The following is a 72,089-nucleotide window of genomic DNA, read 5'->3' on the forward strand; positions in this document are numbered from 1 at the left end:
TGTTAAATGGCTTTTCATTGTGGTTTTAATTTGCATTTTACTGAATTAATGAGGTTGGGCATATTTTCATGTGTTTATTGGCATTCAGTATTACCATTATTTATTTTTAAGCTTTACTAATTTGATTTACAGAAAGTGATGCTTTGTTTGCATTTCTTTGATCACTAACAGGGTTAATACTTTTCATATGCTTATTAGCCACTTTTTTTAAAAATGTGAATTGTCCATTCATGTGCTGCCTACTTCCTATTGGGACTTTAGGACTTTCTTATGAATTCAGATGAGCTCTGGAAAGACCTATCCCCTCACTTGTCACATTTATTGTATGTCCATCTCTGATGAACTGTGCTTTGTTGTATGATACCACAGTTCTTTTAATATAGGACAGAATGGGATTTGCAGACTTTTCCTTTAGATTTTCTCATCAAATTTTACAAGTCAGATGTCACCAGGGTTCTGGTCTGCTGTTTTGTTTTGTTTAGTGGGGGTGATGTTCTGTTAAGCCTAAGTATCCTGCTAATGCCCATTCTTAGGAAACCAGATTTTTTTCTTTTTTTTTTTTTTCTTTTTTTTCTGGGAACACTACTAATCAATCACACACTGTGGAAACTGAACAATTGGTAGAAAACAACTGCAGAATAATTTATAACTGATTTTGAAAGAGAAAATAATCCTTAAAGCTAGTTATTGGGTTATCTTTCTTTACTTTTCTTTTTGATCCAAATTTAGTATACATACTTTATGCAGTAAGTCATCTAAGACCCTAAGACTCATCACCACAAGTTTGAATTTTCAGACTTTCTGTATATTCACTGATTTTTCATCCTTCTTCTCATTCCAGACTTTGGGTACTTTTACTTTGCTCTTATTTTGAGATTCCAAAAGATTTTAAAGTTCATCTTTCTTAAAGAAATTATTGGGTATATTAATGAATTCACTTTTTATTTTATTTATGGCCAATTTGTCTTTATTTTCCCTCTTGGGTTTATTTCTATATTATTGAATCAATGGCTTAAAGTATTCTTTGCCCTTGATTTTCTATTTAAGTTAACTTTTTGATCCTTTTATCACTTTAGTCAGGGAAAACCATCAATAGTCAACTAGTTATTGTCCATGTCATCCTCCTGGGATTATGTCCTCAAGATGCAATGTTCATTGTTCTCCTCTAGAAATGTCCTTGAATGGTTCTCCACTGGGTACTGAGGTAAGTTACCACTTCTTTCTTCTATACAAGGTCTACTGCTCTGGCTATAAGAGACATTTCTAGTCAACTCTTACTATTTTCTGTGTGTTCAGAGGAAGGCTGGACACCATCTTTCCCAGGTGTTTTGACTCCCAAACACTAGCCATGTCTTTTCCTTCTATGGTGAAGGCCCTCCTTCCTGTCCCGTTCTCAGAAGCATCTCCATTGTACCAATTACTTTTCTCATTGCTGTGAGGAATGCTGACAAAATGCTGACAAGGTCCCTGACAAAAGCAAATAGGGAAAGAAGAGTTTACTTGGCTCACAGTAGGAGGATCTAGTCAAACACCCCTGAGAAGTAAAGGCAGCAGAGCCTGAGGTGGCTGGCCACAGTGCATCCTCATTTAGAAAGCAGAGAAAGGCAAATGCCCATAGTTAGCCAACTTTCTCTTTTTAATGCATTCAGAGACCTGAGCCCATAGGATGGCATCACCCTTATTTAAGGCTGATCCTTCCAACTCAGTCAACTCTGTCAGGAAGCTCCATCATAGACATGCCCAGAAGTTTGTCTCCTAGGTGATTCTAGATTCTGTCAGGTTAATAACTATTCCTACATCATAATATTGTAAAAAAAACACTAAAACAAAGGGTAAATCTGTGACAACCTAAGTATCCCACCTAGAAATTTTCATTGAGTTTTGCGAATAATTCACTGAGTGTTGGCTATTATCAATATCAGGTATCAGGAGTCCTTGTCCTATCAGTGACCTCTGAGGATTCAAGTTTAGTGGAGACAGAGACACATCTGGTTCAAATCATCCTAGGGTATTATGCTGACCTCATAATGTCTGAGACAGATCACAGTAGAGAGCAATGTAATGTCCTAAAGTTCTCACAGTGACACACTGTCACAAAGATTTTATAGCTCCCAGTGCTGCAGTATTTTCTCAAATCTTCCTCTAGTTCTACTCCCTCTCTGATCATCACCATGACAACACAGGTATCATTAATAATGGAAAGATGGGGGTAGACCTCTCCCAGGACTCACCTCCTGCTTTGCCATTTCACCAAGTAATTCTGATTCCAGACACTGTGCTTTGAGTCTTCCAAGTCATCATAATTTTGCATATCAGAGAGGAGACTGATTAGACACTGTAGATGGTGAAAATGCATGATTGAGACAGAATTTCCTAAAGCAATTAGCTGGTCCAACCCACTTAAGAAATGAAAACCACTATAAAAACGCTAAACCACTCAAATGTGAAGATCTACGTCTAGCCCCTAGCTCTGACACAGAGGAAAGGGGAAAGGCAGACAGAAAAGTTATAGATTGTTTTCACAAATCTTTCATTGTTGGAATAATAAGGTAGTCAGAAATAAGCTAAATAATACTTGTGGGATGAACTGGTCACAGGAACTTCACTAAATTTACATTCTGGGGGCCCTGGAACTCTTGTGTAGACTAGGCCAATTTTATAAGTAAAATTGTAATGCAATTTAAAAATATTTATTAGATTAACTTACTAGACTAGAGAATCACTGCTCCAGCCCCTATCAGTTGTGAAACCTTAGGTGAAACATGTTTCCTCTAAGTCACTATTTCCTTCAACAAAGTAGAGAACTACATTTATATTGAAAACAGAAATGAATGTAAGAAATATGTTCTCAAAAAAAGTTGTAAGAGCAAGATTAAATATTCGTCACCATCATGGTCATTAATGTGATCACCAGCATCATAGATGAGCCTGGGGAATCAAAAGTGGATTAAAAGCCCTCAGGTCACACACACACCACCACCACCACTCCCGCCATGGTGCTGGGTCAGAAACATCAGACCCACTGACTGTGAGAGAAATCAGAAGTGAGTGAGTCCAGGGTCCAACAGACCAAATTAACTTAAGGCTAGGAATATAAGAAGTTGAAGTCACCAACAACAATTAAAAAAATTAATCTCAACCTTTGTCCTAGAAGAATGGACAGACAGAGCAGATCAGGTAGGGATGTGTGTGTGTGTGTGTGTGTGTGTGTGTGTGTGTGTGTGTGTGTGTGTGTTCCACATGTGTGTGTGCACCTTCTTTGGGAGGATTTCCTCCACAGGGCCTCACACTAAATTTAGTCATCCCACTTTCTCCTTCATGAGATCCTGGAACCGTGAGATGAATAAGATCCATACAGCAACAGGCTATGTCTTACTGTAGCTTCCAGCAACAGGCACCCTCTCCACCTGGCCCAAGTTTGTGGAGCTGGCTTCAAGTTTTCTTCTTTCATTTCATATTACCTAGTATGTATTTTACATGCTGAATATTCTCTTCTGATAAGATGTTTCTTTTGCCTTGTCTTTTCTATTCTGGTTCCACTGCCATAACCCTCCAGCTAGCCCCTGTCAACCATACTTGATTTAATTCAGCACCTTCCACACAGATGTCCCTGTCTCCAGAGCAGCAGAACTTCTAGGAAAACCTTCAGAAGGGAAGACTTCTATCCTTATACCCCTTCCCACATCTCTTGCCTCCACAGCCCCTTACCTTTGTTCTCCCTTACCTTCCTCTGCACCAAGCTTTGACAATTCCCCTGATAGGAAGGTTTCTCCTTTCCTCTGCTCATTCATGCTTTTCATTGCTCTTCAAATGTTAGCTCCAAGTGACACCTTTCTGTATACCTCTGCTGGAGCAGAACTTACTTGTGCATAGCCGGGGTGTGCATGGGATAAACCATGAGCCTCAAATCCTTTTATGGTGCCCAAGAATTAGCTTCTGGGTTTGATCTTGATCCTTACCTGGTGCCAGCTGTGGGATACAGCCTCACAGCACAACAATTCTCTCTTGGTGATACGTTAGTTTATAAATGTTGTGACTTCATTTCAGTCTCTCTCTCAAACTGGATGAAAATTCCCCGAGGCAGTAACTCTGGTTCCTATTTGTACCTCCTCTGATCACATATGCATAACAGCACATAGAACCAGCATTTGGAGAGTATGGGCTGTCCAAGTCCACTGTTCACATGGCCCCAGGAAAACTGACCTTTCTATCAGAAAAATAAATTGGAAATAACCTCTGTACTCAATCTTATACATACATTATGGAATATCCTTATTATATATAAGGATATTGAGGCTGTAAACATTTTTGAATGATTGTCAAATGACATAAGAAAAATCTTACTAAAACTAGATTTATATCAAATTTGATAGAAATATGACTCATAATATATAATTTGAATAGAAACAAGAAGGCAGGAAGGTGGGAATCAGGGAAGGAGTGCAGGGGGAAGGAAGGAATAGGGAAAAAGGGAGGGAGGAAAGAAAGCAGGAAGGTAAGGAGAAATAAAAAGAAAAAGAAAGAGAGACAAAGAAAGAAAGAAAGAAAGAAAGAAAGAAAGAAAGAAAGAAAGAGAAAGAAAAGAAAAGAGTAAGAAAGGAAAAAAGGAAGGTAGGCTCCAGAGTCTAACATAAGATTGCAGGAACATAATAAACATGGTGGTCTCTGAGCAGCTCCTTGTTATTTTGTGTGTTCACTTTCTCACTTTCTTTTTAAAGGTTTTCCATCTTCAGATTTTCTAAAATAATCTTGCATTTCTCATGAGTATGCACAGCAAGCATAACCCATATTGAAACTAAAATCAGGCATACAGAGATGCTCAGTGTGTACAATGCTTACTGTGTGTGAAGACATGGGTAAAAAGGAGAGCACAGCTGCATGTGCTGTGCTGCAACCCCAGAACTCTAGGGTTAAAAACAGGAGATCTGGAGCTTGCTGACATCCTAGCCTAATCAGCAAACTTATTATGCAGTGAGAGACCCTGCCTCAAGGCTGCAAAGCAGATCACAACAGAGAAAGACACCTGGCACCCTCCCCTGACTGTCACATGCTTGCACATGGGCATTCCCAGACCCCACCCACTGCACACAAAGTCATACATACACCACACACACACACACATACTAATACTCCTTAGCAAAAGTCATTTTCAAACACTTTTTAAAATTAGCATCTTAGAAGAAACAGTAGATAAGTGATAGGGTCGAGAAGCCATTGACTGAAAACAAACAAACACCCTTGCCATTCAGGAACTCTCTAGCAGATAGAGAAATCTTTAGTGGTAATATCCTGTCACCTACCAAGTGGAAGAAAACCTCAGATATTTCCACTTTGATGCCACCCCTTCAATAGCAAATTCATGGTATCTGCATATACCAAAATAATACCTCTACCTTCAGTTCTACCCCAATGCCACTGGCAACTCTAACCCAAGTGCCACTATCAACTGTATCTCTGTTCTAATTCCATTTCTGTGGCTATGAAAGATTCCCTGACCATATGCAGCTTTAGAAGAGAAAGGGTTTATTTGGCTTACACTTCCAGGATGCAGTCTATCATTGAGGGAGCTTGAAGACTAGCCTGTTATCTATTTCATGTAGTGTCACCTCCAACTAAGGAACTCAATTTGTAGCCAATGTGACAGAAACTATGGATATAATGCTATCTGGCTGGCTGATAGGCTTATACTCAGCTAGCTTTCTTATAAAGTTCAGGACCACCATCTTCCTGAGGAATTGTGTAGCTCATAATAGCCTGGGCCTTCCTATGTCAATTAACAAGACAGTCCTCCACAGATATATCCACAGGTCAATGTGCTCTAGGCAATTCCTCAACTGAGGGTCTTTTCTTAGATGATTCAAAACTGTGTCAAGTTGACAAAGCTAGCTGGGACAATCCCCAATACCACCACCACAACCTCCCTTTCTGTCTCTGCCTCCACCCTCCCCACTTCCTGTCACCTCCACATCATCAACCTAAGAGCATAGATAAGTCCTTAGGGCAGTGGTTCTCACCTGTAGGTCACAACACTTTAATATAGCTCCTCATGTTGTAGTGACTCCCAACCATAAAATTATTTTTGTTGCTACTTCATAATTGTAATTTTGCTACTGTTATGAATCATAATCTAATAGCTGTGTTTTCCATTGGTCTAAGGTGACCCATGTGATTAGGTCATTTGACCCTGCAGCATTAGGAAGGTTGAGAACCACTGCCTTAGAGTAAATTGGATGAAGGATGAGAATACAGAAAATTATTATACACTCTACAGTATATTCTACCAGAAGTGTTAAAAATAAGCAGAACTATTGAAGTATGTCCATACCATTGGCTCATAGTCACAGGGTAGTCATAGTCACTATGGCAGTACATAGTCAGGAAAATGGAGAGGAACCCTCTATGCTTCCCAAGCTGAAGAGAGAACCTTGACCTTAGTGTGCATTTTGCCCTTGGTGTCAGGAATTCATATACAATCTTTAAGAACCAGAACATTCCTGAATTCAGCATTATATCACTCAGTGTTTGCTTTAAACAAATGACTGTCCAGTGTCAGGCAGTGGAATCATGGGGAACAGAAGAGAGGCACAAGGGCAGAGGAGGAGAGAGAGCAGGGTGAGTGTGCTTGTGTTCCTGTGTGAGAACCACAGTGTCAGCATGCCAGTAGCGCCATTTGGTTATGCTTAGATTGTTACATATTTTCAAACACAAATTGAATAATAGTCACTTTTGCCCAGCAGCATGGAGGGCTGTAGTGCTGCAAATTAGCCTTGTCTCCAAAGAAAAACACATCTGCATGGCATATCAAGGAGAGAGGCTTCTATCCATGGTCCCTATTACAATTTGAGCAAACTGTGAAGGTATAAAGGGTCTTCCAGAACACGGGTAATCAGAGAAGGGCAGATTTGGGCAGGGCAGGGGCTGGGGTAGGTGGAAGAGGATGCAGGATGAGTACCTGCAGAGGATGCAGGATGAGTACCTGCAGAGGTCCACCCAGCAGGGTAAGGAGAGCACTGTCAGCTGTCCATTTGTACAGATAGGAAGGGGGATGCAGAAGTGAAAGGTGGTAGGTGATAGAACTATTCACTCATGTCACAAACATTAATTGGGCATTTACTGTATATTCTCCACATGTTGCTGTGGGTATTTTAAAAAACAACCATGAACAAGACAGGCAAAATATTTCTTTCTTGGAGGCTGTATTATAAAAAGAGATATGGAAAACACACAAATGTTACCTGTTATATAATGTCAGAATTGGCATGGCATCCAGGCTTGGTAAGGAGACAGAGTGTACCCATGGTGCTGGAGTACACTCTAAGTAGAGTAGTCGTGGAAAGCCTTTTTGAAGAGCTGCCAATTGGAGAGAGGTTCAAATTAAAGGTATAGGGGGGCATGCAATATCAGAGGAAAGAATGTCCTAAGTAGAGAAAACAGAATATGCAAACATCCAACTGCCAAGGAAGCTCTGAGTGTTTGCAGTTTTACAGTTTGGACTGTAGTATGTGGTATAATTGAAGGAATAAGAAAGAAAGAGTGAAAAACTGGGATCAAAAACCTGAATCAGCTAAAAGATCATAAGCAGGGACCATGACTTTGAGTCTAACTTGATAGGAAGTATGGGAGGATTTCAATGATGTGATTGTTATATACTTGATGTAACTTAGCCTTTTACAAACATAACTGCAAGTAAAGTTATACCTCTGTAAAATAGATATGTGTCCCAAGTCCTCTGCTCTCCATCTCTACTCCTGTCACTCTGCAGGGTCAGTTCATGTGACCTCCCCTTGCCTTTCTCAGACATGTGCCTCTCATTTCTAGCCTCAGAGCTTCTTTGACTCCCAGCTTGTTATATGCACATCCTGCTACTTGGTGGGAGTCTCCCTTGATCAATGGGTAGCAGAAGCTGATGGATAAATACTTTTAATTTGTATTCCTAATGTTATTTGAGATCCTGGTGGGAATGTGCATGAAGCTTGCACAACCTCATGCTCCCTAATTCCTCCCAATGTTGGGCATCTCTCTGCCTAGGTTCATGCCTTTGCCTTGTGTCTGATTGCTTTCCTCAATGAATTCATGCTATATTTATTAGGCACATCGTCAAGTGGACATGGGATATGATGATGTGATGGATTACCCCATTTCCATAGGAGAGAAAGAGGTTAAATAGGATGCACATGATCATATCAGAGTCAGAAATGGACCTAAGCTGAGATGTTTCCATCCATCACGATGTTAAACACTCTACTGTGCTGACTCACATTCTGAATTGAGTAGGTAAGAGCATCTTAGGTATGAATGACCCTTCTACATTCCAAATGAAACTCCAGCAAATTGACAGAAAGAAGCAAGGCACTGTGTACATGTCGTCCCATCTGATGGATTCAGGGCAGCATCTTCCTGCTAAAGAAAGTACAATTGGCCATTAACGACAGGACTGAAGAAGCCTGAAGTAAGCTAGTGCTCCCTCAATGGTACTGGATAACATCCCTATGTCTACAGATGAGCTTCAGAGCCCACCCTGCAGGAGGTAAGTGGAGTGTCCTACTTGTTAGGAATGTAGGTCTGCAGGGTAACTACTGCCAGATGGCTCTTCAGGAATAGATATAGTCGGGTTGATATTATTCCTTATCTCACAGTCACCTGGGCAGGGTCTGGGCTGTGTTCTTGCATGTGTTTTCTTCCCAGCCATGACTAGATGTAGCTGCAAAGGCTGTCCATATCTTAATGCTAGTTAGAATGGATAGCTCAGGCAATACCATGCAGTTAATGAATTCTAGAACTAGGGCTCAAATCAGGTCTGTGTGACACCAAAGCCTTTTATTTTATGTTACTTTCCTCAAATGCCTGGGTGAAGACTCTTTCAGAAGGTGATGAAAAGCCAGTGGGTATCTTGTGGCAGGAAAGTATATGTAGAAGTTTCCAGGAATGGTACAAGTGTTGCAGATATTCCACGAAGAAAGTATTAGGAAAGCATTTCTATGGTGAGGAAGAATATGACATGGAATGAAACTAGTGGGTGAGGAGCAAGGTACTGTATGCATGCCATCCCATCATGGCACTATAAGTAGAAAGGATGAGCTGGGTTGTGAATGGATCCAAGTGAGGCTACAAGGAAAGAACTGAAAGGCCAGAAAAACAATCGCAATGGACCCCTAATTGCAGAGTGAGGGAGATAGAAGACTGATTCTGATTGAAGAATAGCATGCCAACAATAGAAGAGGGAGGGTAGCAGGAGTCAGGGAAAGTGACTGGGTCTTTGTGGGTGACAATAGTCTGTTATAAAAAGCACATCCCCAAAGGCTAATTAAAATGTGGTTCAGATGAGATCAAATCAGAAACAGCTTTCCATCACTGTGACAAAATAGCTGAGATAATCAATGTGTAAGGATGAAAGATGTATTTTAGTTTGTGGTGTCAGTTCAGGGTCACTTGGCCCTGTCACTTGGGCTGTGGTGAAGCAAAGGATTATGGCAGTGGGTGCCTGATGGACCAAAGAGGATCACCTCATAGCAGACAGGATACAGGGAAAGACAGAAAAGAAGCAGGGGGTTAGATACTATATTCCCTTCTGAATTTCTTTCTTATGGCTCCTGATAGAAATTTTTTTGTTGCTGTTAGGAATGCCTTAGAAAACAACTTGAAGAGCTGATTGTTTTAGCTCCTGGCTCCAGAGATTTCAGTCCCTTGTCATGTTCATTCTGGATGGCACAGATAATCATAGTGGCAGAAGCATATGGTACAGGCTACACTTTGGGTGTGGAGAGAAGAGGATGGGCCTGGGATGAGATCCAACTTCCAAGGACATACCAGTGGCATACTTCTTTTTAGGCTCCACTTAAAGTTTCCTACAGATGTCATCAAGAAGGAGAAGTACATGGAAGGGTTTGGAGGGAGGGAAGGGAATAGGGAAACGATGTAATTATATTATGATTTCAAAGGGTAATATATATGTTGATGTACATATACATACACATGTACACATTCATATACATCATATACATATGCAAAGCACCACCAGCCTTCAGTGACAAGCCCTGTGGGGGAACATTACTTGTTCAAACCATAACAGCACTCCATAAAAGCTCCAGTCTTTCCAGTATTGCCACAGGGTGATGAGAGTCTCAGTACAACCTAACAGTGGGGTTAGCAGGAGGAATCAGTTCAGCACTGCAGCCCCCTCATAAACACCCACTTCTCCTCTCTTATTCTTTGCTTTTCCTCAGTCCAGAGTTCTAGGAGGACTTTGACTTCACACTGTCATTGGACAGAGGAGATTCACATATAACCTGTCTAGCTGCTGGTAATTAGAAACTATATCTTAGGCTTCTTTTCCCTCTGTGCCAAATGATATTCTAGTTGGTTGTGGGCACAATATCCTACTGAGTTTTTACTTTTGTAGGAACAAATCCCAGAATGTAAAACAGATCATCACTCTGCTTGAGTTCAAGGCCATTCAAAGTAGAAATGCCAGATCCAAAGCACTCACTTTCCAGTACCTTCATCTCCAGCTTTCTAACCACAGATGGTGGCAGGCCTCCCTGCACCCTCAGCCCTCAGTTTCTGCTCTTAATCAGCATTGACTCTCCATCTTCCCACTCCAATTGCTAGCCTCAGGCAGTTGAGACATAGGAGCCTTGCAATTAAATTCTCCCCTCCGGCCAAACTGACCCCAAACCGTAGTTATGAAATTGCTCAGGTTTATTGATTGCCTTGTTTTTGTTTCTCTATTTGCTATGGTCACACAGGACCCTCTCATGCAGGTTGCTTTGCTGGGCTCTGAAAGGCACTTACCTTGGGGCATAGAAGCCTCACTGGTCAGAAAGTAACTTAGCCTTTTGTCCTGCCAGATCCACAGGTCACTTTGACCACAGTAGCAGGTCTATTGCTGCCTGTGGGTGGGTCAGGGCCCTGCTAACAAGAAGAACAGCTAAGATAGACCTTCATCCCACTACCACCACATCCCCACAGGTGCCATTGTGCCGAAACAGCTTTTCTTGCTATGGCTGTACTTGCAAGATGAGCTCCCACTATCTCCCCTCACCTCTGTCACACCCCAATGTGAACTTGTTCCATGCTGTTTATAGGTTAGATCCCTGAGTCCTTATGTGTAATTCCACAGTGGACAAAGCAAAGCTCTTTCTTCCAAGCAGATCCCAGGTTAGTGGGGGACAGAACTGCAAGGCAGGGGGCAGCATTAGAAAAATTATGGAACATAAGGAATAAGAAAGGTCTCAGGTGCTGTCAAGTCCATGAAAATTAATTTTCTTTCAGAAGAATAGATGAATATCATACAAATAAATACCCAGCAATGAATTTAGTCTGTGTTCCATGAGTCTTTATACCAACACAGTTGTTAAATTTGCTTTATTTTATTTGTTTGTTTGTTTAAGAAGGCTACATAAAAGCAATATGGCTGAGGTCAGTTACAGAACAGCTGTGGATAGGGGAGACAGCTTCAGGGCAGAATAAATCTCTGGGCCATGCAGAAGAATCTGAGTAGACTCTCCTTACAGACCAGCAAACACATGTCCAAAACCCAGCAACTCAAGGATGCAAGAGAAGAACTCAGAGTCTGGGAGCAGTGGAGTGTTGGGGGTGGGGGGTTAGACTGTGAGGGAGTTGCATCTGTTTGTCGCAAACAGGGAATTCATCCCATGAGTACATTACCCTACACTCCCACTTCACCCTCACAGGCAAAGATTTCCCTCCCATAGAGTATTTCCCCAGTCTAGAGAACCATTGTGCACTGAGCAGATTGGCATGCTATCTCCTGAATAGAAGTAGCAGTGTCCTAAGCAAGGCAATACACTTCCAGTTGCCGGTGAGCTGGAAGGTTTAGAGAAGGAGGACTTTAGCTACCTCAGCTCCAGAATCCTGGAAAGGCTTAATAGCCCATCCTACTTTCTCCTGTTTACACAGAGCCCAGGGGTCTTCTCCCTCAATGACCATTTGCAAGCATAAAATAAAGACAGGATAAAAGAAGAGGGAGAAAGTTCATTATGCAAGATTACCCCCCCCCCTTCCATGTGTCATTTAAATTCACTGTGAGGGTATTCATTATTTCCCCCATTATTTAGAAATGTGCTTCAAAGGCCCCTCAAGCAGCAGTGTGCCATCACATTGTTTAAACATATGATTTGTTAAATCACCACCCTCAGGGCTCTGGAGCTCTGGGGTTATTGCCTAGAAGCAGACACAACTCAGGGGTCACCCTGCTGTGAGACTGTCTCAGCTATTCTATGCTTGGCCTTGACGACTAAGAAGGACCTGTTTCTGAAAGGCAAGGTCAAAAGGAGGACTAAGTGGTTCCTGAAGCAAACCCAAGGGTGGAATTTTTTTGTTGGCAGACACTAGTGAGGGGAGAGCCCACTGTTTTCAAGGAGCTAAGACAACAAAGACTGGCCTATCCTAGACTTCCACAAGGATCCAGTGCCCAACTCTGAGGGGAAGCCCTCTTTATCAGGATGAGTTTTCAGGAAATTGAATCCTACACAGAGATGCATTAAGTGTCAGCAATGAACTTTATACCAAAGATGCTTTTAGACACCTGCCCCCTGGGTAAACTAATGGGTTTATTTACAATCCTTTAAATTGTAGAATAGAAATGCTTATGGCAAGACACTGATTATAGAAAATCAAACTCGTGTGCATTCATTGATTTGAGAGGAAAATAAGAATAATGGGGAGAAAGGTTTCAAACTTTAAGAAATTCATTTATGTAAATTAATCAAGATCTTCTACATGAGAAACCAGTTCTCTTTCTCCTATGCTTTGCACAGCAACTGTTAGCCCTTAGATGCTCCCTGCCCTCTCATCTCACCCCCTTACACACACACACACACACACACACACACACACACACACACACACACTGCACATCAGTTTACATACTCGGTATGGATTGTTTCTAGGAAACCAAAGATGAACCCATAGAAAAATGCATAAAGACCTCAAAGTACTAAGTGGCCAGATACCTCCTTCCTGAGCTTGTGATGGACTAGGTAGTCCACAGGTGGTGGATGCTGTGGCTGGAAGGTGGTCCATGGGTGGTGAATGCTGTGGTTGGGAGGAAGGCTGTACCAACTCTGAGAATAGAACCAGACTTAGATCAGAATTCCCTTTTCTGCTTTTGCTGCTACAGATCCACCATGAGCAGGCTGGGGCTCTTGGACATTACAATTATTTACCTTTGTTAATCCCCTAGATGTTATCAGCCGTTAACTCCAAGCTCTTCTCCCCTGGCAGTGACTCAAATTCAGTCCAGCTCATCTAGACCTGAGCTGCAGCAGCCATTATCTGTTCTTCCTACTACCCTTTATCATCAGTGTTTCCTAAAGTTGAGTTTGTTCATTTTCTCTTCATGCCACAGTGGACAAACCACAGGACTGTTCAGGCTGAGCTCTTCCCCTGCAATCATTTCCTTCTCAAGGTTCTTCTCCAGCCTGAAGCTCCTCCCCACTGTCTCAGAGGCCCCAGCCATCCATCTCCTGTGAGGAACATCACTGCAGACTAGAACAGAGGCATCCCCAGAATAGCGACCTAGGGCACAGTTTATTCTCAAGTCAGATTTCAAAAAGAAAGCACCCCTAGGAAATGTATGAAGAGTGGGGGTCTGCTAACTGCACAGAGAGCTCTGCTCTAGGTCATGGAGCACAGTTCAGCTCTTTCAAGAACACTGCCTGGTATTACAGTCTGAACATTCTGTGGCCTTATAGTCGATTTCCTGGGTCAAAGGAAGTCTCTACATCAAAAGTGTGTCTGCATCTCTACCACAGGGTGTGAAAAGTAAAACCCAGCTTCTTGCCAATGTTCATCTGAGGTGTTCCATCTCTATTTTTTTAAAGGCCTTTGGACCAATTTAACGCAGATATCAGGTTCAAAAAAAAATTGGGGGGGTCTCCCCAGAAGATAAATGATAAACATAATCAATGTTCCTCCCCAATATGAAGTCAGTAAGCCATCTTAGGTGTGAGGGAAAGTTTCAGGCCTTCATATCAAATGTGGAAAGCCATCCTCCACCTCCTTCTGCTAGGAAAGAAAATCTCTCACTCCTTTTACAATCTTACTCTACTTTCCTGAAAACACACTGAACTAGACCTGAGCTGGACTCTCAGTGTCCTGCTAAGTAATCCTTAGCTGGTATTTTTTTCCCCTTCAGCCAGTATTTGTGTCCAAGGTCAAACAAAGGAAGTTAATGCCAGCTCCTCTGCTAGTGTTGATTCCATAGTGCCATAAACTTGGTTACTAGAATGCTCTTTGAAAAGCTCGGCTGTTGGGGAGCTCTGAGACGAGCAAAATAAGCATCTCCGTTCCGGGATTAGCTCACAGTGATGCTTACGGTAGGCCAATGGATTACTGACTTCTAATTTTAGATCCCATGAGAGACTAGGAGAAGCATAGTATTTTCTCTGCTAATAAAAGAAGAAAAGATTTACTCCTCAGCTTCTCATCAATCCTAGCATGTTTTATATAAATGCCCTAGAAAGAACATACTTTCTCTTCTTGCCAAAACTGGCTGTGCTCCTGGCTGAGGCTGGGGAACAGAGGAAGAATTACGAGTGTAGCTGTGAGCTCTGGCATGCATGGAGCCAAAGCTGCTCTGCGCATCAGTAACGTGTAATGACAGCCTCCCATCTGTTCTCTAGAACTCTCCGACACAGCCTTCATCAGAATGGAAATCTGGAAGGAGATGAATACAGAGGGATCTTCAGAAGCTACACGTGAACTTCTGAGTACCTGCAAAAGAGATCCAACACAGGCTGCTGATGGGGAGGAAGCTGGCTGTGGAGCCCAGAGGAATAGTATCAGGGGCCTAGGAAGTAAGGTGATGCAGCCCAGCTTGAAAAGGTCTCTTTTTTATAATATGGTCTGGAAGTCTCAAGCATTGCATGCTATGAAATGTCAGCTCCAAAAGAAGAGACAGTTTCCCAAGCCCCATCACCACCATGAGACACTGGATTTTCCCAGTGTCCATTGCATTAGAGAATGTTGTCAAAGTTGAAGCTGAAAAGTCTGACCAGTGGACACAAAGTCCCATACTCCTGCAGATGTCTACCCCTTACAAAGAGACAGGCAGAGGGAAACCATGAGGTCTGAGCAGCATACTCCCTAAACTGATTGTGTTTGAGGATTAAAGAAATAGAGGAAGCTTGGGTTCATTTAAAGTTCAGAGCTTGATGCATGTAAGCTCCCAGGAGTCCCAGATAAACAACACCCAGTGACAAAGCATGAATGTAATGTGTCACTTGCATTCTGGGCTCTGCCTTGCAAAGCACCCAGGTTCCAGCATCATTCACTGCCCGTTTCATGCAAGCAAGCCCAGAGCTGCTGGTGTTTGCCTCAGGCAACTGATTAGCCAGCAAGAAAACTTATTAGCTCTCCCCCTCCCCTAGTGAAACCTCCCCTGCAGGGTACAGAAGGGAGAAACTTCCATGGATTTGATAAATGCTATTGGGAATCTGAGATCACAGGCTTAGAGTAAAAGAGGTGTGGGAGCAGCACATTACTGAAGTTGTTAAGCTTGACACATGACCTGTGAGAAGCTGAGGGAGAGTCAGCTACAGCCAAGGAGTTCTTCCTGGCTACAAACTTCAGATTCTTGCTCCTCCTCCTCAAGTTAATTCATAGGTCTCCCCAGCTTTTCCCTGCACCTCAGAAACATGGTTCAGCCAACCCTTCTTACATTTTCTCCCCAAAATTTTGCCCACTGGAGTTGACTGCTGAGCTAAGAAGTAAATTTAAAGTGTTTACCTAACACTTGAAGCCATTGCCAAACATCCGTCCAAAGGAGTCTCCACGGAAGTAAACATGTGAAGGAGGTCTCGTGTCACTCACAATTTCATTTGTAAGTTTGGAGTACACTCTGCATCCAAGGCACCCTCTAGGGATGAAGATGAAGAAGCAAGGGGCTCCTGCTTTTTCACGAGAGAGGGCGAGCATATGTTCATGAGGCTATTGAAGAATAAACCTAATGTGAGCTCAAACAGGAAACTGGTGGTGAGAGACAAATTGCAAAGTGTTGCTATGGAAATGGATGCTTAGGGACTTGACCTTGTCCAGAGGGCTTGGAAGAGAGTGTCTTTGGCAGTCTTGCAGGATGCCAGGGCCTTGCCTTTAGGCTTTAGCAAAGGGGAGGGAGTGTCAAAGAAAATAAGCAGGGTAAATGCCAGTGGCTGTATTCATTCCCCTGCCTCCAACCCTCTGGAATTCCACTGCAATCATGTGGCTGCAGAGGAGACTTCTGAGGAGCACAACCACTGATCTATGCAAGAAAAGGCCCAAGACCCAAAGGGTAGAATTCTAGGAGACCTGGTAAGTGTGGTCTCATGACCTGGCCTCAGGGCATCATCTGCTAGCTCATTAGAAATGCCTGGCTCAGACCCACGGCATCAGAACTTGCATTTAAAAGAGCACCAAGATTTGCACACATATTCAACTCTAAACATGGAGCAGGCCTGCAGACTGTCTCCCTCACCCCCTGGGAGGTCTTTCTCATCAGAGAGTGGACAGCAGTCAGCTCTAGACAGGCATTCTTAGAAGCTAGCAGCAAACATACCCTGCAGGGCCTCCAGGTGCCTTCCTCCTCTCCATGCCTCCAGTCTCTGTCCATCTCACTGGCACCAAAGGTGCAGTTCAACTCTGGAAGGATAGTCTGGGCCTCAATTGCCATAGGCTAGCTATTCAGTACAACCTTTCTCCTCTATGCAGGACTAGCCAGAAGGTCAGAGCAGGTCCTTGAAAATGAGAAATAGACCTATGCTTAAATTTATGATTTGCTGTGTTCCCTTCCTGCTGTGTGACTTGGGCAAATCACCATTTCTCTAAACCCAGATTTTCCTACCATAATAATACTCCTGTTGTGTGATTGATGTAATGCCCAAAGCATAAAGTGTGTGTGAAATAAGACAGGTCCAAGCATTGGCAGCAAAGTTGGAGTCCTGACAGTCCCTAGTGAGAGCCAGGAAGTTTCTTTGCCTTTCCGTGCCTCAGTATTGATCTGTAAAATGGAAACAATATTAGTAACTATTTCACTGGAGAAGCTTGAGTTAATATTTAACGAGTATATAGCATAAATTTCTAGCATATTGTGAGCATGACATAGTTTTGTATACAAATAAAAACAAAGCACTCAACAAAGCAATGAGTCAAAAGCAAATAACCAGTTAATGTGACTTGAAAGTCAGTATGATAAAAGCAAAGAGAGGAAGAGAGGCGGTGAGAGAGGAGGAGGGAGACCCAGAGTATAGAGACACATGCCTGCCTGTCCCTCTGCCTTGGTGGCTGGCTAAAGTATAAGGTAAATGAGCTACAGTCTTCCAAGTGGGCACATGGATAGTGAGATAGGAAGGTGAGGTCTCAGGAGGTGTGGTGGGCCATGACAAGATACACAACTTTGCCTGCACTTTACAATCTGTGACTCACTGACAGTGCCCTGATTTGCCTTGCTGACATCTGTGACAAAACACAATTTCTATGGAATCGCAATACAGTCCCTGGAGGATCTGACTCCTCATATTAGAGAAGTAGCCATGTTTTCTGGGCCACTACAGGGCACAATTGCTGTCTAGTGGCAGAGGCAGAGAAGCAATTGTGACTTGGTCCTTGACTTTCTCCTGCCTCATCTCTGGAAAGTCAGGTACATTAGGCTTAAGGGATCCTGCAACTTCTATTGATAACTTCTTCCTGTGCCTTGAGTATCAGCCTACCCTCCACCTAGCCCACCTTGCCACCCCCACCAGACACGTGTCAATGGCAGCTTTCACTGTACTGAGATGTCAGTGGGTCCTATTTCCCACCAGTTCAAGTTGAAGCCAGAATCCAGAGCTTCCTGAAGCACTTGAGCCGGAGTGGGGGAGCAGATGCTCCCTGTTCAGAACTTGCTAGTGTCCAGGGTCTTGGCTACTGATGTGGTGCATCTTATCTTGCTTTGTCTTCTCTTGTCACATCAGTTCTAATGGGTGGCTCAAAAGGATAAAGTGATTTGATGTAACCATTGTCATCACCTAATCAGCTGCCAATGGGGAACAACTGATCTGACTCTACAGTTTGATAATAGATATTGAAAAAAAAAATAGAAGTGGTGCATGTGTGAATGGGGAGGGGGTGCCAGGGAGATGGCTAATTGGTAAAGTGCTTGTCACACAAGCGTGAGGACCACAGTTTGATCCCAAGGCCCCACCTAAGAAATGCTTATCATGGTAGCCCATGCCTAGAATCCCAGCTCTGGGAACAGAGATAGAAGGGACTCTAGAGCTTGCTGGCTAGCCAATCTAGGCCAATTGGCAAGACCCAGTCTCAGAAAACATAGAAGCCCCAAGAAATGACACCTGAGATTAAACTTGTTTTGTAGTCAAGGATGACCTTGAGCTTCCTGCCTCTACTCTAGGTGCTAGGGTTACAGGTCTGCAGCACCATGCATGGTTTATGCAGTGCCGGGATGGAACTCAGGGCTCATATGTACAAGGCACACTAAAGTATTCATACACATTAAACAAACAAACAACAACAGCAAAACATCCTGAGGAAGGAGAAAATCAGCACGTGAGCTTGAGAAATTCCACATTGAATGAAAGGGTATCCTCGCCTTACAGTGTCCTAACATGTTGACAGAAATTAAATACACTTCTCCTCTCCCTCCATTCTTGGTCAGCCCTGCATGACTGAACTCAAGCATTGCCCTGGCACAAAGCATCTCTTGCACACTCCAGGCTTCTCTGTGGTCTGCTTCTCTCTAATCCCATCTCACTTGAGATCTTACTCAGGTATTATGTGATAAGATACCATCATTGCTCACTGCTTCACTGACGGTGGCCTTGTAGTCTCAATGAGCCATGAAATTCTCTTACAATAAGAAGCCTGTGGCATGCCTCTGATCCTTCATGGGAACTCTTACACCAAATAGGAAACACATTTGGCCCTTGGTGTCTGTGAGGAAGTAGGTTCTGGGACCTGGAATAATACAAAAACATGCAGGTGCTCAAGTCCCTGGTATGAAACAGTGCAATTGTTTGCCTGCAGCTTCCACACAGTCTCCCACACACCTAAATCATCTCTACTTTACTATTAATTCCTAATACCACATAAATGCCATGAAGTAGTTGTCACACTGTATTGTTCAGGGAATAGCGACAAGAAAAGCACCTATAAACGTGCACTGAAAATGCAGCTGCTTTTGTTTGACACTGTCAAGCTGTGTTTGGTGAGATCCTTGAGTAAGGAACCCACAGACATAAAGGCCTGAATATTCTTTATTAGAACTAGACAAAAAATTGCTTGTGAAGCAGTAACTGGGACATTCCTTCTATGTGCCCACCTGCCAGCCCCAAGAATGCAAGATGGATGGAAAATAGTCCTAGATTGTCCTAGTTCTCATTCTGGGCATATCTCTGCCTTGGGTTAGAGGATCCCTTCCCAGGAAGCATCTTCAGGCACTTCTGGCTCAAGATCCTTTTGGGTTTTGTGCATGTATGTATGCACTCACTCATGTATAGTGTGTGTGTGTATGTGTGTGTGTGTGTGTGTGTGTGTGTGTGTGTATATGTGTATGTATGTGTGTGTATGTGTGTATGTGTGTGTGTTTATGTGTGTGTGTGTGTGTGTGTGTGTGTGTGTGTGTGTGTGTGTGTGTGTGTAGGCATGCCTGTGCCCAGGGAGATTAGAAATGAATCTTTGTTGTCATCTCTCTGTCATCTACTTTGTTTTTTGAGATAGGGTATGTTACTGATCTGGAACTCCCTGACTCTGCAGGGTTAGCCAGTGATCCCCAAGGGTCCTCCTGCCTTCCTGGTACTGGGATCTCAAGTATTCACCAAACTTAATATTTTGTGTGAGCTCTAGGGATTGAATTCATGCTTGCAAGACAAGGGTTTGCTGACTGACCTTTCATGTTTTAGAAGGGTGCAACGACACTACTGTTTTAAAAAGCAAACCTTGTGTGGACATGAGTCAATCAGCAGCCAATCTTGTTTCTCACCCTCACCTCCAATGACAGAGGAAGGTACTGGGTTTCCAACTCCACAGTGCAAATATCTGCAACTTCTGGGATTGATGACCATTTGTACTCTTTTTCCATTCTCAAGCTTCAAGTATTCTGGAGGTCTCACTGTGTCTGAAACTTCCTGTCAATTTACCTGTCTCAAAAAAACAAACAAACAAAAAACTGAATAAAACACAGAGTAAGCTGTCTCCCTTTCTTATATGAGAATAGAGAATAAAAAGCATTTAATCCCAGCAGTCAGAAGGCAGAGGCAGCCTTGGTCTATAAAGGGAGTTCCAGGAATGCCAGGGCTACACAGAGAAACTCTGTCTTCTCAAAACAAAACAAAACAAAAAACAAACAAAAACAGTCATGTGTCAGATACACATATCTTCGGGTTTTATTTCTGTCAGCAATAACCCCCCATAAGTGCTAGAGAAACCTCACTGCATCTTTTGGTGTACACCATCAGACCTCAAGTTGACCTTCCTTCAGCAGACCTCACCCTGGTTTGGGCTGCCTGAAGCACATCCAGAACCCAGAGATGAACAAGAACTGGATGATGGTACATGTCCTGTTGCTAGATGTCTCCTCTTTCTCAGTCTCTGCTCTTTCCCATTCACCTCCAGTGACCCACAGTGTGTCGGAAGTCAGCCAGGGTACCACTTGATAATGGGTAGCAGAGCTGGCTCTTGGGAAGAAGCAGTTCAGCCAAGAAAGGGGTGGGCAGCTCTGGGGAAGATTCCTAACCATGTGGCAAGCTAGCCTCCAGGAGGCTGGCCCCACAGAAGGCTGCAGTCATGGTTTCAGAGCTGCTAGCTTCTGAGTAGGCTAGAAGAAAAAGCAATGGTCTGTCAGAGTCCAGTGCCAGTCTCTGCCTGCACCTGCCCAGCTGGCTGGTCTTGACAGCAAACAAAGCCAAGGAGGCCTCTCATCAAGCTGTATGTAAGCTGACAGGATGGCCTGCTATGACAGGCAGGGACCCTGGCACCCAGGAAGAAACCTTTTGAGACTATTGGACATTTACAGGGTGGTTCTCACAGCCGCTGTGAGCTTGCACAGTGGTTCACAGGGACTTTTCTAAAAGCCGTTGTACGGGCTTTTTATTAAACAGAGGTTGGCTGGACGTGTAATAGCTCTGACCTTACCATCCCTGGAAGGATTTTGCTGCAGGCGACTCAAGCTGCCCAAATCCACAGCGTACGAGTTACACATTCCACAAAATTATTCCATAAATCCTGAAATGGGCTTTGAAAAAAAAAGCGAGAAAAACAAAGCAAATCAAGATGAATAAATATTAATGAATCTCCTCTGTGGCGAGCGGAATGTGAGGCAGAGCTAATGACTGTCAACAGATACCATCGCCTTGAATATTTCATGGAGCAGAGGTGCTGGACCTCAGAGCCAGGGTCACCCACCTCTGTGAGCAGGGGCAGCACCTGAAAATCTGCTAGGCTCTGGGGAAGGAGCATTCTTTGACTAGGAGGCTGGGTTTGCAAGCAAACTGGTGAGCTGGCATGTTGTGTGTAGTAACAGCACTGCCTTTCCTGAGCAATGTCACATGGTGTCTGTGTCATCTCTACCAAGCTGCTATTAGCACACGTGATTCCCCCGAGGGTGCTGAGGATGAAGGAAATAATGAACATATAAGGGAATAGGAAGAGGGTCAAAGGAGTGGGGAAGGGGCAAGAGAGGCTACGTAAGGGAGTGAATATGATCAAACTGTATACATGTATGAACATGTCATACTGAAAGCGTTACTGTGTATAATTAACATATGCTAATAAAAAGTTTTCAAAATGAAAGTAAGTGAGGTACTCACAGTATATGTGGTAAGTTTCAGAGCTGGGATTCAAACCCTCAACCCTGGACTCAAGGCCTGGTACTACCTCCTTCCCTCCCTCCCATGTTATTTTCTGAGGGTCAGGTCACATTTTCAGGGGTGGATGTAGATCCTCCATTGACTGGGCTCCCAGTCTCACACATAGTAGGTGTTCAATAAATCAATAAATATTTGTTGAATCAGATTGAGTTCCCCGCTAGGAGAAGAAAATAACTTTGGCCTCTCCTGGGTAGGTGGGAATCCATGAGATAAATCATTCCCCAGGGACAGAAAGCCATGCTGTCCAACCTCCTGGGAAGACACAGGAGCACCACCCTCCCCATTATCACTGCCGTTATCACCAGGCTGCCCAGAGCTGGAGTGCCTGATAGAGAAGTGAAAGGCCTGGTGGGCAATAAGTGGCTCTTCAGTGACAGCCCCCACTTCTGTACCTTCTCTTTAAGGAGAGTCCCCCAGGGGCTGCCAATCACATACCTTTTTCCCCAACCACAAAATTCACTTAAAACATTTTCTTTAAATTAACAAATGGAAGAACAGGCACAGACTTTCATCAGCCCTCTCCCGGGTCCCCACCCAGACAGCTAAAATGTTCCACCTGTCAGTCATCGAAAATACCAGGTTTAAGCTTCGTGATCACCCCCTCAGAACAGTCACCATTAATGGCCCTGGCAACACTCTGATTTCTGAAGCACTGAGACAGTAAGAGAAAGGGAAGGCTGGAGCAGGGGCAGCAGGAGGGAGGTGGGAGGTGTGGGGTGGTGAAGGATTCCTTTGATTAGCCTCACTCTCTCTAATTTTATTTTGTGTGTGTGTGTATGTGTGTGTGTGTGTGTCTGTGTCCGTGTATGTAAATGTATATGTCTATCTCTGTTTGTGTGTCTGTATGTACCTGTATGTGTGTGTCTGTCTGTGTATGTGTGTATGTATGTACCTGTATGTGTCTCTCTGTGTGTGTGTGTCTGTGTATATATGTGTGTGTATCTCTGACTCCCACTTCCTGAACACTTTTCCCCTAATCAAAATCTCATTCTTTGAAATGATTTCCTCCTTATCTAAGCCTACTACCCAACTTCATATCCCTAAAATGCATTCCTCCTCCACATTATTGACTTACTCTGGTCTAATCTCAACCCATAATACCCACATAATACCCACATCTCTTCTCGGACAATATTAATTAGTTATACATTTTGTGAGTGCATGTTTGTGTGTATGTATACAGATATGTGTGTGTGTGTGCATAAATGTGGCCAGAGGTCATCCTTGGCTATTGTTCCTCAGGCACTATCTACCTTGATTTGTGGTGTGTGTGTGTGTGTGTGTGTGTGTGTGTGTGTGTGTGTGTGTGTGTGTGTGTGTTGTGTGTGTTATTTTTTTAAGACAGGGCCTCACTGGTCTGCCTGAGCTTGATGAAGAGGCTGGTTGGCCTGTGACCCCCAGGAATCCCCTGTCTCCCCATCCCCGGTGCTTTTCAAACCACCATCTTTTAACTTGTGTTCTGGGCACTGAACTCGGACCAAGGGCTTACATGACAAGTACTTTACCAGCAGCCATCACCTATCGCTGGTTACATGTTTATTGAGACATACTGGTTTCATTTGTTCTCTAAGTAAATTATAATTAAATGTAGCCATTAAAACATCCTACTTTGTAGGTGATAAAACTTAGGGTAACCATTGTTCACTGGCTTTTCCCTGTTGGTCTCAACCTATGTGCCCCATTGCAAAGTATACCTTCTGGCTTTACTCTCTCCTTCTGCCTGCTGTGGTTCTTATCCTGATCCTTCTTGGTGACAAATGTTGGCCCTGTTCTTTCCAGGAAATGAAGTACTATCAGCTCTGGCTCCTGAATGCTGCTGGTTATAATTAAAGGTGACAGATGAGGATACTCTCTACCTCCAGGTTTCTCCCTCTGTTCCTACAGGTAACCACAAAGAGATTGTCATAAACAGCTTGGTAGAAAACACCTCAAGGCCAAACAGTTGTCTACCAAACCATGTTGGGTGGCACTGTCAGCTCATTTGTGTGGTGTCCCATGACTTCTAATGTGACCATACTTTAGGCATTTCCAATGCCCTGGGAAAAGTAGTCACAGCATCATGATGTGGGAGCCCCACAGAGCAACTATTATACAGCTGGTTCACAAAGTCTTTCTTTTTTAGGTAATAAAATCTGGGATTTCTAGGCCTTGATCATAAACCCTCATTTGACTATACTCTCTAGAGGCCTGTACCCCCATTCTCTCCAGAACATCAACTTTAATTTAAAGGCCTGTCAAAGGCTTTCAGAGCTTAAATCTTTCCCTTCCAGCTGGTCAGAGATATTGGCATATTAATCTATTTAGTAATTATGTGAACAAGCTCTGACCATGTGTTATTGAAAATTAAACTATCAAAATGTGTCCAATCAAATTGTTCAATTTCTCAATCCCATAGTGTATTTAGATGCAACACCAAGATTAATTGTGAAGCAATGGGACAGGTTCACCAGATGTTTTGCTGACCCCAGTCAAGGCACATCTGTCTCTCGGCCTCTGATTCTGGTCTGGGTCAGGATCACTTTATTTTAAACATGCTACTTGGTCTCTTGTTCCTTGCAAGACTGTATAAGGTTGTTGTCAGCTGACAATCTGTTTGGAGAGAATCACTAGAGAAGGAGAAACACTCACTGACTTTGAAACAAGGATGGAGACCATTGCTTTGGGGGCAATAAAAATTGTAGGGATTTTGATCATAAGTACAATAGAGAAAAAATATAAACTATAGGGATTGGAAGCCACAGGTCTAGATTCCATCCCAGAGTCACTGGCCTTTCCTGTCATGGCACAATTTTGTGGTCAGTTGTCCCTGTCCTCCTCCTGCTATGCAGTATCACCACCAATTATATAAATGTTACCCAATCAGAATGCTCAGGGCTCACAGAAAGAGCAAAACATTACCAATTACACAAAATTGGTCTTATCATGGCTCTTTTCCATTGACTGGATATGTAACCAGAGAAAACCAGAGATATCACTTCTGAGCTTTCTCAGTTGTCCAATTAGGAGCTAAAATATCAACCTTTCAGGGTTGTGAGAATTGGGACAGGATATGTCAAGAAAGCCTGACTCTGTGTGCCATTATGAACACTAAACCTCTTGATTTAGACCTGACCTGTCCTATGTGTCCTACTAATTATGAACTAAACACCTTTGAGCAAGTAATGGGTCTTTCTGAGCCTTGGTTCCCTTGTTTGTAATGTTAAGTGCATAATAGGATCTATCTCACAGGTAATATTTGTGAACCATATAATTCATAGAAGTGTGTAGTAATTTTCACGGAAAACAACAAACATTAAATGAATATTCTGGACTGTTTTTAACATCATGGAACATAACAAAGCCATTGGTCAAATACCTATTTCACTGTCAACTTTCTTATTTTCTTGACCCATTTTTATGTTTCTATATAGTCCCTAGAATTAAAATCGTACTAAAAGTCACTTTTAAGTGGAAACAGAACTGAGGATACAGCTCAATAGCAGACTATCTCAGTAACATGCATTAGTTACTTTTGTAATACAAGTGAAAGGAAAATATGTTGCAACAATACATGCAGGTAATTCTTTAAGAGGGAAAGTACTGATACACAAATGGTAGTTTTTATTGAATACCTCATGATGTCTGTCTCGGAATTATTGTATTCCTCAGGACAACTGTCTGCATAATCTATGAGAGTGATGGAGCCTCTCTCAGCTCTGGTAGGCCTAACCTAAAGGTCTATAATGCTGGACAGTCAATGGTCATCAAAGCTACCCCAAGTAGTGGCTCTCTATAGTTCATTGTCTCATGTCCATGAGGAATAACAAAATGGACAAAGAAGTGAAAAAAGCAAAAGCAGGCTTATTAAGGAAAAGTGGGAAAGGCTCCCAAGTATGGGGTGGTCCCAAAAGAGTCAAAACCATTGAGCTGCAATTCTGGGGCTTTTGTATAGGACTTGTGGCAGGAACTGGACAAAGATTAAGATGATTCAAACTGAGTTTGGTTAATTTTCTGGGAATGTCATGGACTGAGCTAATGGAGGGGACACATGCTTTGTGCATGTCCTCTTGGCCCAACCTGGGAAAAGATCTTGTGCTGCTTGCCAAAGCAGAGGAGTGAACACATATCATGGTTATCCCTATTCATTCTCTTCTTGACCTTGGTTTGACAGCCATTCAACATAGTTAAGTATGCTAGCCTTCAACCTTGTGGGTCTACTAGCTGTCAACCTTGGATGGGTATACTAGTGATTAGGCCATATTCCTTTTGCTCTCACTTATGAGACTTGCTTGAAGCTCACCATGGGCACCCGTCTTTATCATCTATGGGGAGGTGACTCCTACCACACCTCTAAGACAAAGCTACAGCTTTCTTGTTACATCATTATCAAGATCCCTGTCTATGGGGTAGTTAGGGTGGTCTCCTCTAATAGGTGGAGGCCTTTGAGAAGCCATCGCTATCCACAATTTAGTATTGTAATTAAATAGAAGATTATGTAAAAAGTCAATAGTGTTTTGTTCCTCAAGGGGTAGGGAACTCATGGGAGCTAGTTAGAGTGTGCCATACAGGCCCTGTTGTCTTTCTCAAAGTATTGTCCATATCTAGTCAGCTTGGCTATCTCAAACCCAGATGCAAGCTATCTTACTAACTTTTCTAAGTGTTTGCAACACTGCTATTTTAATCCTAGAATTCCTTTTAACTGTAACAGCTATCTGTTTTCACTATAACAGTACAAAGTAAGAATTGAGAGTCAGAAGAAAAATAGAAGTATTTTAAGAGTGCAGCCCACCAGAATGAAGAACAGAGACAGGAACAAAGGAAGGGGTGGTGAAGAACATACAGGGACAGATTTCAAAACAGGACTTTCTTCCCACAGACCCCTTAAAGCATTAGTAAAGTTTTGCTGTTTGTTTATTTTTAATTGAAACATTTTCTACTGCTGTGAGTAGAGGGACTCAAGAGATCCAGGAAGCTAATGGAATGTACAAGGCTCACAAGATTTACAGAACCCTCCCTGAAGTTATAAATATAGGTAACAATAGCTGGAGCCGGAAGACTGTCCAGTGGAACTGACCAACAGTTAGGCAGGAAGCTCAAGGAATTCACCTTTTGTGAGTCATCATCCATGCTTGGGCTGTTCAGTAATAGAGCTGCCTCTGAGTCATGCATGATACTTTAAGTAGCCCCAATGAGCTCACTGGTCACTAAGCTAAATGTAAGTGGAATAGTTTCTTTGGACTATCACTGGTATTCTATTGGGTAAATGGACATTGGTTCATGTCCCCTCAGGAAAAATCACACAATAAGCCCCAACACATGTTTGGTATGAGTTGATCTATCATAGAACCACTGTTGAAAGGTTGAGAAGGAAGCAGACTCATAGGTAAAGGAGTTAATGGATAAGAGACCAAAAAACATAAAATTCCCAATCAGTGGGTCTGAACTTTTTACATAATTTTATTACTAAAATATTCAGAGACTTAATACAACAATTGTTGACTTCAGCATCTTTGTAAAGTATAGACACTCACAAGAAGATGGTGGCTTTTACTCTTATAGTAAAACAAAACAACCTATAAAATCATAATTTTTAAACCTGTCAAAGAACCAAACATGCACAAAGAAAACCTAGAACTAAAACTCAGAAAGTCAAATTCAGAAAGAGACACATTATGATTTGTGTCGTTACAAATTAGGGGAGTGAGGTTTGCAGCATACACACATGTGTAAGAAGAATCAGCCCAAATCTCAATGACACTTAAAAAGGTCAAAGCTCAGGTTTGACTTATGATTGAGACTCTATGGAAGCACTGGAAAATATAGAGAAGCCGAATTGACTTACTCTTTTGCCTCTGGCCTTCATCATGTACGCATGCAGAATACTGTTTGAAATGTCAGAACTGCTGTGAGAATCTTCTTGCAAATTGGCCTTTGGAGTCAACTGAAACCTGAAGAATAGGAGGCTTGGCAGAAGTCCTCCAGGAACTCAGCCACCAAGCCCTGATATAGTTCCTTAACTATCACAGTCCTTCTCCATCCCAGCTACAGACCGGGTAGGCTCTGATCTCCCCACCAGAAGCTTGACAGAAAAGAGGGATATAATGTTCAACTTTACATGTCAACTCGACTGGGCCACCCAGATATTTGGCCAAACTTTATTCTGGGTATGTATTTGAAGTTATTTCTTGATGAAGTGAGATTAATATTTTAATCAGGAGGCTAAGTAAGTCAGATTGTTTTCTCAACCTGAGTGTCCCTCATCCAGTTGTTTAAAGACCTGAACAAGCTCAGAGCACTGAGGAGAAGGGACTGTTCCTATCTTCTGTCTAGAATAGAATACTGATCTTTTGGAGCCTTTGGACTCAGACAAAAACATCTGCCATCACTTTACTCCTTTGCTGAGCTCAGAACCCAGATTCTTCCAAGTGAACTGAAGACCAGGAGCTATCCAAAAGTCCTCTAGATCTTCAGCTCAACACTGGGACTGCTGAGGCATCTAGAATTATATTGGCATAATCTAATCAAATAAATCCCCTTTTAATATATATTCTAGTGGTTCTGTTCCTCTAGTGAACCCTGACAAATGCAGTGACATAATATTATTTTAAGATAGACTGAGATAAATTAGATGTTGTAAACCACAAAGGAACAACTTTTAAAAAAGTAGTTTAAAAACAGCATACCATTTTAAAAATTTTATATTTAATTTAAATTAAATTTAAAAAATTAGGAGTGGCAATACAATGGAAATACAGTAGACAGTCAATTCAAAATAAGGCAGAGAAAAAGAGAATAAACACAGCAAATACCAGAATTGCAAACAGAAAGTGACCAGTAAGACTACACATTTAAATATACCATATCAATATTTATACAGAATATGAAAGGTCTAGTATCTTGCCTAGAAGGTAGGTTGTTATATTGGGTAGAAAGAAAGATCCTGCTATATACTTCTCACCAAGAGCTCATAACTAATACAAAGATAAAGACAACACAAAGGGAGGGAGCAGGTACACAAGGAAAGTAACCAAAAGAAGCCTGAGAGTACAGTGGTGATGAGCTCTTGATAAATGCTGACTGTGGAGCAGGGATTACAATGGGATTCAGAAGGAGGAAAACTGCTTACAGTTGCTGAGGAAGAAAGTAACCTGGTGGGTGGACCCCAGGCATCTCAGCAAGTACACCCATAATCTTGCAGTCAGTCCCAATTTCCAGCAAAGCTCTTGCGCCTCATTAGACCACTTGGGCAGCAGCTGTGTTTCATGCTCACCACAATCCTGATGTGTTGCTGCTTAACAAAGCTAAACCTGTGTACAAGTTTGTTGTCTCACGTGTAAAGACATAGGTGTGTGTTAGTTATTCTGTCTTTTTATAATTGGAAGTTTCATGGTCCAAAGAGCAATTTGGAAAGTAAAAAAGAATGTGCGTTTAGACTATGTGTAAATCTCAATTCTACCATTATTGAACTACAAGGTCTTGAGCAAATTACCCAGCCTTCCCTGCAAACTCACATACTCCTCTGTGAATGATGAGGAATTACTACCCACAAGACTGTTGAGAGGATTAAATGAGCTCATTTGTGGGAAGTGTGGTATGTATCATAGGGCATATGCTCAGGATGGCCCATATTGCTCCAGCTTCCCATGAGATTAGCATTTCTTGGGCATATATTGACCTTAGTCATAGGGCAGAGGAGACTGTGGATCTCCTTTCTAAGGGACAGTGTGGTCTGAATGGCTAGCTGAGTGGCAAATCCACCTTCTCAAGTTGGAGCATAACTGGGAAACACATTCTTATGTATTTCAAAAACTCAGCCTGTGAGGTGAACACTAGTGACTGTAAACGTTAGAAGAAGTCACTAGTGGTGTCACAAAGGGGTCAGCAATGAACTTCTGTAGCTCTTCAACAAAGCAAGGACAGTCAGCATTAACAGAAAACCCAAGTCAGACATGTGAATCCAAGAGAACCCACAAATCATGTGGGAACATCTGACCTTTTGATATGGCTTTGTCATCTACAGTTAGCACTTGACAATCAACTCAATCTAGTCCCCCCCCCCAAAAAAAAAGTCACAAAATCTTTCATAATGCCTTAAGCAACTTTATTTGTGCTTGGGCACATTCCACCCACAGGTCACTGGCTGGACACATGTGGAATGTTGATTTATCCTTATTCATTCACTTATCTCTACTGTCCATATATTTAAGCTTCATCAAAGATCAGCTACGTGCCATGTCTCACAAAGTCAGTGACACTGACACCCTTTCCTGTGTCTTGGCAACAATTTTCTATTTAAAGAAGCAGACATGCAGCAAGTTTCTCACTGGTGGTCAGCTAAAGTTCAAACTCCTTCCCCTCACACACGAAGTACTTGCTTCTGACCACAGGACACATAATGGGAAATTCTCAAATAGGCTGGAAAGAAGGCCCAGCTTCCACCCCTCACCTTCAAAATATGGTACACACCTGAGGAATGACTGAGCCTTGGCTATGTTTTCAGTAGGTCATCTGCTAGACTCGTTAGGGGAACTACCTGCCTCATTAACCAATATACCTGGTTCAGTGGCTAATACTCTTGATTGAGCAGGTAAAGCATTATTTATTTTTTAAAGATAGAGTCCTTCCAGCCACCCCCACAGTAGTAGGAGATGTAACTGCTCAGAGAAACTTTAGTTTATTATGGATATTCTTCCTTTCCCATTACCACCCACCAGTGTATTCTCAGAGGCACACAGATGTGTGATATGAACTGTGCTGACAGAGGCACAAATCGGGATTGGGCTATTTCAGTAAATCACTATCATCTAGAGTGGCTCTGAATTCTATCAAAAAAAAAAAAGTCTCAATTTGTTGTAGACAAAATGGGGCTGTTTTTAGCTAAAATTCATGAGATGAAAGCTTTGTTTTCAAAACAGACTTCTTTTTAAGGACACTAAGTGTTGGATCCAAAATATTAGTTCTCCAGACACTTGTTACTCTTGGTCTCCTCCTTCCATGAAGAGGAATAGTAGGGCTTGAGATCTCCAGAAGAGGAGCATCATTCCCATGGCAGTACTTATGTCAGAACCTGGGACAAAATCCCAGGAAGCATCCAGGCTCAGTCTCATGAAATGGGTGTAGACCTGAAATGAAGATGCCTTCAGTTCTAAGGAGAAACATTGGAAGCTATCAGATCTCCTGGAGGGCTGGTTAAAACACAGATCTATTGGCCAGATAGTGTCCCTCTAACTTCTCAACAATTGTCTTTTTTAGGAATATAAGATCTGATGTACATATTCCAATTTCAGTGGTGTAAATATTTCTACACCAGCCGGTCTGGAGCCACCAGTGTGGTTTCACTGATCGTGGAATCCAGAAGAACTGGGAACTGTCTGTTCTTAAGAGCTTACACCAACCTGCTCTAGCCCCACTGTCCAGGTTCCATCCCAAAATCCCAAGCAGATCAGGCTTGAAAATCATCACCTCCCAGTTCCCAGGCAGCATAGATACCCTTTACCTAATACTGATAGAGTGTAGCTAAAATCCCTTCCCTTGGGGACATAAACAATGTCTACCTCCTCCTATGATCCCAATTACAAACAAAGGGGTAGAAACGTCAGACTTCACAGGAGGAAACCAATGAATCTATTAGGTTTACTTACAGAGCCATGAATAAAGGGTTACAGGCAAGGGCATGGGTGACCTTAAAGCAGCCATGCTGAAAGATCTTTATCAAATACAGATGATGACTCCCTCGTGGCTATGTAGATGAGGCCTCCCCTTCTCATCTGTCCATACCTATATTCTCTAGCCCCTCAAAGGACCCCAAAGCCATGTGTAATTGGGGCAGAATTACATACACACAACTGGTATGGAGAGTGGCTGAACACTCAGGTGAGGGGCCCATGACTCTCCCTACTCCCTCCTTCTAAGAGAGAATGTCAACAGTCATCAAGCCTAGCTGTGATGATCTTTGGGGAATAGGCTTAGCTGGATTCCTGAAGATGATGGCAGTTTGGCTCAGAGGATAGTCTTGTACAACTTGGATTATTATGAATGCTATGAGACTTTTCTCTGGCCATGGAGGCCACAGCACCTCATTTTCATTTCAAAGAACCATCCTTCTTTTCCTTTTATGTCCTGAAGTGGCCCAAAAGAAGCCAAACCCTGAGCTATCATATTGGTAAAACTAAACATATTAAGTTTTACAATAGTAAGTGTCATACGTCCCCAGCTTTTCCTCCATTTATAGGCATTATTTAAGGAACAAGGTCTTGTTTAGCTTTGCCTACACAGGGCCAGTAAAAACCCACTGAACTGGAATGAGTATAGTATATTGGCTAGTGTCCCCAGAACACAGATCTCATTTCTACCACTCACTCTCTAAGCAAACCACCTATTCTTGACTGCATTAGTCTGTTCATTTGTGTAACAGATGTTTCAATCAATCCCTATTATGGGCTGATATCTGGTACTTGGAGTATAGTAATGAAAGAAGCAGATACCAGATTTCACCCATGGAACTTATAATACAGTATATAAGGCAAGTATTAAACAGTAAGTACTTCAAATAAAAACCCCAGGATGTGCAGAGTAAAGTACAACACAAGCAGGCAGGAGAGAAATCCTTAAGGAAGATAAGAATAAACTAGAACCCACAGGACGGGTAAGAGATTTCCTAAGAGGTGACTGGGGAAGGAGGATGATGGGTATGGTGATTTGAATAAGAAATGTTTCCACAGGCTCAAGTAAGTTGAACACTTGTTGTCCAGTTAGTGGTTCTGTTTTGGGAGGTTGTGGAACCTTTAGACAGTGGAGCTTGCTAGAGGAAGTTGCTGGCCAGTAGTGGTGGGAGTGACGCCCTTTGAGAGGTTATGGCCTCACCTCATTGCATCCCACTTTTTCTGCTTCTTGCATGTAGATGGAAGCATTTTTAATCAGTTTCCTGCTCTGGTTGCATGCTGCCATGCCTCGTCTACCATTGTGGACTCTCCTTCTGGAACCATAAGCCAAGATAAACTCTTTCTTTTATGAGTTGTTTCTTGTTATGGTATTTTATCATTGCAATAGAAAGTGGGTGCATGGTGGGTAAGAGATTCCCTGAGGAGTGATTGAGGATGGAAGGAGTGCATAAAGGGTAAAAGATTTCCTAAGAGGTGATGGGAGGTAGAAAAGGTACATGATGGGTAAGAGTTTCTCTGAGAGGTGACTAGAGAGGGAAGAGGTGCATGGCAGGGAGCCAATATTCTAGGGAAGAGAAACTGTAGAGACAGGGAGAATGAAGGGGCTGCGTGAGGTGGACCCAACAGGAGAGGTGTGTTTGGACTTTCCCTTTGAGCAGGGCAGACAGGGGAAGGATCAGAAAATCTTTCTTCAATCACACCAGCCTGAAGAAATGCTACTCCCGAAGGTGGCACAGCCTATGTGGCTTCTGAATCGCAAAAACGTCTCCCCACACAGCTTTCTTGTTCTTGGGTCCGCCAGACCATTCCACAGTGATCTCTGATTGCTTTCTCTTGGCATCCTGTTCCTTCAGTTGCCAGATGCCCCATCATACATACAGGGTGCTTAGGTTTTGACAAAGCCATGGGATACAAGGGTGCTGACCAGGATCCAGCCCAGATGCCTCAAATAACCAAATACAGATCTCCAAGTGTCCACATTTGCCTTAGGTCATTTTGTGTTCCTATAACAAACAGTTGTGGCTGGGTACCTTGTAAAGAAAGGAGGCTTATTCAGTTCACAGTTCAGAGGATCCAATAGCACACTGCTAGTATCAGCTCAACTTCTCATAAGGGTCATATGGCAATTTATCTCACAGTGGAAAAGTGGACACAGGAAATGAGTAAGCATAAAAAAAATCACATTCTTCAGAGATGGAAGGGGGGTTCTGGACTTGTTTTATAACAAGTCTCTTGAAAGGTATCCAATCCTGTCTACACAAGTGAGCAATGGCTACTGGGAGAAAAGAACTAACCACTCTTAAAGTCCCAAACATCTCTCAACACTGTTACCTAGGGGCCAAACCTCAACACTCAACACAAGTCATTGTGAAGACAAACTATATTCAAACTCTAGTGTCATTCGGCCTCTTGGGACTTTTCTTGTCTACAATATTCAGAATCCTCCACATTTTATGAAATGGTTGGGAAGGAGAAGAGTAAATTAACTGCAGTAAGAATTTTAGAACTCTGTGAATGTGTGCAATGATGTTATTAACAAAAGGTGGTTTGGTGGGCAGGTTTCATCTAACAGGACCTTCCTGCCCAGGAGACTTATTCAATCACAAAGTGGCCTGTGGCCTGATCTTGCATTTTTAGACAATAGGTGTAGCCACTGAGGACTGAGGCCAGCCTCTGGAAAACCAGGATATCACACATCTTGATGTTCCTGACAGAACTTGCCTTTGGTCACTTCTGCTCTACAAGCCACCCTACCTTCCCTTATAAGGGAATTGATATTGGATTTGATACGGGAATTGAATTGATACTTCTCAAGTGTCAAGATTAATTGATAGTTTTTTCAAACAGGGCCACTCACAATAAAATGACCCAGGTATGTATCAAAACTGTAAATGCCTGGGTCCCATTCCAGACCCACTAAATCAGAACTTTACCAATACTTAAGTCCCCCAACTTTGTCTGGCACACAGAATCCTATGCTTTGACCTTAACCTCAGAGAGAAAAAGACACAGGTTCTACCAACCAGACTTAGGCTGCACATCTGGACCTCTGATCACAGACAATACTTATCTCTCTACCTTTGGTAAGGGCTGTGAGGGTTAAATGGGCTAAAACTTGTACAGTGCTTAAAACAGCACTTGGCACTTGGGAAGTGCTTGATAAATGGCCCCATTTGTGTGTCACCCTGGTCTCTTAGTGGCCCTGTGTGTGGGCAGATGGGGAACTAATGTCTAGAAAAGCAAAGTGAGTTACCAGAGGTCACATAGCTAATTAGCAGCTGAGAAAGACTCAGGCCAACGCATCTAACTCCCTATCCAGCTGTGTCCACCACACTAGGCTGCTTCCTTCATGCTCTGCTCTTTCTTAAACACTCCTCTTCTCTGCACAGGTCTCTGGGTAGCCAAGTGGAGCTCGGCATGCCTCCCTTTCATTAGCAATTTATCTCCACATTCCTTTGTATCTTGCAAACAGATAACCAGCCCGAGCCCAGCTGACCTCCAGAATCCCTTCAGACATAATTGAGTTTGCATTATCTGACAGGTAGCCCATCTTCTAACATTTAGGTAAATTGCAGAGCTGCTGCCCTTGACCTGTATAACCTGCCCCAGGGCACTGAACCCTTTGTTTTTCTTGCCACAAACTCTTCCCTGTGTCCCCTCCCAGCCACCTCTCCTTTTCATACAGTCCCACTACTTGTGTTCACTGATGTGGATGATGTTTTAATGCTAAGCACGCAGAAACATAAAGCCAAAACCACTCCCATTGCAGAGCCCAGCCCTGCCTTTTTTCAGACAGGGAGATTTAATTTAGATAGAGATGTTTTTTGGAGATACCAATGTCCCAGCCTACCCTTGAGGAACAAACAAACAAGGCAAGAGCCTCTTAGGGCCAGAGGCTAGAGAAGACTAGCAGTGACATCCCTCCTCCCAGGCCAGACTCCTGCACCTGCCCTTCTCCTTTTCTTGTGGAGATTTCAGTTCTTTCTGTGTTTGACATCTTAGCCCACCTAGAATACTTCATCCATGCCCTCCACCCACTTGGGCTGATGTGATTTTGTGAATCTGAGTTGAGTTAGTGATTTGTTTTCTCTCTTCCTGCCTCTCCACATACACCTGCTTTTCCCTGTTCCTCACTCTTGCAACCCAGACACAAGTGAAATGGGATTGGATATCATTTCAAGGACTTAGAATGTGTGCTTGTAAAGTGAGGAGGCTTAACCTGGATCTTTTGAAACAGGTCTCCCATCTCTGATGCACCATGGTCCTCTGGCTGGCTCATACTTCCCTTGCAGGCACAAGGCCAGTGACACTATCAGAAAGGGCATTTTGCAGCTTCTTTGCAACTTGATGGCAGAGGTTCACAGACTCTTTCCATTCCTCACATCATTAATGTTTTAATAGGTTTTTTTTCATAGTCCCGTGAGCCAAATGAGAATACCTAACAGTTCCACTTATTAAGTAGGTAGGTGCAAAGGACTTAATGAGTTATTTATGTATATTTTGAAAATACATATAACTTGTAAGGGAAATACTCTTTCAATTTCGTCTTGAATAATAATTACTAGCTAATAGTACTGCAAGCTTTCTCAAATGGGAATCAGACCACATACTCCCCTGCCCCTCCATTTCTTGTTCTGCCTTGACTTTGCATTTAGAGAAGTTTCTAAAGAGTCTGGCTTGAGAAACTGGAAGAACTGTGTACATTTTCTTTTATTTCAGACTCAAGCTGGAAACATAAGTTAGAAGATAACATATACTTAGGCAACTCAGAGCTGTTTGTCTGACACTGTTTGCTAAACATACATACACAGACACATCCAGGCCCAAAGGCCAAAGGAGACATTGATTAACCAGGTAGGCTATATGGATCTGCATTCCTCAGGTAATTTTTCAGCCTTATGCTGAATGTACTTGAATAAGTAGTCAGAATCAAACAATTAGGTATTACAAGATATTTGCAAATAGCTGCTGAGCTTGGTAAAGTGTTGTTCAGAGACATAAATCCTATGGACATCTCAGTCCCACAAGTGAAGATGCCTATCTCAGATAAGGTTCAGTATGTAAGAACCAGGCCACAATTTTCGTCTACATCTTTCTGAATCCAGGAACTGAAGTTTTCCCACTCACATTGTCTTTTAGAAAGTGTAAGTCTTTCCTCCAAGAATGTCAAATGGGCTACTTTGCAGGAATACCCAAATATTGCACCTCAGAGCCCATGACAAAGCAGTGATGGGCTGTCCTTCTGTAGCCAAGCCTACCTTTGTGTCCAGCTCCAAAAATAGCACATTTTCTCTGTTGATCTCTGAAGGCCTCAGCTACCAGAAAGCTGCACCCTTCTCAGTGGCTGCGAAGATGTTTGTTTTGCCTGGTTCATTTCACCATCAGCTGTATAAAGACCTCTCTTCCTGTTTTCTCCCCTTCCTCAGCAATTAAAGGGAAGGATATGCAGAGTTCTTTAAACAGAAGAGTCAAAAGCTATAAAGGAAGTGGCATTTGTATCACATGGAGAAGGGTAAGTAAGAGGCAGTACCCTTTAAGTTATAGAAAATTCATTAGACTAAATACCCCATGGGCATTTATATCTCCCTCTGGCCAAATGGGTCTTGAAACCCAAATTCTACCTATAAATCAAATATCAGGAGGCACTGTGGCCTATGGCTCACTCTCCATGACAAGAATTAATGGAGGAGGTGATGTATCAAGGCCTGGAATGAATGCACAGCTCCTATTTATCCTTTACCGACAACTCAGATATGTTAAGACTATGGATATAAGATAAACAAAAGCCTTACCTCAGCCTTGGCAGGTATGTAAGTTCAGCGATCACCAAGACAGTCCCCAGCTCTAACCTGCAACAGCGGCCCCTTCTGTGCAGAGAGAGCTTCACCTGGCATCGTGCCCAGTACCAGTCATTGCCACATCCCATTCTTCCTCCTTTGTTCAGACAAAAGCTCCCAACTTATGAAAAACAGGTTTTGTTTTTTCTTATTCCTATCAAAGGCCGCCATGACCCAATATTCCTTAGATATTCTCCCCTTTGTATAACTTTAATACAAATCTTTTAGTCACACCACCTAGTGAAAATTTTGTTTGCAGAAAGGCTCTGCTGCATTCTAGGAATCTGATGACCAAGAGCAGCTGACCCTTTCTCCTTTTCCTTCATTTCCTTTGTGCCAATTATGAACTAACCAATTAATTCATATTGTGAGGTTGACCTTCCACCAATGGGATGTGATACAGTCACCATCTCTGTTAGAATAAAAACAAAATGAACTTCCCTTCCGGCCCTAGTGCCATTCCTAGCCCAATTTGGGTTGTAGGACACCCTTTGTGCAAAAAGAAATTTCTGATACTTTCATTTTGTTTGTTTATGTCTTTGTGTATTATCGAGATTATTTTTTTCAACACACATGTTTATTACTGAACCAACCAGACAAAATGCAAAGCCTGTAGATAAAAGGAAACCTGTTTTCCTAGAGAAAATATATCCAGTTGTGCAGAGGACAGTGACCTTGACTATGCCCTCTCAGGAACAACCCTTCATAGACCCATCTACGTCCTTCTCTGATGTCTCCTCTTGGATCAGACTATATCATACGCCCTCATATAAATCCACAAGAGAGCAGGGCCATGCTTGACTAAGAATCACTTAATCCTGAAAGCCCTGTGAGAAAACATGGAAGAAATACAATCAAAAGCACATTCCACAAGGGCAGTGAAAAGGAGAGGGGTTTCATCCTTCTCCTTGTTTTCATGGAGAAACATTTTTCTTTTGCTCTACAGGTCTATAGTTTCACAGAGGCATAGGGTCATATATATCTACTTCTATAGTGAAGACACAGAAACCTTACAACAAAAATTCTTGGCATATTCCTTTGCAGTCAATTCCTACCCTCACCTAGGCCTATAAATCTGCTGTACTTTTGCAAACTATTATTTATAGCTTATATAAACTAATATTTTTATAATTAGAATTGGAAAGTATTTACATTGGATTCTTTTACTGATCTGTTCCTCTTCACTGCTAAATAGTACCTCTGTATGCATGTGCCAGTATATGTCTATTCTTCTGTCAAATATGCTTTGTGTCTTCAAGTTTGGGGTGTCAGTGAGTATAGATGCAATGAATATTTGCATACAAGTTTTTCTGCTAAGATAGACTTTCATTTTCCTTAGGTAAGTATCCAAGAATGGAGTTGCTGGGTCATGTGGGGAACATATGCTTAATGTTATCAGAATTATAAAACTGCTTTCTGAAATAACTTTACCAGCAGTGTGTACCCACACTGGGTGCCAGGTAGGTGCCCTGCCTCCCACACACGGTCAGGTACTCTCTTTTCTCTTTTGTAAACTCAAATTGTTACAACAGTTGTCTAGTGAGATCTTAGTTGTGGTTTTTAACTGGCATTTATCCTAATGTCTTTAAAAATATTTATCCATTGTTTATTGAGTAGTTTGTCCTGTTATTATTGAGTTTCAAGGGTTTTATACATTCTGGATATAAATCCTTTGTGTTTTATAAATATTTTCTCTGCTTTTCAGCTTGTCTTTTCATCTTGTTGACAGTGTCTCTTGAACAGTTTTCAATTTTTTTTTGAATTCTAGTTTGTCAATGTTTTCTTTCATAGGTCATGCTTTTGATGTTGTATCTAAGGAATCTTTGCTTAGCCCAAGGTTACAAAGATTTTCTCCTGTTTTCTCTAAAAGTTTCTTAGTTTGAAATTTTAGTCTCTGGTCTATTTTTGGCTCCATGCTTGCTTTCCATTGGTGATCTTTCAAGGACTGAGGCAGAAGTAGACAGTGAAATTCAGCTTGGTACCTTCGAGTCAGTCTTGTGACAGTTAACTCACCACCTCCTGAGGGTTCTCATGCTGGAGGATGCGTGTTGAGCTCTGATATCAAATGCCCAGAATTTGAATCTGTTTCCCATGCCCTATATGGTAATGGAGGAGGTTACTGGAAGTGCTCAACTCTAGCCAAATGAACTGACAGCAGCAAAGCGAAGACTGATGCCAGGACTTAGTTCTGGACTTTAGAGCAGAGCCAGGAAGTTCAAGCATGGCTCTTAGCTAGGGAACCGTAGTGGGTTATCTCCTCCATGCTAGGACAGCAGCAGGGGCATGTGAATGGCCCATGATATCCTGAACAGGGTGACTGAGCCTCCAGCATAGCCTCTCCCCGAGTTCACAGAACATAATGCCCTCCAGGTATCTCTCTCTGATACTACCTTTAGCAATCATTGTTTTTACTGCTTTTCTCTTCCCAATCTCCTCATTGCTCTGATTTTGGTTTTCACGGAGCTTCTGTCAGCTTTTTAATAGACCTTTTCCTCCAACAAAAGCACAAAGACCCTCATACCCTAGTTAAAAAAAAAAGAAAGCTTAAAAGCCATAGCTAGATATGACCAAAGATATTGCCCTCAACTTCAAAATGGACATTCCCTAAAATCTAGATGCAGGGCAATGGGACCTGGAGCTTGAGGACATGCTGTTTGGGGACTCAGAAAATCTTAGTTCTGGCACTTATGCTTCTCCCTTGGGAAAAGCACTTACTTTGATTTCCCAATCTCAGAGTAAAGCATATTAAAATCTGTACTTGGTTGTGTGAGTACTAGGATGAAATAATCACTGTATGTGAAATAGCTGGTACTTTGTGGAAACTTTCATAATTACAAGGACAAAGTTGGCTGAGCCTTCTCCACCCTCCTCTCCAAGATTCACAGAGTTCTTCTTCAGATAGGCCGCCTTCCATCTAATCAAGATGCCCCCTGCTGCTACCCCAGCTCATCCCTGATGATCCTATCCAGTCAATGGCCCTCAGACTATCAGACAAGAGTCGAGAACATCCTAATGGCTTTTGAATTCTTTGAAAAGTACATGTGTATGGATAGTGCACTGCACTTGTGAGAACTTGTCTCAGATCAATTACTGTAAATGCCCTAAACAGCCTCAATTGATTGCTATGTGTGATCTGAACTTCTGATTAATAGAGGCTTTGTTTAAAAGGGACTGCTTTTCTGAAAGAGAAGGGGGAAATCGGTACCTATTCTTGCCAATATCCTGAATTATGAGGCTGTAAAACTGTCTCCATTTTCCAGTGTCTATGTCCAGTAATCCGATACTCTCTGGGCAAGTCTGACCTGGGTGGACAGGACTCCTGTGTAGGGTATGTTTAGAAAGAATCAGCTGGAATGATCTTATTCCAGCATAAATTTTCACCAGATTGCTTGTGCTAAACACGCTGTTTTACCATCCTGAGGGAAGGGAAGAAGGGGCAGGCTGTCTTGTGTCTTGTGTGTCTGTTGATTCCTCACAGCCCTTTGGGGCTTTGTCTTGAATTCCCTTGACTTTGAGGTTGCAACATCAATCTTCCTCCTTCTGATACCTCCATTCTTGTAGGACTCATGTAGAGATATATTTCCTGTGTTTACATGAGTATTCTTTTGCCTTGAAGTCTTAAAATGCTAATGTGAAACTGGGTGAGACTTCTACAAGGCGGACTCTGACCTCAAATATTAATCACATGTGGATAGCAGAGAGGAGTGCTGGACATTGTGTAGAGGAGGTGGAAGTTCCCCCTGAAGCACAATAAGGCAAACAAATCAAAATCAAACTCCTATTTAAAAACATTTCACTCACCAGCAGGCTATTCATTTTTCTCTGGTGTACATCTTGTTTTTGATCAAACAGAAGCAGTGATCTGATCAACTTTTCGATTGAACAAGAAAGAAAACAAGACACAGACAATTCATACCATGCTTGTGGTTTTGTGTAGAAATTTTCCTCTTTGAATCTCGTGCCTGTTTATTGTGATTTCAAAGATGCTTTTCTTGTCTCCCTCATTTATTCTCCTTTCCCATAACTCTCCTCTCTACCCCTCCAGTACTTTCTTTGTTGGGGAGTTATTCAAAATTTAGAAAAGTTCAATGGTCTAGAGAGCCGAGTCTGCATGCTGGGCAGTCACTGACTAATGGTCTTAGAAGAGCCTGTCTGGAGTCACCTCCTCCCTCAAGCCATGTCACATGGTTCTCTGAACCAGGCTGGGTGCAGTCAGCCCTAGTTTGGGAATAATACCGTGTGTCCACTCTATCCAGGGTTAGTGTGAAGCACACACTGTCTCCTTGACAACTAGCCTTTGTTTACTTATTAAGCCCCTTCATTATGCCGAGACCAGAGCCAAGTACTTCAACTTGGGATAGTTGATCTCCATTCCAAAAAGTATTATATGATTTAAGTAATAGCTCCATCTACCCTCCTTTTGTTTTATTTTGGAATAGGGTCTTGCATGTAGCCCAAGTTGATCTGGAATTCTCATCCCTTCTCAGCCTCCCAAGCTCACCACTGTGTCTAGCTTTCACTCTCCTCATTTTAACTATAGGGTGTTCACAGAGCCTTCCCACTGTTGTTTAAACTCAGTGCTGCTTTGACTCTGACATTCTTTTTTTTGAACATCATCTACTTGTTCAGAAATGCCAATAAAGTAAAACAGCAAAGTAGTCACATTGACATGCAACGTAGACATCTGAGCTTTTCTTTGGGATTTTTTTTTTAAGATTTCTGTTAAATATACTTCCTGTAATTTATTGCAGTCTCATTTTATCTCAAATGACCTGGTGTATTTGCTTATCTCAAAGCAGGGTGAGATGACAGCAGGAATACAGCATTCCTGGTCCTAGCCAAGTCTGCTGCTACCTAGATGTAAAAAGAGGGCATGCGCACTGGAGGAAAAGTTTCCTTCTTTTCTACAATGTTACTTTTGAGCACAAAGCTGCTAACAAATAAATTATAGACAAGCAAACCAGATGAGTTCTGTTCTGGAGGTCCCCATGACCATCCAGTGATTTATCTCTTCACAAAATCTGTCCCCTGAGGCTATTTCATGGGTTTGTGACCAGATCACATTTTCACAATGAGGCTGTCTGGAGAAGGAAGAGAAGCAACCCAGGTATGCTGACCTATTACCCCCAGACCTGACTCTACCCAGTGCCTATCTGCCTTTGTGAGGGTTCTCAACCAAATGTCTATGAATGCACAAGGAACTTGAGTTCAAGGACTTTGTAATCACCAGCTTTGACCTTTGATCCACCACTAGGCCAGTGGCACCCAGCTGAGTGATAGCATATTAACCACAGTATTTGTTAATTTATCCATTCAACAAATGCGAAGCACCACTCCATTAGGTGTTAAGGATATAATCGGGACAAAAATCAATAAAAGTCCCTGCCTGTTTTATTAGATAAATAGATATGAGAAGCACCAGGATGAAAGATAATGTCAGAAGGTCCATAACGACAATTAACAGAAGCAGCAGCACACTCCTAGGCCCAGTTCAGCTCCTGCCTGCCTGCCCCTCCTCCTCCCTCTATTGGCCATTCTGTATTCTTCTTTGCCTTAGCCAGCCACCTCTCAGCCCTGGGACTTGATCTCAGCAGGACTTGCTGAACTCACCGGTGTGTACACTCCTGGGTCCATGTCTCCAGCTGCTCCCTGATGCCCTTCCTCTTCTCTAGGGCTCATCCCCATGCTCTTCCACTATCTCTCACTCTGATCCAACCTTTAAGCTTTCTTGAATTGTTCTCTTCCAAGAAGAACTCCCCTTCACTGTGGCCTGCGTTCCACACCCTAATGTTAGGAACCTCAGGGTCACCTCCAGTGTTTTTATGATGCTTGCTCCGGCATCTGTTTCAAGGATCTGAATGGAAAGGAAACATTATATTCAAATACCCTAAATCAAGAGGTGGTCATTTCCAGTACATGTACATATGAGCAGTCCTTATATTAAGCCCTCATCTGAATGAACACAGCTGGCTGTGGGTACAGACTCACAATGCTTTGTGGCCCCTAGACTGACATTTATTTGCAGAACAATACTGCCATGGAGACAGGCTGCTCTGTTTATTCAACCATATGCCTAATGTGCTCTGAATCTTTTAGTTCTTCTCTCAGTGATATCTTACTGCCGCCAGGGTCTTGGGGTTAATTATATACCTTCCTACATTTAAAATAATTTCCCTTCTTAATCCACTTAAAACATGTGTCCCTCAGAATAGAATGCTGGTCTCCCTCATCTGGAGATGTCATTTAACCAGACGCCTAAGTGGATTTTCAGATGCAGTGATCACAGTCCAGCTCTCTGTGCATAGCTGCCCCTCCCACCATGTCAACAGCTGCTGTTCCTCATGGCCTGCTGGCCTGCCGGCCCTGTGGTGCTTGCTCATTTTGTCTGTAGAACTGCCCTTCTCAGACAAGCTGTTTACCTGACTCCTGGTCTCCACAAACTCTAAAGCCACTAGCTTTGGGAGTTTTGCAATGGACAACTATGTCCAACCTCTTCTCCAGGTTAGGAAATCTACTTATTGACAGTTATTGTTCAAATTCATAGTGCTTTATAGAAGCTTTAAATTAGCACAGACTTGTCATCAAACAGACAAAACCCAGGGCTAGTATATAGCTCAGTGGTATGGCACTTACTTAGCATGCCCAGGGCTCTAGACTCAATATACAGCACTTCAAAAACAAATTTTAAAAACACCATTATATTTTACATGAAAGTTAAATTGGAGAATGCCCAGTTACACAATCAGTCCTGAATACACATTGATTCAGTTACCTACCTTCATTTCAAAAGCAAGCTTACCAGGGCCTGAATGTTTGCTCTGCCTTCTGTGCTGACCACATCCCCATGGCACTGAGTACTCCGTGTTTAAACAGCAGCTTTGAAATAAACAAGGATAGCACAGTGGCGGAGAAAGCAAAGAAAGAGAATTTGAGTTTTTTCAGTTCTGTTATCCAATGTGACCACTTGAGTATTTATTTGTGTTTAATATTTAAAGCAGTGAAACAGAGTGTAAACTGTGAAGTCTAGCTTTATTAGAAGTGCAAATTTTAGTTCTTACATGAAATCTCTTACTGAATTTGAAAAATATCCTTACAATTGCAATGTATTAGTTGTAAGTGTTAGCCACGTGTGTATAGGCAGCATGCCTGTGTGCTTATGTGTGGACCAGTGCATGTGAATGCAGGTGTGGGTTCATAGGAGTGCACATACAGTTGCAGACCAGAAATCAACCTCCTATGTTATTGTTTGGGAGCTCTCCACCTTGTTCGTTGAGGCAGGGTCTTTCATTGAGAACGTTCACCAACTTGGCTAGGAGGGTCATCAATAAACCCCAGGGGTCTGCCTTTCTCTGCATTCCCAGCACTAGGTTAACTATGTGCCGTGATATTTGCCTTTTCATGGGTTCTGGGACAGAATTAGGTCCTTATGCTTGCACAGAAGGCACTTTACCAACTGAGTTAGCCTGCCATCTAATTGTTCATTTTTAAACTAAACTATGAATTAAGAAAAAATGGAGTTTTGTTAAAATCCACTTATTATTCAGACAGTCATACAAATTAAATGTTCAGACATTAGACCATCACCAAAGGGTCAAAACTAAAGCTATTATTTAGGTAGATATAAAATTTCTGAGTAAATAGCTGGGCTGTTCCATTGTTCTAAAAGGAATTTGGAGGGACTTAAAAGTCATGACAATATTGGTTCATAAGTATGCTGAGTTTTGTAAAAAACTTTGAAGTGGGCAACCAGCAATAAATGGCACTGGCCCAGGGAAGTTCAAGCTAACATAAGACACATAATGTATTACACCTTCAATATCATATACAGCTTTGTCTCACGTTTGTCACTGAACTTGGTTTTGTAGGAGAGGAGAGATTAAACCCCAGGTGTCCTAGATGCTCCCTGAATTACAGACAGTTGTGCTAATTAGCATTTCTCGGATCACTGAGAAATTGAGAGCTTTTTCCTGAAAATTTCTTCTTTGATAAATCATGTACTAAATTCCGAGGATGTTTTGTGTTAGGTTTTATGATAGATTAGTGTAAGCTCCTTCATAGTCTTCATGATAATCATTGCATCCTAACACAAGTTCTTATATCACGTCTCAGTGTTTTGTGAGATTCAATAACGGCATATATTTTTATTTTTTGCTTATGATTTTAAATTTTTATTTATTTTGGTGAGATAAGTCAGATGCTAGCATGACTCTTGACATACTACACTTGATATTTTTGGGAAAATAACTTCTTTGTTTTTATGCTAATTTGTCTCTAATACTTTTTTTTTTTTTGGTTTTTCGAGACAGGGTTTCTCTGTGTAGCTTTGCGCCTTTCCTGGGACTCACTTGGTAGCCCAGACTGGCCTCGAACTCACAGAGATCCGCCTGGCTCTGCCTCCTGGGTTATATTTTTTATTAAAGCACAAGTTTAAAATTAAACAAAGATGATACCAATAGGCATGCCAAAGCAGATGGGGGAAAGCCCATGAAGTCTCAATCCTCCACAAAGAACTACAGGCAACTGAGGAATGCTGAGAGTGGGAGAAAGAAAGCTCTTCTCCAAGGAAGAGCTCACAATAGGAAAACTGTTAGCCCTGAGGATACACATAAAGGTAACATTGTACTGATTGAGTAAGCTATATTTAGGATATATGTATACATATATTATTATTACTATAATAATAAATAAAATAATAATAAAAATAAAGTAATAATAAAAAAGGAATCATGAATTTGAAAGAGTTTGGAAACATATGTGGAAAGGTTTAGAGGAAGGAAAGGGGAGAGAGGAATTATGTTATTATATTTTAATTTCATAAATAAAAAGTTTTTTAAAATTAATATTATTACATAAGAATTTCTACTTCTAATCAAGAAAGAATAACAATGGTTAGGTTTATTTTCCTCCATAGAAGACAAACAAAATTCTTTAACAATGTCCAAACCAGTAAACAACAAGTAATAAAGAATAACAACCTCAGAGAGATGGGAAACAGTGAGGTGGCAGTTGGTTGAGCTCTCTGCTTGGGAGTTTCTAAAATGTGCATGGAGTAGAACCTACACGTCTAGAAGAGCTACAAGTTAACAGAGAACAAAGTTCCTATAGTGATGGGCTAGACCACTGATGCAAAGGGAACTACACAGAGAACTCTGGAACTCTGGAAACTCTCATGTCTGCCAGACCTTGTTAAAATTTCTCCCAAGGAAAGAAGAGGAGAAAAAAAAGAATGAGGCAAAGAAAAGGAATCAAAATTGAGGAAGAATGAAGGGCTCAAGCTCTTACGACTTTATTGGTGATTTCCATTAAAACTTAAAGAAGAAATATGACAAAGTCTTTGCAGAAAAGTGAAGAGATGGCAATATTCTCCACTTGAATTCCATGAAGGCAATGTAATTATGATACCAAAGTAAAACAAAAATACCACCTTGAAATTAAGTTATAAACCAGTGTCCCTCACAAGCATACAATGTAAAAATTCTAAAAAAAATTCACTAAATGCAACCAATAACAAATAAGAAAGATAATACATCATGACCCCATGTATGTTGTTCCAGGAATGTAAGGTTGGCTTAACATTTGAAAATCAGTGTAAATTGTGTTTTATGAGGAAACTTTAAAAAATTTTAAAAAGCCGGGCGGTGGTGGCGCATGCCTTTAATCCCAGCACTCGGGAGGCAGAGCCAGGAGGATCTTTGTGAGTTCGAGGCCAGCCTGGTCTACAGAGATCCAGGAAAGGCACAAAGCTACACAGAGAAATCCTGTCTCAAAAAACAAAAACAAAAAAAACAAAAAAAATTTAAAAGTCATATGGTCACTAGATACAGAAAAAAGCATTTGACAAAATCCACACAGCATTCAAAAAGAAATTCTCATCAAAGTAGAAAGAAGAGATTTTTCTCAACACAAGAAAAAGCACCTACAGAAACTGAATATATCATATATATTAGAAAAATATTTGAAACAAAGCAAAGACGTCAGTTCTCACTGCTTTTATTCAACATTATGCTTAAGGTTCCTACTAGTAGATGAAGAAAAAAATACACAAACACATATAAATATGCATGTATGCATACACATACTTGCATACATATAAAACATATATGTGCACTCACACAAAAACACAAACACATATGTGTACACACAAAGACAAAACATATACACACAAATATACACCTAAACATATACATACAAATAAACATGCACATACACAAACCATAAACAGAGAGAGAGAGAGAGAGAGAGAGAGAGAGAGAGAGAGAGAAGAAGAAGAAGGAGGAGGAGGAGGAGGAGGAGGAGGAGAACCAGATGCCATGGACAAGGCACAACTTAAGACATGTTCCCAAGGAATCAGGTCTTCCAGCTAAGCCCTAACTCTATCACTTCCCAGTAGTCCATCAGGTACTGACTCCCACGCAGTCTGTTAGTTGTGGAGTCAAGGATTCCATCGCCATCTGATGGCGCCTCTCCAAATAAGGGCTGTTACTTTGGGAATGAAGTCTTCTTCACATGTGCTTTGGGGAAACTTCTCATATCCACACCACATTGCTAATCAGGACATTCACAACCACTTTGATTGTTTAATGTGTGATTCTAGATTCTTGTGTGTTCTTATAAGGCACAGACAATTGCTGTGCATGTATTCCCATCTTCCACATGAAGAATCATTCTTGCTGAATTATCTCTCTGGACTGTTCTAAAGGCCTGTCGTTGCTACTATACATGCCTTGTGCCTCTGCTTCTCTTGGTGTCACTAACACCCAGCAGTAGCTGTTTAACGCTGGCTCATCCCCTGTGACATTTAACTTTGTTATTTTTCATTTTTGTTGCAGTTTTCTTTTCTGTAGCTGTATTAAAGCACTTTGGCCAAAAGCAATTTAAAGGCGGATAGGGTCCATTTCATCTTACAAGTTACAGCCCACCATATAGGGAACAAAGGCAAGAACTCAAAACAGGAGCTTGAAGTAGAAACGGTGGAGGAACACTGCTTATAGGCTTGCTCAGCTATCCTCTTTATGCAGTTCTAGGGATGGCATCACCCACAGTGGGCACTGAGCCATCCCACAACAATCACCAATCAAGATAATCCCCCACAGACATGTCCAAAGACCACTCTGACCTGGACAATCCCCAGATCCAGAATCCCTTTTCAGATGACTCTAGGTTGTATCAAGTTGACAGTTAAAGCTTACTGCAACAATTTATAGGACCAGTAATGAGTGTGTCTTTTGCGTAAGAATGCTTTATGTAATTATCTGGTACAAGAGTGGCATTTCTTATATAATTTGTCTATTGATGCCATTTATGCTTTTCAACCTTTGCTATCTAGTAACTTTGCACATTGTCCTCCCCTTTAGATGGAATTTTAAAATTCTTGGTAGTTTTTTTTTTTTATGTTGTAAGGTCTATTTGTAAAATTTTTAAGTCTTTAACCATAGTATCATCTCCACAAAGGCCTTTGTTATCATTGCCTATCGATGATTTATTATTATTATTGTGAATGATGTCTTCTTTAGATACTTTCTAAAAACTTTAGGAGTTCATCTCTTGTGACCACCTTTATCATAACATGTAACTTTTGTGACTTTTCTGTATCAACAATTGTCCTATTTCTGAATAGTGGGCCCCCTCTCTTCCCAATTCCTTATACCCTGTTTCTTTTCTCTTTACACTCCACAGGCTAGGGCTGCTAGAACAATAATTATCTAAGAATCCTAGATCCTGAAGGGAGCACAGAGAAGAAATTTCTCACACCTTTATCAGGTTAAGGAAGTCCCCTCAGTTTGGCAGAGTTTTTCCACACATGTGCGATATTCTGCCAGTAACTGATTAGAATTTTGAAAATACTCTTTAATTGTATCTTAGCTGCTTCTGCTGCTGACACAGTATCACTGCCCTGGTTGCTCTTCAGTAGTCTATAATTGATCTGATTTTTCTTTTTTGCTGGTTTTAAAAGCTTTTCAACTGCTATTTTAAAACTCACTCACAAAGTATCTGCATATGGGGTTGTAATTTTACCTCCCATGAATGCTGTCTTCTTCCTCATCTACAGGCTTACATGTTTCTTCAGGTCTGGATATTTGTCTTCGATTATTGCAGCACTATTAGCTTTTCTTCCGAAATTTCTCTTGCATTACTTTGAATTATCCAGTTAGTCATCTATTTCATATTCATTCTTCTTACCTCTTTAGCAACCAGTGAGTTACTGTGCCAGCTTCCTTAGCTATAACTTCAAGTCCATTAGTTAAACATTGTTATAATGCAAAAATATTGATTTCTATGATCAACATCTGTACTTACCACTGCAGTCTTACTGGTCCTTCCATTTCACTGTCTGTTCATGGACACAGGGAACTGTGGGAAGCTGGCTCATCTACGAACAGTCACAGGGGACCTGCTACATCTGAAAAAAGTTTAAGGGGAAATCAAGAATCAATTAAAGGAACACCATACTGGAAGAGAGCTTAATGATAAAAGAATGTTAAGTTCCTCCTGATTTTTGACAAGCAGAACACAAATAACTCCATTAAAATGTACTAGGGAGACAATTCAGCTTTAGGAATTTATAAACTTGCTTCTAAATCTATCACAAAACACCCTGCTTGAAAAACAAATGATTTTTTTTCTTTTTGTCTATTTTAAAGCAGCCAATGTTCAACAGACCTCATGACTTTGCAAGGTTCTAAATGATTTATCCTTTTAGTATGGATGCATCTGATCAACATTTCAAAGTAGTCCAGGACATAGGAATGAGATCCTTGCTGTAAGTGTCCTCCAGACTGTTGCATACAATATAGCAAAATACATGCCTGGGAACAAGCATCTAAAAACCTGGAAGAAACCATATTCTTCCTTCAAAATGATGGAGTGATGAAAACTACTCTTTAGCACATCTTTATTGATAAAATAGTCATACACATTTTGTTTTATCTAAACTTGGAAAATCTTTATTTTGTGGGGAAATGGAGAATAAGTTCTTTAGAATACCTGATTAAAGACTTCATTTCAAAGCCAAAGTCAACATAAATGTTATTCACAATGAGTTAGACCCAGCCTACTACTCATACAATAAAACAAATACAATGCCTACTTATAAAAAACTCAAAATCAAGTGTGAATGAGTAAAAAATATAGTTTTAAACTGGGAGTGGCCTTGAACAGACATGAACACATGGTTCTCCCTTGACACCAAAAGAGGTGTCATGAGAGAGATGACGGGGAATGGTGATGTGGCAGACAGCCTGTCTCAGGGCAGCAAATCAGATGCCCTGATACCAGACTCTTAGAAGACGTTACAGCCAGTGGGTTGTGTCAAGGAAGGGCACTTGGGGAGGTGATCTTTTTATTTGCAAAGTAGCTTTGTGTGATAGAGACAAGGTAGGAGAGGTTCCCATTGAAAAAGGGATTAGTCTGAGTCAGGAGCACTGCCTGAGTTGGAGAGTGTTCCCTATTTGCATCCTGTAACAGCTATTGTAAATGAAAACAGGGCCCTCAATGCTACAGACCTGGTATGGAGTTTCTAAGAAGTGCTCTTGTCTCCAGCCCCTCTCTCTCCCCCTTCCCTCTCTTCACCTGTCTGATTTTGGTGCAACCTCAGCACCTGGCCTTGCCTATCTTGCAGCACATGTCCAGGGAAAGGTTAGTTGCTTACTTCTGTATCTCCCTCACTAAGAATGAGCTTCTGGAGAACAGAGACCCCTGCCTTTCATCCTGTGTCCCCAGGACCTATCCCAGTGGCCAGCAGTAAGTAATAATGAATGAAAGAGAGACACAAAGAATAGTTAGGTATATAGCTCTCTCGCTCTCTCACAAAGCTCTCTGTCTCTGTCTGTGTCTGTCTGTCTCTGTCTGTCTCTGTCTCTGTCTCTCTCTCTCATGCATGTGCTTATCAACTCTCTCAGTAACCCCTGAGGCTGGCTGTCGGGCTTTGCCTTCCTGTGTTGTTGAATGTAATCCTAGGAGACGTGGCCTCCTGCTTCCATCTTCCATCCTCAGCGGTCAACAGTTTCAGCTCATCGTCACTCAGACTGTCATATTTAATATCAGCTGTGTGGATCTGGAGCTTTGTGGAGGCTCCACCCCCACCTTGGGCATCTGTCTCTGTCCTCCAGCCTCTCCTCCCTGGTTGTTTCTCCGTGTTAAGAGGAGGGCAGCTGCAATTGCTTTCTTGCTGTGTTTACTGTATGTCTCTGCCCCATACCCATTTGTCATTTTTATTGTATTTCTGTCTGAATTTATCTTTGGGTGAGGCCTTGTCCTCAGCATTTGCCTTCAGAGAGGAGAACAGCATGCTTGGTGAAACCAAGAATTTATGTGACTGGTTTGAACCCAGAACATTCCCACAACCTTCAGGCACTGCAGAAACTTGGACTTCTAAGGTGCTTTCCGAGCATCACTTCCTTTGAAGCTCAGAGGGCAGTGTAGAATAGTCATCATCACCCTACACTAAGTGTTTTGAAGAGTCCTGGAAGTCTGGTTTACAGGTGATCACTTCCTGTCTACTATAGTGGGCCTGGACGGGTCATTTACTATCCCAAACCTCTTTCTTCCCATTCATTAAACAGTAATAAATGACACCTCTTACCACCCCACCTAGAGGATTGGAAAGAGTGTGTGACAATGAGCCCTTAACCATCTCAGATGGCTACAAGGTCCACACAAGACAGCATAACAATGCAGTATTATAAAATCAAAAGTGGTCAGGACCAATCCCAAAGGGCTGCTACTGTCTATGTTACTGTGAAATAGGAGAAGGAAGAGAAGGAGGTAGGGAGAGACAGGGAAGGAAAGAATAAGTTTAACCGTGATCACTCACAGATATGAGTGAAGGGTTATTTACAAGAGCATGGACAATTTGCCAGTAGCAACACTATGAAGAAAATGTATCTCCCTCCCCCAGTGTAGGAGCAATTCTTCAGAACTCAAATCTCCTACCTGCCATCCCTCCCCATCATGTAATCTGGGCTGTGATTGACAGGGTCCTGAACACCTGGTCATGTCAGAAGATAGGGATGAAACATTTACACACACACACACACACACACACACACACACACACACACACACACACCACCTGAATACCACATTGTATACACAACACATATATACCACATATACATCCCACACGCAACATGCATGCCACATGAATATACGACACACAGAACACAATACACACAACATGTAACACATACCACATGCACACATACACCATACATACAACCCATACACATACACACAACACACATACATGCCACACACACTGTACCCAAATACATCCAAATGCATACTATATTCTTACATTCTTATAAAACACACACAGATACAACACACGAACCTCACACAACACACATCCCCATATCACATACATACATTCATATATATACAGTCACATATCACATATATATATCACACACATTATATGTGTACATCACATACACTCACAGATATCACAACACACACATCATGCACATACATGCCATGCACACAATACACACCTCACTCAACACATACCCACATCACTCACATACAACATGTGCTCACATATAATTTATACATACATATGACACATATATACATACACATTATATATATATATATATATTCATATATACACACACACTAAAACACATACCACATACACTAACATATCACACACATATATACACATGTATCACACTCACATATCACACATATACACACACACACATCACATATACTCATATACATGGGATAAGTAGCTTGTTTCAGCCAGACAGAAGAAAGCACACACATTTCTGGTACTTGTGACCTGCCCTGTCTCTGGGTGGCCAGCCCTAGGATCTGTTGGAGGGATGTCAAGTCTCACTTGCTTTCCTTTGTTTTCCACCAGGGTTTCTACTGCCTAAGACTGGGCTTCCTGACTCACTGAATGGTTTGGTTTCTTGGCAGCATGGCCGTTCACCAACAGACATTTTCCCTGGAAAACCATGCTAGCTAGTCTCCACCCAGGAGCACTTTCTAACCTACATTAGTAATTTTGTCACTGGGGCTGAATGGCTTTTAAACACACTTATGTCCAAAGTTGTCACTGGATGGATCTGCACTGAGAAAGCAAACTGTAGACTGAGACAGGAGAGTGACCTCCTGAGTGTGTCACCAAGGCTGGGCACCGCTCCGCACAGTCTAGACGCGATGCTTCAGAAGTAACAGGCTGGAAACATCTTAGCTTCCATCCCATTGCTTTTACCAGGATAGCGATGAAACCAACTCTGTTGATGAAAGCGTCCGAGTTTCCCTCCCTAATTGCATCAGCTTGACCCTCTCTTCTGATTAAACGCTTATAATTTTTCTCCCAGCATGTAATTTTTTAATTATAATATGTTTGAAGAACATCAAAATTATTTGGCTGTTTTCAGGGTGGCTGTTGACAGCTGAGTCAATCGTTTCCTCTCTGATGTGCCAGGCACCCAGTGGGTCCCTGAGAAATAATAAATCATGACATTGACAGAGGTGTCCCCACGTTGGGTGCTGGGCTCAGAGGAGCAGTGGTGGGGAGAAGCCTGCAGATTCACTGCAGCTGTGTTCCTGCCCCCCTCCCCCCCCCCATGCACTTGGGACAGTGTGAAAGAGAAGAGAACAATGCTGAATTACAAGCCCATGATTTTATTTCCCATGATTATTACCCTGGAGGCCTCCAGGGGCTGGGATTGGATACAGCAATCTTGTAGGGGTAGATCTGGTTAGAGGATATTTACTAGTCAAGGTTAAATAATCTCAAATCCAAATCAAAACATTTTCTGGACAAAAACGCGCGCGCGCACACACACACACACACACACACACACACACACAAAATGTGTACTCCCCTAAGGTCCACAAGGATAAGCACCTGGCATTTGTGTGGTCATGCTCACATAACGTAACTCTGGTCACAGGAGCACCCAATCAAGTGCTCCCTAGAAGGAAAGTACTTGGGGAGTCTTAGCAACAGCATCAAGGGGCAGTCCGCATCTCTAGCTTCCCAGCAGTATGGATCCCTTTGAATCTATCCTTTTGAGAAGTTGATAGCCAGATTAGACAACCTCTGGGAGATGCCATCTGAAGGAGCCATCTGTCTGCCCCACTGAAGTCATGGCCCTCTGCCTCATTTCCTGCTTGTCTGGTCTGTGTGTTTTTATTTGTGTTTTTTTGTTTTTCCTGGAGTCAGCTGCCTGACCCTCAGACCTGAAAAGGATACTGAATTGCCAATTCAATTTACCTAAAACTGGTGGAGCCTGAAAGCCTGGTCCACACTGACATACAGCTAATCTAATACAAATTGATTTTGGTTTTAAATCCAAGCAAGTCAAGAAATTGCTGTGGGTCTCTCCCTCCTGGCCCCAGTACAAAGGACTTTGCTTTGCTGCTACTGAAAAGCACATGACCTGAGCCTGTTGGGCCCTCATTTCTATAGCGGCCGTATGATCCTCCACACACATAGGGCTTCTGTCTCCACACTCGTCCTCCACTCCACATGATGGCCTTAACAGAGATTAGGAGCCTCAAACCAGGAGCAGCAGCTTCCCACTCAGTCTCCCCTGATGCTCTCTCCTAGACTCTGATCTCTGACCACTCTAATTCTGAACTCTGATGTCCCATTCCCACTGTTCCTCTGGCAACTATATTCCTGGGTTAGCCCAAATGACCTATGACTGGCTCTAGTCCTCTAGACTGGTCATTTGTAGGGTTTCAGCCATTCCCAAGTTCAGGGACCAATTTCATGAATTCTTTTGTAAGGTTCAGAGCCCTATAATCCAGGACCTTCTCTGTAACTAACCATCTCCCTGTAGATATTAATGCTTGAATTTTCTGGATACACATTAGGCCTCCTTATTAGTACAAAGTCCACTTCAAACTACACAGATGCCAATCTCTTGATCAGACTGGCTTTATAGATATTTATCTATAAAGAATTTTCCAAAGCATTTTCTTCATGGACCTGTCCAGAAAACAACTTCAAGATGAATATTTTAATGTGATTGAATGGACAGGACTCATATGTGACCATCTGGAAGATATGTCTCCAAGAAAGATTCTATGCCATGTGCTTGTGACAAATAAGCCATATTTAGCTCTTCTGAAATTATGCCTAAACATAACAAAATAGCAATATCTACCTAGGGTTACAACGATTAAGTGAGACAATGCTATACCTGCCATTTATCACATAAAACTATAGTCTCGGGCTTTTTTAGAATTCTGAATCTGCAGAATGAGATGACATGTACTCTATTCCTAGCTCTCAAGAGACTGAGGCAAGAGGATCACAAGTTGTAGGTTGGTCTGAGCTACATAGCAAGACCCTCTCAAAACAAACAAAAACAGGAAATGAAAGAAGGAGGAGAAGTAAGTATAGGAGGAAAGAAAAAAAACCTCTGAATCCATAGGATGGAAAATGGCCCAAAGAAATGGGTCTGAGCCTTGGAGAACCTATTAACTAGAGTGAGAAGAGTCCATGGTGGAAGGACACATTCAGCACGTAAGTATACAGATTTCTATCTGGAAACCATGGCAACATATATCAATATAATTTTGTGTATGGAGAGCCAAATAAGTAGGTTGGTAGACAGAAAGCCAGCAAGGGGATAATCAATCATAAGGTCTTGGGTCTGAGTTGGTGTCAGTATTTCGATTCTCATTTGTGGTAGACTATAAGTGAATCATTGAGTCTGGAAAAGAGCATTTTTAATATGTTCTTTAGGTGATTCTGATATGGATGGCTTGATGGACACTCTCAGAAAAACTTGAATGCAGAGACATATAAAAGAAAGGGAGAACACAGGATTGTAGAAACTGTGCCACTCAGAAATTAATCAGAGAAGAATCAGGCCCATGGATCGGTCTCTATTATTATTATTATTATTATTATTATTATTATTACTATTATTACTATTATTACTATTATTACTATTAGGCCTTGGAAAACAGGATAAAAGTCCCTTTACCCTTTGACCATCAGAGGACTTAACCCTCTTTGAGGGTGGTCATTGTGGCTTTAAAATGAGTCAAATATATATATGAATTTGTTTTCTAATCTCTAGAAAAATAAGGATGAGTTTGCCCAAGAGTCAGATGCCCTTGGCCTCTTGTTCTCATCCACTCATCCAGGCAGGCATTATTTCACTCATTTATGCATCAATTGCATCATGACTGCTTCTCCTGTTGCTTCACCTATGATCTCACTCCCAAGTCCAATAACCACACCTAAAAATCCTCTAAAAACTTGATATATACAAATAAAGTCTGATTTATCATATTTCTTTTCATCTCCAAATTAACCTTTTCCCCTAAACTCATAATCTCCAAAAATCAAGAAAAAACACAAAATCACTTCTTATATGTGCATGCCACAGACTAGAATACAAAGAACTTTACATAGGAAAACATTTTTTGTGTGCAATAACCAGGGGAGAGACAAGAGCATTCTAGCCATTTCACTTATCTTAGAACAAGGGTTAGATTCTAACCCTTCTAAGACGACATGCAGTTAGTACCAGGAGGCAGAGAGATAAACACTATAATCCTCATACCAGCTCAGGATCCTTTCGGTTTTTTTTTTTTTTTTTCAGGAACCCAGTTTTCCTGATACGGTTTGGAAATGGGAAGCAGAGATTGACATATAAGGACCCAAACTATCTAATGCATAATTTGACCCAAGAAACCTAAAGAATATCCTCATGTGACGAATCAGTCCACATAGTCACTCAATGGCATCATCATTCAACACCATCACTCAGTCTATCATTCAATTACATTACTCCACATCATCACTGAGTGGCGTCACTACACCGTGTCACTCGGTGTCTGTAATGGTGCCATTCATTATCATCATTTTCAATCATCACTCAACATCATCACTCAGTGGAACCATTCGACATTGTCACTCAAAGGTATTACTAAATATGAACATTTGATGGCAGTATTCAACAACGTCACTCAACATTATCACTCAATGATGTCACTCAATAGTGTCACTCAACAGCATCACTCAATGGTATAAACCAGCATCTTCACTAAATGTCACTCAGTGACATCACTCAATGCAGCCTTCAACAGTGTCACTCAATGATATTACTCAAGAGGATAGCATAATGGCATCACCCAACATCATTACTTGACATCATTACTCATTGACAAGACTCAGTGACAGTATTCCATGGCATCATTCAACAGTGTCACTTGCCAGCATGATAGTGTCACCCAATACCATCACTAAATTTGGTCAGTAGCACTACTATATGAAACCACTCAGTACTGTCATTCATTGTAATCACTCAATGATACCACTTCAGGACCACACTATACTGTCACCCAACATCATCATTCAATGGCATTGCTTAATAGTTCAATGATACCATCAAGCAAGAACATACACAGAATAATCACCCAACATCATCACTTGACATCATTCAATGGTATCATTAAATGATGTCATTTAATGGCATCACTCAGTGTTACTCAAAGACATTAATCAATTTCATCACTGAAACATCGTTTTTACAAATGACTTGATGTAGTTTCTCAAAGTTTTCCATTAGCAATTTGCTCCTTGCAAACCTTATTTAAAACACAAGGAAATACCATTGCCAAAGAAAATAATTATAGTAATTATTTCATAACAAGTTCCCCAAACTCCCAGTGACTTCCTCAAACATTTTCCTAAAGCCCACTAGGCATTGATAAGCTTGCCAATGCATCTAACCCACAGACATCACTATTTTTAGGGAAGGGTTTTTTTTTTCTTTTTTTGTTTTGTTTTGTTTTTAGTGCTGGGGATGAACCCAGAGCCTTGTACATGTTAGGTCAAGTGCCCTGCCACTGAGCTACACCATAGCCCAATGATAAGCTTTAAAGATAGGAACTTTTCTCCCCCTTAGCTAAGGAGCTTCTATGAAAGAACATTTACAGAAAAGATTCTTTACTCTTGTAATGCTAAAAAAGAAAAAAATCATTTGTCAGGGTAGATAAAAATAGCCTAAATGTCCACCTTCTTCAATTACAGTGCTTTTGCACAGAGATGACAAGGAACCTACTAAGGAGGAGAGATAAATCTATATGTTTCAATATGTAAACTCATTCATACGCATCATTAGAAGAAAAAGTCAGAGAGAAAGAGTATCTATTGATATGTGCTTTTATATGTACAAACTAGATCAGGGAAGTTACACAAACCTTGGCTGAGAAATTTGGACTTGGAGATTGGGGTGCATATATAAAATGAATTGTATCTTCTTTTGTAGCATTTCAGTGATTTTTCTTACCACAAGCAAGTATTGATTTTTAAAATAAAAACTAGGTTTAAAAAGTATGGAAATTATTCAGGTATCATCAGCCATTATTAACATATTAATAGATATTAGTTATTACTTCTTTTGTGGCAGCCACTCAGAAGAGAAACAGCATTGAGCAGGTAAACTGGGTGTAAACCAATAAGAGAAGGAAAGAACTCTTTATGGGCTGTTGCCTGGCAGCGAGGTAGAAAGAGGTGGAGAGTGTCTGACCTATTTGAGACATTGACATTTGGCAGGGACATACCACTTGGTAGGGAGAAATTAAGTCAGAAAAGCTAAGAGAGAAGACCAATTTTACTTGGTCCTTTTATGCATGTATTCTGAAGAGCTCCCAGCAGGGAGACTAGACTCAGAGGGCAGACAAACAAGCATGAGCCAGGGATTAAAGCAGGGTGGTGCTCTTGGAGGGCCTGGAAAGCTGTTATTTGGGTTGAACAAAAATTTGATGAAATCAACCAGATTGTTGCTCAACAACTCTGCACTTCCTGAGTCTGGGCTGGAGGCACAGTACTTAGAGGCTAGGGGTGCTGGAGTCAGGAAGCTTGGCTTTGGATTCTCAGTCAATGTATAACTTGTAACCACTAGACAAACAAGGAATCAGATTAGAGTTTCTCCAAGTTCTCGTCAAAGTTCAAGCCCTAGCATCAATACTTCCAAGAGCTCCCCAATTTCTTCTTCTAAAATATACCCTCGTAATAAGCTATCTGCACCACCACCCCCATGTCCCATCTCATTTCTGGAGTCTGTAGGTAGGCACCTATATTTTGAGTGTGAGCCCATGATCTTGTGTGTACTCCTTCATGAGATGAGTCCTCAGCTCCCACACCAGCACCCTTCAGAGCTAAGTAGACACACAACTCACCCTGCTCACTGGGAACACAATATTCCCTAGGGAACATCATAGCCAATTAATATGCAAGGCCAGTGTTTTCTCAGCTTCCACTTGGGAATACTCTAACTAGGCAGTCTCTTGACTTACCAATCACCCTCATTTCCTGTTGTATCCTGCAGGTGAATCCCTGCACTCCCCTTTTCTGGACTGCATGGAAAGGTAGATGCTGGCTGGAGATGACCTCAGATCGATGAGAAAACTAAGGTCAGATGTTGGGGTATCTTAGATAATATCCAGGGCAAAGCTCTCAACCACAAACACCCTGCTGTCTGCAACCTCCTCCTCCCTTACCTGAATTCTGTGGCTTGCAAGGCTCTTTCCTGGGCAGTCTTTCTTAAACTAGGATTTGGAGAGTGTCAAGGAGCTCAGCTTAAACAGGACCATCCAACCAGCAGAGAGAGGCAGTGTTCAAGAGAGAGGTGGAGTTCCTGGCTTGTTTCTCTGCCTTGCTTGCTCACTAAAATAAACCTCTTCTCATAGGCAGGTCAGCTTTTTCCCTATCACTTCATTTACAGGTCCCCAAAGTCCTGAAGGGTCTGACAGCTACCCTTGACTTCTCCTTTACTCTCTATCCAGTCAGTCACAGATTCTGTTAAATCAGCTTCTTAAAGTTTCCTCAACTCTGTCTATTTGCTCCTCTCTATCTTTTAGTTCTTATAGCCTATTTCTAAATGACTGACACAGATTCTCAAAGACCTCTTTCCTCTGTCAGTCTGGCTTTTAACAATTCATTCTAGGTGTTGTTCTCCAAATTTCCAAACAGGCAAATACAATCAGAAAACTCACGCAAAAGCATTCACATCTGCACCTACACGCCCCCATCCAAGTGTCCTTTAGGCCCTTTTGCAACTTGATTGTATGTCTGCCCCATCACATCAACTTCAATAAGGGCTTCTACTGGGAATTAATTAAGTACCTCCCATATACAAACCTGGCATTTTGCATAGGCAAAATATTTTTAAAGTTGGATGCAGAAAACTTCTTGATGCTCTCTCTTTTTCCTCTCCCATGAAGCCCATTGCCTCTGCTGTTCCTGCTGCAGAGCTCTCACTAGTTTCTGTGTGGCCCTGCCTTCAGTCATGGTATTCCCCCTTATGGGTGGCTAATTGCTCCTCACTCAGTCCTCATGTGGTGGTGTAAGGACATGGTGTGCTCAGTGCTATACAAGAGCTCGTCAAAATTCACGAACAGCTTTTCATTCACTCCTCTGTAGTACCTTCAGCAGGACCTGGTTCTCAGTGAGTGTGATCTGGCACTCTAGCCTAAGGAGGAGATAGGTGCTTTCCCGGGGGCTCAGGTTTATCCAGCAGAAGGGTATCTTCTTTTCTCCCTATCCACTGTGGGCAGGATGGGTCTGGTCTGAGTGGAGAACACAAGGCCACAGCCACTGAAAATGGGGGTAACACTGATGGTAACTATCACTCTGAAAGCACTGAGTGTTACCACTGAAAGGCACATTATTTGTAATTATGAGGTCTTCTCTCCACTCCTACATTACAAATGTGTGGTGGTATTGTGTTCCCCAAAATATTGTGCACGCTAATAAACTTATCTGGGATCAGAGAACAGGACAGCCACAATATTAAACACAGAGGTTAGGCAGTGGTAGCACACACCTTTAATCCTAGCATTCCAGAGGCAGAAATCCCTCTGGATCTCTGTGAGTTCAAGGCCACATTGGAAACAGCCAGGCATGGTGACTCATGCCTTTAATCCCAGAAAGTGAGCTTTTAATCCCAGGGAGTGATGGTAGAAAGCAGAAAGGTATATAAGGCGTGAGGAGCAGAAACTAGCAGCATTTGGCTGGTTAAGCTTTTAGGCTTTGAGCAGCACAGTTCAGCTGAGATTCATTCAGATATGAGGACTCAGAGGCTTCCAGTGTGAGGAAACAGAATCAGCTGAGGAACTGGCAAGGTGAGGTAGCTGTGGCTTGTTCTGCTTTACTCCAATAACTGGCTTCAGGTTTGATTTTATTAATAAGTACCTTTAAGATTCATGCTACACAAATGAGTGTAAACTAGGACCTATCAGGCAGGATATAAAGACTCTGACATTGCAGTGTGTTGGAAATCGAGCCTTTTTCCTGACCCAAGCATGCTGCCTCACAACTCATTCACTGGAGTCTTCCTTCAGTTCCAGTTGTTTCCCATCATCCCTTTTTAGTGTCTATCTCATTCAGTCTTCAGGTAGATAAGCCTTCCCAGTAATTGATCAGATTTTTGCACCCTGATAGGCCTCTTTGCCGATGCAGCAATCCAAATCAGACCAAATTAGGAAAAGACCTGGTTTAATGGGTAAATCATTTCCGGGTGATTGTTGGCCCCTCAGAGAGGAGATGGGGACGAGAGACCAGAAGAACCATGTGTCTGTTTTCTGGAATGCAGTTTATGTACCCTGTGGGAGTGGTCTTGGGGAGGAGCTGTGTTTGGCAGGCTTTGAAGGGGCGAGTTTAGGGAAAGAGATGGGGGAGGGGAGTTGAGGTGGATCTTCCACCAGAACATTCCAGACTCTTTGGGTATAGGGATGCCAGGGTGCCAGGGGTTCAGGTGAAGCTCCCACCCAAGCAAAATAGTCTGTGCTGACAGTTCCTAGCCTCCTCAAAGATCACTGAGACATAATTAATGAGTTCTTTAACCTCCTCTTCTTCTTTTTCTACTCCGCATCTCATTCCAGATTTCCTCTTGGAGGACCCTAGCAACACGCACTAGTGAAAGGTTCTTCTACTCAGAGCTTCTGCTTCCTCCTCTGCACAGTGGGAATAAAATTAGGAATCGAAAAGTTACACTAATGGTCACAGGGGATCATCTGGATGTAAAACAAGCAGCTGTTGGATGCCAAGAGCCACCTGGACACCCACATAGCTCTGAGCATGGGCAAGGGTGCTGCAAATTCCTGTGAACTGTGATAGTGAAATGTTTCTCTCCCTACACTGCTTTTCCTTTTAGTTGTTGTTTCAGGCTTTCATTTGCAACCAATTACTCTGCTCTAGGATTTATTTCTCAGAGACCCTCCTTTCCTTTTCATATTGACTTCCTGGAAGAGATATCAGAGAAGCCTGGAGTTCTGGATCTCTGTCCCTTCTGTGTATGACCCACACACAGTTGGCAGACATTCTGCAATAGGCAAATGGGGAAACTTACTTGAGAGGGTCATCTCAGTCTCTCTCTCAACTGAAATAGACAAATTCTCCCAACTATCACCAAGGAAGTCTAATTTCCTAAAGTAAAGATGGAAGAGAAAAATAGATTCAAAGTGACCAAACTTCTCTCATGGGAGTAGAGCTGGCCTAACCAGGAAGGGGTGGAACATCGGAAGCACTCCCACACCTCATCTACAAATCCCTGAAGTGGAGACATGGTCCTAACACAGAAAGGATTAGGGAGAAGAAAAACTCCAAAAACCTAGGGAGCCTTTGATGTAAACTCACTGCTGTGGGCCTGTGCTGCTGCCCCAGCCTTCCCACTGGAATCCCTTCTGCTGATCCTCTGTAGAGTCCCCTTTCTCCCATCCTGGGGAGCCATGCTTACCCAAGCAGGTAAGGGCAACTCTGCAGAAGATCTCAAGTGGTTCCAGGGGCTCAGTCTCTACAAGGGGGTCTGGGACTTTATAAGCTTAGAGATCACTACAGGTGCTGTCAGGGTTAGGTTTTTTGTTTTTGTTTTTGTTTTTGTTTTTTGTCAACCCACCACAATCAAGACTCACCTGGGAAGAGAGTCTCAGTGAAAGAATATCTAGATCAGTTTGTCCTGTTGACATGAAAATTCAACATGAATTTTCATGAATTGATATGCAAAGACTCAGCCTAAAAGTGGACATCACCATTCTCCTGATTTGGGCCGTTGGACTGTATCAGAGTAGAGAAAGCTATCTGAGCACTAAGCATACATGCATTCAGTTATCTTTGCTCTTGAATGTGGATGTGATGTGACTTCCCTGCTATGATGGACTGTAACCTGGAATTGTGAGCTAAAATAAATCCTTCTCTTCTAAATTGCTTCTGTCCAGATATTTTACCTCAGGGACAGGAGTGAAACCAGGACAGGAGGTTCCTACATAATGAAAGACATAAGAACGTATATTGCCGGGTGGTGGTGGTGCACGCCTTAAATCCCAACACTCGGGAGGCAGAGCCAGAAGGATCTCTGTGAGTTTGAGGCCAGCCTAGTCTACAGAGTAAGATCCAGAACAAGAACCAAAACTACATGGAGAAACCCTGTCTCAACACCCCCCCCCCAAAAAAAAGGAACATTTATTATAGGTTAAGGGAAAATTTCTCTGATATGTTCAAGGGACCTTCTTGAAAATTCTGTCCTCTTTCTTATCTCCCTATCCCCATGATCAGCCCCTTCTAACTATCCCAGTATACATATTCACCTGGGTACTGGCCAGAGTCTCCTTTCTCCCTGGAACACTGTTTCCTCCAAGGTCCTGCCCTTCATCATCAAAGCAAATGTCAGAATTTTCTTGCATATGAAACCTCTACAAAGGTCTTCATGCCTCTAACCCAATAATGGTGATTTTAGGTTGCTACCAAGAAATCACTCTATGCTTCCTGAACCCAGGGAGCTTCAAGGCTGAGTAAAGAGCTATGAGATGGGAAAATCATTCTCCATAGTAAGAGACTGAACTTAAACAAGTGTCTGAGAAGAGAAGCAATCAGAGAGGGCCTTAAGGGAATCAGCATTTCTGCAGAGCTCTTAGTGCAGAAAGGTGGGGAAATGAAGGCCAGGCAAAAGAGAGGGTCTGAGCACAGCAAGTGACTATGAAAACAGATAGAAAACAAAAAGTTGTATTATGAAGTAGCTGGGCTGAAAGGCAGAGTTCCTGCATAAATGTGAGTAACAGGTTAATGGCTATCAGATGGTTCCTATGCCTCCTGGCTTTTCTCCACTCCTCTCATTAGAAACTAGAAACTCTATATTGTGTTGGGTTTTTTTTTTTGGTCATGGTTGTGCTATTTTTTATTTTTTATTTGTTTTTTTGTTTTATTTGTTTGTTTTTAATGATGGCTACTGAACTGAGGGCATTGTGCTTGTGAGGTAAGTCTATTGACACTGAGCTAAATCTCCAACCCTACCTCTCCATGGGCTATGTAGGACACAAACCTGTTCTTCAGACCATTCTTCATGTGATCCTAAAATTCTTTTTCATTATAAAATAGTTTGACTGCAAGAGTCAGGGGTCCAGATTGTCTGACACTAGGTAGTCTCATGGATAGACTTCTATTCATGGCAGGGAGTTGCACCCATGAAATCTCAGCAATGTAGCTGCCTAAAGAAGACTACACAATGACAGTATGCCAATGCAGATGGTGAAAATCTCACAAGAGCCCACCCCCAGATTAAGAGATTGGGGCAATTAATGGCTGTTTAGAGAGGGGGAATAAGTCTTCTCCAGGGATGAGCCCCCTGATAGGTTATCTAATCCTGAGGGTCAACCCTAAATACATATGCATATCAGCAACAGTAAATGGACTCAGCAATTTGTATTGATATATAAATATCATATATATTCATATTTATAGTTAAGGAAGAGGAAGTCATGAAGTTGAGAGGGAATGGGGAACTTGAGAGGGGCAGGAGTTGAGAGGGAAAGAGTATGGAGTGATAATTTTATATACATATATATGTATATATAGTATTTGTGTATGAAATTCTAAAAAAAATATGTTTAAAAACAGTTATATTGGACAAATTCTGCAAAATATGAATATGCAATAAAATTTAAAAGTTACATATAAATCTACTGCATGGAACTAACCTCAGTTTGTCTTTATCTTTCCACCCTTATCCAAACCTGTATGAGTGTTTCACCTAGAACACTAAAGCAAAACTGTAGTAGTTTTGTATCTCCCTTTCCACATAGAAGTGAAAGGAGCATATTCACCTACACTGGATTTTTCTTGAAACCATGAGTATTAATATGGCATATTACTAATACCCATATTCCTACATGGTCTACCAAGGGTGAAGGAGTTGTCAATTTAGTTCAGTGTTCTTTCCTTGCAAACATAAGACCCTAGGTTCAATACTCATCATCAAAACAATTTTTCTAAATTTTCTTTTGAAAATAAAAGGCATTTTCATTATGAGATGGGTGTTGATGGCTACACAACAGTCTATCATGTAAATATTCCATTTCCACTTAACCTTGCACTCAGATCAGTAATGCCTGCAAATAGATTAAACTAGTTTTCCTTCTGGATTTTGTAAGTCCTATGAATTCTGATGTGGATTTTTAAGTTTCAAAATGGGGCCATAGTAGGTGGTAGTTTCCAAATGTACTAATTCTAATTTTTTTGTTTTTTTGGTAAAACAAGCCTCTCAAGGGATTCATTTTCTGCAAAAGTTTGGGAAATGGTAGTTTAACCTCTCCCCTAGTGTAGGGCATTTAGAACCCTTCCCATTTCTCACTGTTATAAATAACACTTTGATAAAGATCTTTATAAATAAACTCTAGCCACAGTTCTCATTTTTCTTGAGGGTAGATTCTAGGAAGTGAGCTGTAGAGTCAGAGAGCATGGCTTTTTAAAGGGGTACTACTGGGGATATGGGGAGGGAACTGAAGGACAGAAGCAGAAAGGTTAGGAGAAGAGTGGGTATTATTGGAATTTATTATATGTGTGTATGGGAATATCATGATGGAATTCCTCACTTTATACAAGAAATTAACATATACTAGTTAAATTTATATGGATTTTTACAAAATAAAATATAATGTTTCTCCTCCCCCTGTTACAGTCCCTTCAGATGCATATGTATGCTCTTCATTTCTTGCATGTTCCTCCTGTGTTGTCTGTTCCCTTTACTTGGAAAGTCCTTGGCAAATTTTCATGATAACCAAAACAGTGATAAAGAACTATCAGGTGCAAAATAGCTTCCAAGCAGGAATTACTGGTCTCATTTAGTGGTTTGGACTATAAAATAGGCCTGAACTGCAAATAAGTTTTCACTAGGTAGAGAAAGTTCCTAGTGGTCCCACTTACCCTCTGGTAGTGTCTGTTAAACAGTAGCACTGGTAATTCTTAAACCCAGAGGATGGTAACAGGCACCAATTGAGAAGAGGTGTGGGCTTACAACACAAACATGACATATGTATGCACTGCATAAATGGGGCTACTAATATCATTGTTCAGAGCCCAAGGGGGCAATTTCTTCGAGAAATTTGAAGTATATGTCACATAGGATCTGAACTGACATGAGCCAAGCTTGCACGGAAGAGGTATTCAGAAATCACAACTGGGAAACCTACAGACACAGCTATGTGGAAGAAAGGGAGGCACTGAGGAGAAGGGGAAGCCACCAAGATAACCAGGGACTGATCAAAGACAAAAATCCAAATCCTGTTTTGGCACTAAAAACTAAGATTATCTTCTTAAACTCCTCACCCACTAGAAAATTTCATTCCATCCCAGTTTCCATTGAGTAAGTCATCATCATCCTCCCCACATCCACAGAGTGTAGTATTCAGCCTGGAGCTAACCCATCAGCTCCTGTCACTGCCTATGAATAGTGGACCCTCCAAGTTGGCCTTCCCTGAAAAGATGCTGCAGACAGCAACTCTTAGCCATGGTGTTTCTTTGTACCCTCACTTATCTTTCAAAACATCATTTCTGATGTAAAGAGACCATCCCTAACTTTTCTCACTTATCTTTCAAAGCATCATTTCTGGCATAGAGAGACCATCTCTGACTTCTTCTGAATTCCCAACCCAGAGTCAACGGCTCAATGATTTGGCTATATCAAAAACCTGAAAATATCTGCATATTGACAGGGGAGATGAGCCCAGAGCATAGAGCATGGGAGGTGTCAGGATGGCCCTATTCCCTTTGTGGCCCTTCTTTCCTCCTACCTTCCTCACCACTCTGGGAGCTGCTTTGAGTTAACAAGTGCTAAAGACCCTCAGATCTATTTAGAGGGAAGGCCAATTCACTGTGATTAAATGCAAGGTAGTGTTCAATTAGTGGAGAATAAACACAACATATCAACCCACTATGATAATTTTTAGATCAAAAGTTAGAGCACACATAGGCTGCTGTGATCATCATTTACTAATTTAATGGTGACCAAGCTCTTTAAAATCTCACCATTCTCTCTGAGTGTATATGAAGGATGCACCTAATGTTAATTAGAGTTGCTTCATTAACAACTTAACCAAAAGACCACACTTTATGAACTTATTTGGGAGCCTATGAGGACTGATAGAAGCAAATTACTGCCAGTATCTTTCCCATCAGTTAATGAAGGGTGTGATATATTAATCATTAGTAAGGGCCGTATGGTGACAGTCAGTGAAAGAAAGGATGGCTTAGAGTGATGTAGGGGAGCAGGGCAGATGGCTATGAATAACGTGTGTAGGCGCATGGACCCTCATATATGTACCTCTTGTGGCCATAAACACGTTCTACCATATAAGCTTGGGGAGTTCTGTTTGGCAGACAGCTGTTGCTTACACCTCTGGGCCACCCTTGACACTCCAGCAGAGTGTGCCAAGTTGGCAGACAGTCTGGTTGGGAACTGATGAAGAATTTAAAGTTCTGCACTCTAGTGGACAGATGGCTCTCAGGCCCTGCCTAGTTTTTACCCCCTTGGTAGCTGGCTCCTTGAAAGATGTACCCAGTGCTACAGGGCTCCAAGCTGATTGATGCCTGGGGTGTAGATCTCAAAAGCAGTGCTCAATGGAATCAACAGGGTTGTTAAAGACAACTGTGCTCATTTCTTGCTCTCACTCCCAGACATTTAATCAGTATGACTTTAGATCTGAGCACTGGGACTTTGAAAAGCATTCTCCATCTGAGTTATTGTAACCTACAGCAAAGTGTGAGGGTCACTGATCTCTGACCCAAGTCTCTGGTCTTAGAAGGATGAGAGGTGGTAAGCCCTGAGTGTTGGACCTGGACACAGCCTTTTTTCAGCAGGACTTCCAGTCACTGAGTGACAGGGTAGGCCAAGCAAGGTCTTGGGCAATGGTAGTCATGAACTTGAATCCCACTGCCACTTTAGGCCATTACTGTTTCTTCCCATGTGAAATATAGATAATATACTTTCTCTAAAATTATAAGAGAATTAAATAAAATAAATGGGTAAATAGTTGAACCTTGTGCTGGGTAGTTTTATGACAACTTGACACAAGCTATAGTTATCTGAAAGGAGGAAACCCCAGTTGAGAAAATGTCTTCATGAGATCAGGCTGTACAGCATTTTCTTAATTAGTGATTGATGGGGAGGACCCAGCCCATTTTGGGTGGTGCCATCCTTGAGCTGGTGGTCCTGGGTTCTATAAGGAAGTGGGTTCTATAAGAAACCATGGGGAACAGGCCAGTGAGCAGCACCCCTCAATGGCTTCTGCCATCAGCTCTTGACTCCAGGTTCCTGCCCTGTTTGAGTTCCTGTCCTGAATTCCTTTCATGTTGGACTATGATGTTGAAGTGTAAGCCAAATAAACCCTTTCCTTCCCAGCTTGTTTTTGGTCATAGTGTTTCATCACATTAATAGAACAGTGATGAAGACAAGCCTGGAATGCAATAAGTAGAATGGTTTATGCAACAATCTAACAATAACCAATAAAATAAGAGAGACAGAGACTGAGAGGCAGACACACAGAAAGGGGAGAATCATGACTTTGAAACTCTGAAGTACTTAGTGGCAGTGGCTAAATTAACTGTATTTTGTGCTAGTGCTAATCCTGTTCTGGCTGGAATAAAAATATTCTAAAGAGACACCTGTGCCTCTCCCTTTGACTATGTATGCAATGGACCCCAGTAATCAGAATCTCCTCCAGGAGATTTTATGTTGAGAGAAGGAAAAGGCTGAAGCCTGGTGCCAGCCAGAGAGGAAACTTGCCTCCCAGAATGAGATTTCATATGGTCTGACAATTTGTCAGACAACTTTAAAGGAGAGATTCAAGCTAGGCAATGATGGACAGGACTACACCTTGGCCAAAACAGTTTAGTTATGATTATTTCTTGCCCTCTATTCAATCTTAAACCCCATCTCATGGCCATGAAGATGGATTTCATTGGACTTCTTTGTCCCTCTTTCCAATATATCCACATTAAATCTCTTGTTTCTGTTTTTCACTTTTATTTTGTCTTTTCAATTAGTTTACTGGGGGCAAATGGCAAAGCCTGGCTTATTAGGCCTCCATGGCCCAAGCTCCAACCCTAACAACCATAGTAACATGCCTTCTGTAAACCCATCATGCTGCTGGTAACTATAGTGCTTTACTTTGTGTCTGTTATTAGCAAAGCTATTCTATACCCTTTGCAAGCTCATCCTAGGCTGCTGGCTAGTAGAAATACCACATTTGTAGGGATGTTCCAGAAAGCATTGCAGTGGCAGTAACCTGTTCATGAAAAAATTCTACCAATACATGGCACATACTTTGTATGCTGAGAGGACACCTGCCTAGTTCCCAGGTGGTCCACATGACCTGAAGAAAGAAAATCTGGCCAGTAAAGATTTGGTGGCCCAGAACAGGTACATTTCTAAGTTGTTCATCAAATCCCAGTTTCTGTTGAATAAAGTACATACAAACATGTGTAAGGCCAGAGGGAGGTAAAGCTCCCTCACCACTTATAAGGCATGGTGTGAGATGATGAGTGTAATAGTGCAGACCATGGCATTGGGCAGACAGCAAGCACTTGTCAGTTTTCTGACTAGCACTAATAGCAGAGAAAAGCAGTCAGTCCTATAGGGTGCTTATAGTAGGACTTCTAAGACTATACAGAGAATCCCCATTTTCCAGCAAACAACAGGTCTAGAGAACCTTACGATTGTCCTCTTCCCATTCCATATCACACTCACACACCTGTGGACCCTGTGATCCAGCCACCCTAGGACCTGAAACTTAGCCAGCCAACCAGCTTCATGGGACCAGTACTGTATCATCCCGTAGCTACGGACCAGCACCTCCAGCAGAGTCACCCCTCCCTACTGGTTCCTCTTCACTACAACACCAGCCCCTAAGGATCACTGGACTTTGCTCCCCTCCATTATCTAAACAGCTGTGTGATCTCTCCTGGAACAGGAGGAGCTTCGAATAAGAGGTCAGAGCGATTCAAAGCTGGGCTTTGTAGCAGCAATTGCTTTTAAAGACTCAATTCTCCTAACTCCAAGCCCCTGATGATAAAAAAAAAGTATATAAATGTACAAATGACTTTATGACTTTGATTATACTCCTTCTGAGAAATATCCATATGAACTGTTGAGGAAGACTAAAGATATTGTGATAAAGAGAATTCTTTGAAAATGTGCTTTAAAAAAAAAAAACTATGTCATGAGATATGAATGTAGCCAAAGCCCTGATAAAAGTCATGTCATCCTTTTGCCATGGAAGCTGCTGAGGCATGAATGGGACCACGGGCCTGGAGATCCCTGGGCCTTTCAAGTCTGGCTTATTAACATGCATTAGTCTTTTGGAAGATGGGTCTGGCCAAAGGTTATCAACAGAAACTTAATTTAATGAGCCCAGAACAGGGAATGAGGAGAGCTACAAAGCCAGCATGGGCAGGGATCTGGGGCAAGGATTTCTCATTCTCTGAAGAGGAGAAACAAAGATAAAATTATTAAAGCAGAAGGCACTACGTTGTCAGTCTAATCCTCAGAGCAGCACTCTCCTGGTTGGGGGGAGGGTTTCCTCTCACTATCATTGTACAGACAAAAACATCACCCTACCCATATTAGAACCTGTATAATAAAGGCCTTTGAGCCAGAGGAGAGCTAGAGGGAAAGCTGGCAAACCAGCACCCTTGCTGAGAAGCAGCAGCTAACCAGGACTGGAGTCTAGCAGGAAGCTTGGGCCAGAATCTTCATGATGGTTGTATGGATACAAATTATTCCACAAAGTCAGAAGACAGAGACAGCTGCTCAAAGAAGACTGTAAATGCTGCCCAGTCTTGAGAGTGAACTGTTTCCAGCTAAAATGGCCAGACTGTTGGGGTTAGTAAGAAGGAGTCTCAGACAGACCAGTAAAGGTGAGCATGCAGCAGCGAGATCAGGAACAGGGTCACCAGAGCAGCAGAGACTCAGCTCTGGCACTGGTTACCTCACTCTGAGGACAATGTGTTACTGGAACTGCCACCAAATAAAGCTAGAACTGGAATCAGCACATAGAGTTCTCCTACATTTATTGATGGATAGAATTTCCTGAATTTTAGTATTATTTATTATTGCTGTTGCTAGTTATATGTGTTCAAGAAAAGTATGTATAGGATAGGCAATTGTTTGTAGGTACTAACTCTGGAAGTCAGAGGGAAAGGTTCCAGCTGGGAGCCTGACTGGGTTACACTGACGTTCATTCTTGGAATAAGCCCTCCTCCAACTGGAGGTACTATGGCTGTGCATTGTATCACAGAACTCCAGGGGCAGCGTTCAGAACAAAGGCTTGTTAAATCTCTCCTCTCAAGTTGTAGAGTGTGGACCTATCCAATCACACCCAATAGCCTGGTTGTAATATACACCCAGCCCTTTATCTCACAAGCTTTCTAGAGACAGAAAGCAAACCCATCCTATTCCTAGTTCACTGATCCATAGAGCAGAACACAGCTTCATGGCTTT

This window comes from Peromyscus californicus, unplaced genomic scaffold, assembly GCF_007827085.1.
Source record: "Peromyscus californicus insignis strain IS unplaced genomic scaffold, ASM782708v3 Scaffold_14__1_contigs__length_90479793_seg_2, whole genome shotgun sequence".
Lineage (NCBI taxonomy): Eukaryota > Metazoa > Chordata > Mammalia > Rodentia > Cricetidae > Peromyscus > Peromyscus californicus.